This window comes from Clinocottus analis, unplaced genomic scaffold (genome assembly GCF_023055335.1).
Source record: "Clinocottus analis isolate CAN_PGR_092001 unplaced genomic scaffold, fCliAna1.0.p SCAF_16, whole genome shotgun sequence".
NCBI classification, from domain to species: domain Eukaryota; kingdom Metazoa; phylum Chordata; class Actinopteri; order Perciformes; family Cottidae; genus Clinocottus; species Clinocottus analis.
The window spans coordinates 11,098,740-11,164,392 of NW_027175887.1; the positions used below are offsets into that span (position 1 = coordinate 11,098,740).

Below are 65,653 nucleotides of genomic sequence, written 5' to 3' on the forward strand. Positions count from 1 at the left end.
CCTACCTCAGGGAACTGCCTGAACCTCTCATGACGTTTGGGCTGTACGATGAGTGGACGCAGGCCTCTAAGTAAGGAGACACGCAGCTATGGCTCCTTTTAGTATTCTCTGTTCTGATACGCATTAAACACACCTGAAGCAGTGTGTGCTCACAGGTTCCTCACAAGTAAAGTGTGTGTGTGTGTGTGTGTGTTTTCAGTGTGTCTGACCCTGACAAGAGGCTTCAGGCCTTGTGGGTGACATGTGACCATTTGCCAAAAGCTCACAAGGCAAACCTCAGGTAAGAGCATCTTGTCTTCTGTTCAGACGATGCAATACTAGACACATGTTGTTGTACAGCGGTGTGCGCTTCGTTTCTTGAAGTAGTCCACGTCGATCCAACTGAATGCATCGAGTTAGTTTCTGTTCTGTTTTTCACTTTGGTTTGTGATACTTTAGATTTTGAAAAGTAATGCCTTATTAGGCATGTCACTGCTTCAGACAATGGCTCCCAGGATTGAGGATGTAAAAAATAAAAATACTGGTCAGTTTTACCTTTTCAGGCCTCTTTCAAGGTCAAACCCCAAATAAAATCCTTTAATAAAAGATAATGCTTGTAACGAGCTCCCGTTACCCCAGTGAGTTTCCCCTCTACACAATGACACCAACGCTCCTGGAATCAATGCTCTGGGGTCTAAGGTCATTTTCTTGATTTTACATAATTTCTTTAATTCACTTTTTAAGTTTTGTAATGATTTTTATGAGCTCCGGCTTTAACAAACTGTCTTGCTTTCACACCCTGGTTTCTTAGATTTGTTTGCCTTAAGATACTGGTTGCCTAATAGCCTGTCAGACATGTTTGCAGTAGCTTTGAGGTTTTTATGGCAATTTCTGTTTCAGGTATCTGGTGAAGTTTCTGGCTAAACTGGCTCAGAACAGTGACGTGAATAAGATGACTCCCAGCAACATCGCCATCGTCCTGGGGCCCAACCTGCTCTGGCCAAAGATGGAGGGGTAAGAAAACTGTGTACCATCACCTCACAATTATGTTCAAGTACAATGTGAAGCTGAGGCTGATGAAGCTCTTTGTCTCTGTTCAGGACGCTGGCAGAGATGGCAGCAGCCACATCTATCCATGTGGTCGCCATCATTGAGCCCATTATCCAGCATGCTGATTGGTTCTTCCCTGAAGGTAAAGCATTTCTTTTGCTGTATTTGCACCAATAATTCTCTCTGTCTTACCTAAAAGAGGCTAAATAGAGAAGAACAGCAAAGAACACACAACAAAACGAGGAGATTTGGGGTAAAATGTACGAACCAACTGTTCACAGTGCCCCTTTAATGTTGTTTGGACTATTTCCTCATGATGACAGCCCGAACTAAGACTGTGTGTCATTTCATTTTAATAAACTGAAAGCAATGACAGTTGTTTTCAACCACTTTTTAAAAAAAAAATTTTAATCGAGGTACTTTCTAAACTTGTCTGTACAGCTTTCAGTGAGAAATGTGTTGTCATGACTAAAATCAAATACAACTTAGTCTTACTTTGTATATGCTGTATCCGTTATGATGTTGGAGGGCTTTTTGGGAAATTTTGGAAATTAGTAAAACCAAAGTGAATGTGGTTGAGAACCTAAATCCACCAAACCTAAAAACAACATTCATTGCACCTGAAAACAAGACAAAGCGTTGTGTGAGGCCGTAGTCAGCCTTTTCCTTCATTGTAATTTGTATCATCTCTTCTCTGTCTGCTGTCTTCCTTCCAGAGGTGGACTTCAACGTTTCGGGCATTTTCGCCATGCCCACCCACCCGGCTACCCCGGACCTGGACCACGGCATGGATAGGAAACGCCCCGGCAGCCTGGTGGGGCAGGACGGGGACGGTCACACCCCCCGTAAAGACAGGTACCTGCCTCGCCCCACCCTCAGCCTCAGCCTGCCCCTGACCCTTCCGTCTCGTCCCAAGACACTGAGCAGGCAGGAGTCGCGGGGCCCGGTCGTGTCGGCGCTCTATGTAGTGGCCAACGAGTCCATCACGGTCACAGAAACGCCCACTGAAGATCTGCCCAGTCCAGACTTCAAAGCTGTGCCGCAGTCCAATGTAGCTCCCCTGAATCCAGTTACTGATAAGTAAAACAAGGGGACGATGCTTTGTGTTATTTTTGCACCGCAATTGTGTTATGTTTCGGTGATTTAAGCTTGAGATAATCAGTTATGTGTTCCTCAAGATTGGTACTGAACGTGAAAAAGCAGTTATCTTATACACAAATCATTCTGAGTAATGTTCAGCCTCACTGCGATACCATTTTGTTTTACAGCTAATATTTCTGGTGTGTTGCTCTTGTGTACTCTTGTGTTATCTTCTTTGTTTCCTAATTAAAGCTTAGCTCACTTTGTAGGTTGCTGGTTTTATGTTCTGTGTGGGCTTCCTCTGTTGCATTTTGTTTGTGTGGTGCGGCACCTGTCTCTTCTGTCTCTGCAGAGATGTCACAGTTAAAAGAAGTTCTATTCCAAAAAGGTCACTCATGTGGTTTTATGTTCTTTTTTTGGGCTCTTATATCTGAACTGGTTTCATCGAACTCATGAAGTGGCGTCTCGTTTCGTCTCCTGCACAGTCTCTCTTTCTCTGTCTCTCTCGGTCTCTCGCTCTTTCGTTCTGTCTGATGGCGTGTGGTTTTCCCTCCTGAACTCTCTCCCCTCTCCCCCCTCCCTATAGCACTGTTAACAAACAGCCGGAGCCCGCTCCACGTAGAGCCAACACTGTAAATAGAAAGCAGCCACAGCTAACCTCGCCCACCTTCCAACCCCCAATGCGCCCTCTGGAAGCCGGGGGTCCTGCCCAGCCTGAGCCCCAGCTTGTTTCCCCGGCTACAGAGGCTGAGCAGCCTGGCATGAGTGGCGCTAGTATTGGTGGTGGTGTTGTTGGCGTTCTGGGTGGTGGGGTCCAGGTAGCGCCGGTACAACCTCAGGTTGTAACCCAGCTCAGCGCAGAGGAGAGCAGGTAAGGAGGAGCGAGCTGAGCTAGCAACAATACTCCACCGCCTGCTCGCAGACAATCAGCCAAATCCGGAGCTCACCCGTCCTTCATGTTGTTTGTCATGTGTTTGATTGGTCTTTCAGTACAGTTCCCATGTCGGATGTCCTAAAATATATGTGATCAGAAGAATAACAATGTCTGTTACGTCTTCGGCTTTGAATCTGACTTCAATTTAACAAATTAAGAACGTAATGTAACAAAAACATGTGATGCTTCGATGACATCATCCATCCTGCTTGTTGTGATGAATTACCATCATTTCTTTTTTAAGATCTACTCCCCCCTTCTTGCCTGCATGTCTAAGTGTCTGATGTTGCATGTCACCCCATTACTGAACATTTTGAACAAACAGGTTTTGCATCCTCTTTACTACATTTGTCTGTGTACGGTTTTGTGCGTTTCTTCTGTGAAATTCTTCATCTAATCAAATTCGCTTTTGAATGGAAATGTGTGTGGTTTGTTTTGTATCCTGCTCGCATGGCGTCTCGCATCACTTCCTTGTTAAAATCTATTAAAGTACAGATGACGTATTGATGGATTAACATTTGGATGCATTGTATTCCCACAGCCCGGCCCGTGACCTCATGTCCACCCCCCCACCCCAGAGAAATGGTGCAGTCCATCTTGCAGTAGGAACGCCCCACTCTCAGGGTGGATCCAGGGGGCCGAGTCCACACATGGTTCGCAGAGGTGAGAGAATGTACCGATTTTTATGATTCTGACTATGTACCACCGTCAAGTTAATATGTGTACTTTCATGTAATAACTGTTTTCCTCTGAAGGCACCAAGAAGCAGGCTCCAGCCCCGCCCAAACAGTTCAGCCCCTTTGCATACCAACCCAGTAGCACCCAGACACCCGGCTCCCCTCATCATCCACCCGTCACCCCTCGACGCCACAACGCCAAAGAGAGCCCAATCCATGCTCCGAGCCACCCGCCCCCACAGCCTCCTCAAGCCCAGCAGGCCCAGGGGGAGTCGGAGCCGTCTCCCCCCAGCACTCCCACACCTCCTGGCACGCCACCTCACGATGGGCCGCACTCCAACCCGCTGTCTTCCTACCCCTCTGGATCGCTCCCTCGCCCTTCCAGGCCGGCCCCCAAGCCACGGCCCCGACCCAGCATGCCGCCGCCCCCCCAACCCGCAGCAAATGACAACGATAACGGCATCTTTGGCTCCGCTTCCAAGATTATAACAGGTAAACCGTCTCATCCCTGTGGCTCACGATCCTGTTTTTCAATATTTTGTCATATTTTATAAGCTTATGTGTTTTACAATGTAAAATCATAATCTGCAAGATAAAATACTATAGTTGTAAAATAAATGTCGTAGAGGAAAAAGGTACTGCTTTACTCAAATGCAAAGTAAAAGTCCTGCATTTAAAGTTGTACTTCAATGAAAGTAAAAAAGCTTTTGTATCAAACATTCTAAAAGTAAAAGATCTCTTTATTGCAGAAGGACTCATTTCATAACAATATATATTATAAAACTGGAGGATAATCATTGATGCATTAATATAGTCATCAGTTTGTTCCAGCTGATAAAGGTTTAGCTAATGTTATTACTTTTTATACTGCTCGGAAGTTAAGTTTAACATTGTATTTTCTTGGTTCGTCATATTTTGTATTATGAACTGCAAAGTAATTTGTCACATATATTGTCAAATAAATGTAGTGGAGAAAAAAGGACAATATGTATGCCTGAAGTAGTATAAAGTAACTGTAAGTATTCAGGTAAAGTACAAATATATATATATATATATATATATATATATATATATATATATATATATATATATATATATATATATATATATATATATATATATATATATATATATATATATATATATATATGAATATATATATATGAATGATGTAATTATGATCTACAGTGCTGTATGAAAGGGCATAAAACATCAAAAGAAACACATCTTTAGTGTTTAAAATGAATAATTTTTCTGTGTCGTCGTTGACAGAAATCACTTGCTGCTCGTCTGCTGATACTGTTTTCAGTATCGAGTGATTTCCGCTTCCTCTCAAAGCATTCCTATATTTAGCTCTCTGGCTGTTGGGTGTCACTGTGTCATAGTGCTTCACATACTGAACGTAAATGTGGTGATCTGACGCATGACAGGAAATATGTAAATATTACAGATGTCTGAGCTGCTGGTCTGCCTGTAAGATGAGCTTTGCAAGGCAGGTAATGGTAAGGATCTGATTGGCTGATGGGTTAGCCTTACGTCTGTGTCTGCTGCATGTGTGTGTTGCTCTGCACATACTGTATACATACATGCTGTATATGTATGTATGTTAGTATGCATTCTAACCCCGCTGTCCAGTGAAACTAACATGCTTATACAATTCCCACATCATTCCCCGTGCTGAGGCCTTTTTTATTGCTAACACTGTGATTACTGACATAAACTAACTAAGCGGACTTTAAACGGACCGTGCTCCGTTCTTCTGGACGTACATTTTGTTGATCAGATCTGTGTGAAAAACGTGTTGCATTTAACTATTAACACACCAAGGATACTCTCCAATAAGTGTCTCCACCTCTAAACACCTCACTCAGCCGGTACTATAATTTAAATATTGACTAAACTTAATAGAACGATTGATCCTTGGTGTCTTATAAAGGGAGTGTGTGTGCTCCCATGTTTGAAATTGTGTGTGTGTGTGTGTGTGTGTGTGCTGCTATTATGTGTGTTTCACAGCTTGAATTCAAGTTCAAGACGTCTAAACAAGATGTTTTTGCTGATGTGTCCCTCTAACTGTCCTGCACAGATGGAAGCCTACTCCTAAAGGGGATTGGACGAGCCCTCATTCCTGAGGTGATAGCGGACCAACAAGGGGAGAGCTCTGCTGGTCAAGAGCCCGCCACCAACACGGCCTCGCAAATAGACCCTCAGAGTCCGACGGAGTTCACAGCTCTGTGAATAATAGAGGGATCATCCAAATCCTCCATCACTAGTCCAGTCCATGTAACAGATTTGAATGTTTTGAATCAAACACATTGGTTCAGCCTGCTCCTCACGCTCCATGCACATGATACCAGACTGCTTTCTGGGGAAAACGGCTGCCTTTTCTTCTGATTTTCTGAGACTTACCTCAGAAAAAAACCGAAAGATTCCTGTCCAGCTATTGGACATCATATCAAACTCTCTTTGTTCTATTTCACATGGTATTTTAGGATTGGACTGCAGAGCCTTGCTAGCCTCAAGGCTAATGAGACATAATATATATATATATATATATATATATATATATATATATATATATATATATATATATATATATATATATATATATATATATATATATATATATATATATATATATAACCTGAACGCATAGCAGCTGAACTCAAAGGGTGCAGAGCTTTCAAAGCTGCTTCTTTTTTTTCATCTCGCTATTGATAGCACCAGTTTAATGCTACGAATGTGTTTGGAGACAGACATCTGTGAATCTTGTTTTACTACCACATGAACCTGGCAACTAGTATTTTTTTCTCAAGTAGAGTTGTGCGGAGATATTTGAGCATTAGGCAGCATGATCTATTTATCATTTTCCAATCCGTCTTGTTTCAACTGGCTGAATGAGATGTTCATATTTAAAGGGCTTTTTAATAATTGTCACACTTCACACTGAACGTAAAAGACCAAAGAAAGGGACCTGGACCAAAGGAAATGAATGAAAATGTAGCGCTGACATATCCTATTATAGTTGTTCATGGCCAAATATTTTGAGCAATATAAAATGCAGTCGTGTTCCCGTGGTGTCCACTCCACAGTACACATGCTGTACATTTTGGTATTTCATTTTTCCTTCTATTAATCCAGTGGGGTAGTTTTAATTGTATTTGATTAAAAAAGACCTTTGACAAAACCAGAATGGCTTTAAACCTCAGATTAGATTAGTTTTCCTCATTTAAAAGGGATTATTCTAACAAATGCATTGTGTTAATTGTATCTTTAATACATGGCTTGTAATGAATCACTCCCACTGAAGCTCAACGCTATGACCAAGTACTGGCAAATTCTTCTTTGTGTATAATATTTACCACGGCTGACAATCTTTTCCGTATTGGGGTGGTTTTCAGCTCTTTGATTATGTTTTTTATTTCTTCTCAGCATTTTTATGTTGGCTTTTCTGCACATAATGCGTCGTTACTCTTGATAATTAAAGGTTGTTGAACATTTTACAGTGTTATCAGCTTCTTATCAGTTTTTTGTCAAAATGTAATTGACCCTCAAACAAAGGTAGGCGCAAAACCTGAAAAAGACTTCACCTGCATATGCCTTTGTACTCAGTTCAGGTATTTTATTAAATAATTATTTTACAAAAAGATGAGATGGTGAGCTTTTATCAACATATGTGACATAAGCATTCTTTCAGGTATCAACGTTGTACAATTGTACAAAAAATGACTGTTTAACAACCGTGCGTTCTGAAGGAAATGGCATCACTGTATGAACACGTCTAATTTTATTGCCAATGTTCGGACCCAAAAAAGAAGAAAGTGGAATTTCTTCTCATACTCCCAAAAAATATGTACATAGTTTCTCCTCCCACAAACACGGAGTGTCATGACCTGCCTGTCAAGCCCAGTAGCCGATGATGAAGACAGTTGCAGTGAGACAAATGAGGAGGTTGACGTTAATGATGAGTCTCAGTCGTGGCTTTTCCTCCAGAGAGCAGGTCGCCTGCTCAGGTGCCGGACACGACGCAGGATCATCAGCGCCCTCCTTCCTTCTCTCCATGCCACACATCCAGTAGAGGGCAGACATCAGCCGGGACTGGCTCCGGACGTTGGACACGGATGATGAGTCTGGGGAGTTCAGGAGGGAGGAGGAAAACAGTGAACGGAGACGGTGTGTGTGTGTGTTCACGGGCAGAACTAAATGAAAATAACAGAAAAGTAGCAACGCAGGACAGAGACCCACCTGTTCTGGGCTCTCCTGCTTTTCCGTTGCAGCTCTCCTGCTCTCCTCCTGTGACTTCCATGTCATGTATCTGACTCGGGATCCCCTCGAAGCTTCTATTGCTCTGCTCCACTGAGAAGACCTGCTCTTTGGGCTCCACTGGGTCAAACCTAGTGAACCAGGTGAGGCGGCTAATCTGTTCAAGGAAAAATGTGCAGAATGTGAATTTACAAAGATCTCAGTATATCTTTTTAATTCTCCTGCAGTCATTATTCAGATGGGATCAGTATAGCTGACGGACACCTGAAGCTGTTTACATGAAGTCAGGTGTGATTTACTGCAAAACATAAGCTGCCATTCTTATTTGAAGGACCCCAATGATAAAAAAAAAAAGTCAATGTAAAAACATTGTAAAGGCAGAATTTTTTCGAAGCAAAATGCATTTTATGTTTTCAGTTACGCACACATTTTGGGTGAGAAGTAACAATGTTAAAGCATTTTTTCTGCTTATAAGTTATTTCTTCCGTCTGATTCAGTGGCCCAAAATAAGGTTGTTCTTCCCCTCATCAGGATCACCATGAGTGCTATATATTTAAATAAAATGATAGAGAACATTAAAGTGAATAATAGACTTCACCTGCTCTGGTTTGGGCTTCTCTGTAGCCAGACTGACGACAACCACCACAGCCAGAGTGATGAAGGACAGCAACGTGGAGAAGTACAGGTAATGGACGTATTTCAACACCCCGGGCCTGTCATCCTCCTCAAAGCACAGGGGCGCGGGATAAATGAAGTCCAACAACATGCGGATGCAGCCCACGAGCAGGCCGACAGCCAGGCCCCAGAATGCACCCTGAAAACAAAAGCTTTCTCACATTTTGCCTCATACATATCCACGCACTACTTCTGATTGTAAATGTGATTCGTACGGTAACTAACACTGTGTACAGCCTGTACATGTGTTACATATACGACCCTGTCCATGTAGAATATGCCCCAACATTAATACTTCTGTATGTTTGTTCCCCATCTCAATGAATAAATAATATTCTGGATGAAAAATGATTTGGTCAATCTTACCTTCTCATTGGTCCTCTTCCAGAAGCAGCCTGCGATGAAGATGATGGAGACTGGAGGCTGCAGGTAGGTGCTGATGGACTGGATGTAGATAAAAAGCTGCCCACCCTGGCTGGCCTGGACGACAGGAATCCACAGCACAGACACCACCACAAGCACGAGCACAAACACCCTGCAGCACAAAGGAAACAGGAAACACAAGACGGTCATTCAGTTCTGCAAGTATACCAAAGATTTAAATACAAGACGGCTTGTGAGGAATAAAACACGATGTGAAGATCACTGTATGTTTAGTTATGATTGTGTGTGTGTGTGTGTGTGTGTGTGTGTGTGTGTGTGTGTGTGTGTGTGTGTGTGTGTGTGTGTGTGTGTGTGTGTGTGTGTGTGTTGCTAGAAAGGAAAATCTTGTGAAGTCATCCCTTAACAAAATGTGGAAAAAGGGGTTATGGTTTGGGTGTGCATGAGAGAAACATTTCATGATTTACGATGCAATTTTGTGGGGGATTTCATCTGGTGCATTATAACGGCATCTGTGGTGTATATAATTGTAGCTGTCCAAGTGGGAGTAACATATTTGTGAGGATGTACAAGTCTTTAACCTTGAACTCAAAGCCTCAGTGGAAAATGCAGACAGCAGGGCGGCCGTCTGTATGGAGGCATTTGAAAAAACCCCTCAGATAATGTCTATTTTTATCTTATTTTTAATCAAACAAACAAAGGTGTAACACAAAGGATAGAGACATTAACCATAGACATATGAAACAGATGTTTTGTTTTAATATTGTACAGACGTCTGGTTGTTTTTGTTAGGTGTGTAAGTGTGTCATTGGGTCCTACTGTATGTGAATGGCTGTGACCAGTGTGCTATGTGCAGGTAATAAATAGGAGGAGAAAGAAGAGGTGAGATAGATAAATAAATAATAAATGAAAAAAAAGGATAAGTGAGTTTATAACTACCTAAATAATTATGATAATCGTTATTATTCAATAATGTTGAACTTTCTTGATATGTTAAAAAACATGATATTCTTGCCGGATGCAGTATACAACATGCATGGGGCAACCAAGTCGATATTTGGGGTTGCAGGATGATGATCACTCACCTGCCCACAATCATAAGCTCCCACTCGGATGCCCGGGATCGGAAAGTCCTCCATAGGTCCATGGTGAAAATGGTGCTGGCGCTGTTGAAGATGGAGGTCAGAGAGGACATTAGAGCAGCGATCATGACCGCCATCATCAAACCTCGAAGCCCTGGGAGGGAAAACACACAGAGATTGACATAAAATAAGTACAGAGAGAGCAAAAAGGTGATACAGGAGGTGTAACAAGGGAAAAGCATCTCACCTGCAGGCAGCAGCTCCATGACCAGTCTGGCGTAGGCTGTGTCTGAACAACCCACTGGATTGCCACAGATCTGATTACACAGCTCCGGGTCTGCACACGCCACGTCATCTACACAATATCATGCAAACACACAACAGAAATACAGAAATACTATTTAACGGAAGTCATATGTAGTTTTGCATTAAGCGTTTATCAAGCACACTTCACCAGCTGCTGTCTTGATTCATTAAAACATCTATTTCATACTGTACCTGTGTAAAGAATCCTGCTGATCATGCCCGGCAGCATGATAATAAAGAAAGGCAGAAACTTTAGATAAGCAGCCATGAGTGAGCCACCTTTTGCATGGGTCAGGGTCTTAGAAGCCAGGGAGCGCTGCACGATGACCTGCAGGAAATCACAGCTGACCCTCAGTTACACAGCAGTTTTTAAGTACATTTTAATAGGGCGCTTTCTAATCAGGATGGATAAAGAAATCACTAAGCTTGCAGTTATTACTCAGTCTGGCAGGTATCAAGGGGAAGGGTTTTATGTGCACAAATTAGATTAGATTAGAAGTGCTGAACCAAGAGGAAAATAAATGCGCATTAAAACCTCTCTTGTCTTTTGTTGTCTCAAGTTTGGGCTGGTTGGTGAGCTATCACTCTGACATTGTATTAAAGGAATTTTAAACTTCACAAATTCTTGATATGGGGATTTTCAGATGATGACTTTTTTAAACTTCAGAGGGTCTGCAGAAACAAGAGGCCAAAGCACTAAATTACATTTTAATTTTTCATGAATGAAAGATATTGTGGCATTTTAAAAGTAAATCAAATTATCCATGTTGGCAACTCTAGACTTCCATATTCTCTAAATATCCCTCCCCATCAGGCGTTCCAGTAGATAATCTAGGTTAAATAAAATGAGAATTCAGAATACTTTTTTCATGATATCTGCTTTTACTCTTTTGTTTACTAGTTGGACATTAATTTAATTGCTGCAGTAGTAATTCTCTATTTTTTTCATTTGCTCTTATTGATTTGATCAAGTGCTACACCAAAAAGTACCTTTGTTTTAACGTACCTGGTCAGAACACCAGTACCACATGGACGGGATGGACATGCCGATGATGACCCCGGGCCAAGGGAGGTCAGAGTTCACGGGGTCTCTGAATATGTGGAAGGAGTCCTCTCGAGGGATGCCACAGGTTGAGTTTGGCACACGTATCGAAGGGATGGCGTTTAAATATCCGTCCATCAGAGCATCCCAGCCTCCAACCTCCGCAAAGCCTCAACACGGGGACAGCAGAGTCAAAAAAACTGGAACACAAAGGTGCTGGTGATAGTGTCGTGGAGACAGATCTGACTTACTGAAGCCCATAAGGGTGAGAGCTCCGGCCAGCATTATTGCAGTTTGAACCGCATCTGTGTAGATAACTGCAGCCAGACCGCCTAGAAAACCACAGACAGTGACACATAGAACATCGCGTCTAATTTCTCTGGGTTTGTTTATGGCGAGGGAAGAAGAAAAGTCACCTGCTACAGTGTAGAGAGCAGTGATTGACAGCAGCACCACCACAGCTACGTAGATGTCCCATTGTAATGCGAGCTGAATGAACAATGCACCAGCATACATGTCCACCTGGTGAGAAACACACACAGAGGGACAAATGTGGTTACAAGATCATACAAACACAATTATACCTATGTGTTGCAGCATATACATACAAGAGAATTATTGTGGATTAGTATCATACCGATATTTTTGTAAAGATATAAATAACTAAGGATAGGACAGCTATAAATAGATGTGTTCTTCTTCCACCAAAACGCCTCTGCAAATATTCTGGCATGGTCATCACCTGGAGATGAAAGAGGTCAAAGATGATCATATATAAAGGAGTGAATGAGCAAAATAATGCATAAGCACATTTGTGTGTGCGTGCGTGTGCGTGTGTGTGTGTGTGTGTGTGTGTGTGTGTGTGTGTGTGTGTGTGTGTGTGTGATGTTTACCCCAGAAGTGATATAGATGGGCAGGAAGAGCCATCCCAGCAGCAGCAGCATCAGTATACCCTGTGCAACACCAACATGTAAAGCTTTACACACTTCAAAAACAGCTCAACATTTCATATCAAACTTGTTTTTATGTTAACATGTCATATATAAAATGTCTTACATTCCACTCGTATGCAATAGCCCCAATTCCTGCGGCAGCTCCTGACCCTGCCAGGCCGATGAAATGACCACTGCCAATGTTACTAGCAAACAGCGAGGCACCCACCTAAATCAAGACAAGAGGCAGAATTAGGATTGCCTCCGTATTTCACTTTGACTTGCAGAAATTGTTGCCTCTGACTTAATGTGACTTGGCTGTGAAAACAACAAAAAACATCCATTTGTTTGACTCACTGGCCACCAGGTCATGTTCTTCCCAGCCAGGAAGTATCCATCCACCGTGCTGCGCTTTGTCCTCCACATTGACTGGTGGAAGGAAAGAAAAAGGGGAATATCTTGAATATAGAATTCAAGGAGAACTACTAGAGCGACACCCACCTGAGAGATAGGACTGCTCCATCAACCGCTGCATCAATGGTGGTTAATGTTGACCATTGGTGGCGTGTAAGACTACCTGGTAAAGCTATTAGACAGGTTTTTTTTCTTCTTGTATTTACCCAGAAGCCAACAGCCAGAACCAGCAGAAAGTAGACTACCAGCACAACTATGTCCACAGTGCCCAGGGTGTTCCCGCTGCGTGGAGGGGGCGACGCAGACGTGGGCATGTTCATCTTCTGTTGGCTTTCTGTAATGTCAAAGATCATTTGTGGATTCAAAGAAATTGAGAAAGTCTGCCCCATACCTTGATAGTAAGAGTAATCAAAAGTGAAGATTTAACCTTGAATAGTTTCCAAAGTCATGAAAAAGGTAGTTACTAAACTAATTTAAGTTTTATTTGCTACTTTCTTCTGCTCCACCACCATTATTTGACAGATAGTTAAACAGATTGGACAGAACATATGAGGAGTTTATGAAACATAATGCCTTGTTATTAATTGAAATGGAAAGAATAAGACATTTTGTATAAACCCTTTCAAGACGATTTGTCTAACTCAGACTGCTCTCGTGTCAACATCAGATTAACTTGCACAGAGTCAGGACTGTGCAATTAATCTCACACACTGGATACTGGATTGTATGATTTGAATGAAATGAATTTGATATATACTTTATTAATCCCCAAGTGAAAATTTGTTTTAATTATTTGATCTTTATTTTTTTTAAATGTAAGTGACTCGAGGTTTATGAGTGGAACGCAGCTTAATGTTTAATTCTTTACTTACAAACTGCACTTCTATCAGCATGTGAACATCTGTGAAGCACTTTGTGGCACAACATCAATACATAGAGGTTTTCCAACAATTTAGATGAAGATAAACTATAAATTAGTCTCTTACTGCCCTCAGGTTGCGTACTGGAGAGTATTTTCTGGTAAATAAACTCACCTTTCAAGTTGTCACCCAGTGCTTCCTTCAGCCGAGTTGTCACAAACTACACGAGGATGTTCCCAGGAATCTTGTCCTTGTTCCAAAAGTTTCTCACACACAGCGGAAGATCAAACTCCATTTTCACCTTGTGTGCGACAAGGTTTAGTTGAAAAGTAAATGATTTATTTTTTAAACAGAGCGATAAAAGGCTGCTGTTGTTGCTGATGGAAGAACAATTGATTGACTAATGCATTTTAATTAGAGTATTAGATGTGTGCTATGATATTGTGTGTTAAATGTATGATTTGTGTGTTTGTGTGCTTGTCTCAGTGGTGATCTGAGACTTCGCCACCGCGGGACCGATAAACTGGTTGCAGCAATAGCAGGTGTGTCAGCAGCAGTAAAGACAAGACGAGTTGCAGAACACGTGATAAGTGTAGTGTTGCGATTCTAGGCTTTGTCGTATTAATTGTCCTGTTGATAACACATTTGCGCATGCAGTGTTGTTTCTCCACAAGTATTCCATTTCCAGTTTTTACTTAACAAATCTTAAAAACTAAGACAATCCAGGCAAAAGTAGATTTTATTCCATTCTTTGTTGTTTTCAGCATTGTTGGGATACAATACAAAATACAGACATAACACTGTATAGGCCTTTATGCTTTAGAGGGTTACATTTTGTAATTCAAGCAGGAAAAAAAACAACTTGGACTATTAGAAAACAAAGCTTTTACTAGCTGCACACATTATTATCATAATAATTTGCCTTATCATTTAAAAATATCACTTGGAGAATAAATGAGCACTGGCACAAGTCAGAAGCTGTATTATTAACTCTATGTATGTAAAATGCTGCATCTGCTACACTACACTTGATGACTTTATAATTGTTCCATATGACACAATCAATAAAATAAATATACCAGTAACATGAAAGTAACACTGTGCTTCATATACTGTAGCATCTGATTCTGTTTACTTTATATCCACTCTTATTCTGTACAATACAAACACAATATATTTCTGTTAATGTTTCATATAGTGTTATTAAAATGTACTATAATATCCAACACAGTTAACGTTCACATATTGCACACTGCCCGCTGTTAGCTCCACATAATCCCACTTCTACCAACTATACTTGGTGTGTTAAAGACTGCAGACCAGATCACGCTAACCAGCGCTAACCAGTTAAACTGTATAAAAACAAGCGGTTGGGGCCAACTTCTCACTGATGTTGTCTCATATATATTTATATATACACATGTTAATAACACTTTGGAAAATCCAGCGACAGCGAGGTATAGATACAAAGCAGTTGAGTATTTAACAAGCTAAACTTATGTTACATTCAGTGTGCTGGGCGGCTTACAAAAATACAGAACATGAAAACTATCTGCTTTTGTGGTTTTCTTCAAAACCACCAAGAGAATGTGAATGAATATTAATTAAATATCTATTTCAGGATAAAACACTGTTTTTGTAAAGCTATGTCTTAATCGTGGATACATAACAAAGATGTCACTGTATAATTGTAATAGCACACATACACTCAGGCTGAGAGAAAAACATCTTCAACTACAGGATTTAACTGGGAAACTGTCTTTTAAATAGAAGAGATATGGTGACGGTCGAATAAAGTTGTGTTTTATGTCGTTTTGTTTTGGAAGGATATGCAATATTTACTATACCACTGGTATAAAGCTATATCGTCCATCTTTGATGCAAAAAAACATTTATTTTTGCCTCAAGTCAACTCTTCTCCCTCCCTTCATTTTTTTTTTTAACCAAAAACATGTGCATACATAAAATCTAGTTTTAAGAGGTGTGTATGTGCTTGTGCATGTAAATACAGCATATGTGGATGTGTCCGCGTTGTGAATGTGTGTGTGAAGTATGTCGTCATTCCCATATGTGTGTGTGTGTGTGTGTGTGTGTGTGTTACCAGGCCAGTGGGGAGGCCATTCGAGGACTTCTGGGGCTCTTCTGATTTTCTGCCGCTTGCTGATCACTGAGAGCTCTCTTTGGTAAACAAACAACAGTGTGTGTCAGCTCACATGAACGTTATTAGTCCTGCTTCTTTTTTTAATAGCTTTTCTGAAGTATGCTGTTATGTGGTGTGTGTGTGTGTGTGTGTGTGTGTGTGTGTGTGTGTGTGTGTGTGTGTGTGTGTGTGTGTGTGTCTGTGTCTGTGTGTCTGTAGTTATGATTGATTTATTTATGTACTTTTTTTCTTTTTTCAAACTTAGATCTAGATATTTTAATGAGGATTTTAGTCATGAAGTTCCTAAATTTCTACAAATTAATGAAACTCATCGTGAAAGTATTCATTGAGGCTGCATGGAAAACAATTTGTGCTCATGAAAATCTGTAAAAACTAAATGTGAAGTGCTCTGAACGTTGAGCAATTAAAACTGTTTCAAATAACCTGTTTCAAATTTGTTTCCTAAAATTCTTCATTCAGATCTGTGCTGAAGACTTTGTGTCAACGTAATGATGCTGCTACTGCACGCAGCTCGTTATTGGTACTGAAGCCTGGCAGTCTTTTCTCTTCTTCTTTGAGGAAATTCACACTGGGCTCATTACCAAACACATTGCAGGGAACATTTCCAAAAAACAAAACATTGGCAGAGTAGAACTTCTTGTGTGTAATTGGATCTCTTTATAAGTAAAAATGAATTATTGAGCGAACATCAGGATTTAGGAAAAACAGAATTACTGCCGATGCATTATTTGAGATGGTGGAAGGAATAACAAAGGCAGTTGAAAATTACGAGTATTATATTGGTATTTACGTTGACCCCTAGATCACAGCTAATTATTGAGAACATTAGGAAGTAAGAGATAAGCTCCCTCTTGGCTGAAAGTTGCAATGTGTACAAGTTATTAAATTAAAACAATGCAAACAATTTTCAGATTAAAACAAAGTCACTCCATTAAATATGATTTGAGAGACGTTGGTAAGTTTACTGTACAACCTAAAAGAGTTTGCATTGTTGGGGTAAATTATGGAAGAATGCTAGCATGAATGTATGAATGTGTAACTCATTTTTGGTTTTCAAAATGATTGTTTATAAAGCTATTTTGAGGGTTACAAGTGTAAATGAAATATATTTTTCTTTTCTTTTTAAAAAAAATATTGTTTTAATTGATTAGAATGTAGGAAAGGCATACAGTATGCATTATCTTTCTGCCTATGCTTTTTTTAGTCGTTTAGTTGTATACTAGAATGCATAAAGGCTGTATGTATTGTATTGTGTGTGAAGGCTGAATAAAAGACACGACTACTAATGAGGTAATCATAAGAGGCGTTTATCTGCAACCTGAAGTTTTATGTTTTATTGTTTGCCTGAAGGCTGAGAAGGAACTAAAGAAGGCAACATGCATATAGGTTTGACTGTAACACTGTAAACGTGGTATAGCGGGAATTATTGTAATAAATGAATACCTGAATCTCTCTTACTCACCTCAAATTTGTGCATAAACTCAGCAAAGATACCAAAGAAGGCCTCAGTGTTTGTGGCATTGCCGTCTTCTCCAAAGAAAGAGGCAGTTTTGCTGAATTCCTCCATAGCTCTCTGTTGCAGGGACTCCAGAGACTGGACTGCTGGATGGCTGTTTTCCAGGAAGTTCTACACACACTGGAGTAAAGGGGCACAACAGTTTTATCATCTCTTCTACTATATGTATTCAATCTTCATCAGGGCTCCAAATTTCAAAAGGATACACTCATGACGACAGCAAAGCGATCCTCAGCAGTCGCAGGCATCTTCTGACAAGCTGAGCGAATGTCCTGGATGGTCGCGTGAAGGTCGCTCAGATCTGATGCGATAGTCCTCAGGTTTACTGGAGACAGACGAAGGGGAGTGAAATGAAAAAACACATCGATAATCAATCTTGAGCACGTAATCAGTAAATCTCTTTGGAGCAAAAGAAAATTCATCCACCTTTGACTGCGAGAGGAACCATAGTTAAATCTTTGGCAAAGTCTAACACATCAGGAAAGTGGTGACACAACGACTTGACCAGTATATGTAGAAATGTCGACTTCCCATCCACTGTTTTAGTTGTGCTCAACTGCAGAGGACACAATGCAGTTATCAACAGCATAGCCATGATGAGAACGCAACACAGACTTCTTGGTCACATGGTTTGAATATGTATTAATAAATGGTGCACCTCGGTGAGGAAGTTGATCTTAAAGCCTGTGGTCTTGTTAGTTTTCGGCTGGCTGTTATTCAAGTAGTTCCCCATCGCCAACACAAACTGTTGAGACAGAATGTAGCAAGCAGGAATGTCGTGTCTATCAAACAACTACTTTATCAACAAATGTTTATTACAATTTCAATTGCAACATATTGTTGATCTCGCTTATGAACTAATAATAATAATATTTTTTTCATATATTTATTCCAGTCAAAAATCACATAAAACTGGATTCAAGTTTAAAAAAATAAAAATAAATACACAATGCGGTTTATCTGATTAAAAACGTAGTGGGGAGGTTGTTGGTGCGGCGAGTCATCTCAGAATCACACAGGCTTTTAAGCCGTTATCATCATAACAGCGGGATTGCATTAAACTATCATCAAAATGTTCTTTTACATTTGTTTTATGTATTTTGCTGAACAGCGGGCTACCTCTAGTATCTTAGCGAGCTTCTTGCTCGTCTTCAGCTCAATCGAAGCCCGATAGAGACAGTCGTACGCTCCCCTCAACTCCTCCGTCTTCTCATGTAGAGAGCACTTGAAGAGGAGGCACTGCAGGCGGGTCTTGTACTCTGGTACTGATAACAACTGATGGACAACATGCACAATAAGCCAAGAAGTGAGTAGTGATGAACACAATAACAGCATATGGACAATGTAAAACACAGTAAAAACCCACTTGTTCAAACCCTGCCAGGACTATACCTGCAACACAAACTTGTCCGGCTCACTAAGTTTGCTGGGGTCCTGTCTGTAATCTTCATACTTTTTGACCTCTTCTGCATCAGGGGCATACAGCAGCAGCTGTTTGATGTGGGCTGGCTCCAGCCTGTCAGTGACCATGTTCATCAGCACCTGGCGCAGCTCACCGGGAGACAGCTTTAAGTGGGCTATCAGGATTGCTTAATGTTGAAAGGAAGATAATAATAATAATAATAATTGTGTTTGTAAAGCACTTTTTATTAAGGTGGGAGCACAAAGTGCACATTCTCAATAAATAAAAACAGCAAAATAAAAGCACACAATTAAAAAGACAGATGAATCATCATATTAAACAGATTGTAAATTCCTAATTCTGAACCATATATGACTGCATAACTCTGGGCTAATGGACATATTGTAATAATGTACCATCGTATACTTACAGGCATTGTAGGCCTTCTTATGGGACAGGATTTCAATCACATCTTTCTTTTTGAAAGTTTCTTGCAGGGATGGCTCTGGAGCAGCCACTAAAAATGGGTTCAGTGTTTGTAAAAATGCCCAGAAGTTATGAAGGTACAGACAGTAAAGAGACGAATGGGAATAAAGATTTTGTGAACATCCTATATTTTTTTTCAGCAGGTTTGGAACAAATTACAAGGAGTACAAATGTAGATTTACAAACTTAGATTCCACAATTACAGTCAAAAATAAGAACAATGATAGGAAAGTAATTTAAAAAGCCGGGTATTCTTGTGGTGTTGTTTTTTTAGGTCAGTTAAACAGAATTCAGCGGTGAAATACTGTAGATGTAATGACTAAATAATCACACCCCAAGGATGCAGACATCCAGGAACTAGATAATGATGTGCTGCGAAGAAATAACGATGCATGTTGTCATTTTGATTAAAATAGTTGTAGCACATGAGTGGGACTTACTGATAAATTCAGAATGCTTTAATATCATCTTATGATCTTCCGCAGTGCCTCCATTTAAAGCACTGCAGATGTGCATGGAGTCACTTGTACTCACAGGAGCTCTTCTGTGTCCCAAAGTGCAGCTCCAGATCCAGATACTTCACCATGTCATGCAGTTTGTCATAGTCAGAATTTGCTCCCAACTACCAAAGACATGCAAAAATGATGCTATGTAAATTACAATTTCATGACTGTTAGATCATTTACATTAATGAGACATCAGCTACCCAAGTCCTAACCCTACAAAGCTCACCTGTCCCCAGATAGTCCCCTCTGAGTTTTCCACCTGCTCCCAGCGTAACCTCTTCACACTCATGTGGTTGGAGTCCATCCTGGAGAGCGAAGGCCTGGGCAAAGGTGGAGGTGAGCACGGCGGGGGCAAGGGAGGAGGCGGAGGGAGCTCCAGGTGCTCTGAAGGGTCAGATAGCGAGTGCGGGAGGGATTGGGGCTGGTCATGGGATTGCTTATGTTGGTGTTGCTGCTGCAGCAGATGATGTGAGGGCTGGGACTGCGAGCGGGTGGCTTGGGTGGAGGGCTGGACTTGGTGCTGGGATTGGTGGTGTTGGGACAGAGGCTGGAAAGAGGAGAGGCTGGGCTGGTGCGGCTGGAGTGGCTGAAAGGTGGAAAGAAGAGGCTGAGGCCTGTGGGGCTGCTGGGGAGGGTGGATCACATGAATCTGGTGTTGGTAGTCCTGCGGAGGTGGCTGTGGGGTCATGTGGTGGATGTGGTGGATCTGAGGTGTGCTGGAGTGGTGATGGGTCTGCTGGGTAGAGTGGGGTCTTTGGGGAGACGGTTTGGTGGGCTGCGGGTGATGGGTTTGGTGGATCTGCTGTTCTTGGTGTCTCCCTTGTGGTGACACTTGGGTGTGATGATGTCCTTTAAGACTTTTCCGACTCTGATGGGAGTGGCTGTCCCGGTTTAGCTGAAAAGGGAGGGAGGCAGGCTCCTGCTGGGCTTCATGCAGAAGCTCTGTGGAGGAGTGGTGGGGCTTGGTTTGTTGCATCTGATGGGCTTGATGGAGCAGCTCTGTCGAGGAGTGATGCGCTTGGGGTTGGTGCATTTGATGGAGCAGCTCAGTAGATGAATGGTGTGGTTGTCCTCGATGCATCTGGTGCACTTGATGGAGAACTTCATTCGAGGAGTGGTGGGGCTGCATTTGCTGCATCTGGTGACCTTGGTGCAGAACCTCGGTTGAGGAATGATGGGCCTTGGTTTTGTGCATTTGGTGGAGCATTTCCGATGACGAGAAGTGGGCATGGACTTGTTGCATCTGCTCGAGCATCTCAGCAGATGAATGGTGGGACTGGGATTGTTGCAACTCATGGAGCATCTCAGTAGAAGTGTGATGGGCTGAGACTTGGTGCATCTGGTGAAGCATCTCTGCAGAGGAATGGTGGGCTTGGGGTCTCATGCCCTGGTGGCTTTGGTAGATGCCTTCAGCATATTGACCTTGTTGGCTCGGGTGGCCTGTTGGTTGGGGTGATGCCTGGTGTGGAGGTGGGGCTGAACGGGACAGACGTCGGTGGTGATGACTCTGGTGGGCCTGTTGCTGCTGTGCTTGACGCATTATATACAGTGGATGGTTAGCATGTGGATGGACGGAGTCTGGAGAGTGGAGTGGGGGTAAGGATTGATGGAGTTGTTGGGAAGGCAGCGGAGAATGGGCTTTCTGCTGTGTTGGCTGGTTAGGCATCGAGTGGTGGCTCTGGTAAATCTGTTGCTCCTGAAATGCTTGTTGTTGCTCGTAAGCCTGACGCTCCTCATATGCTTTCCGTTCCTCATAAGCGTTTTGCTCCTGGTAGGCTTCTAGCTCCTCAAGTGCTTTTTGCTCCTTGTAGGCTTGTAGCTCCTCAAGTACTTTTTGCTCCTTGTAAGCTTGACGCTGTTCGAACGCTTTCTGTTCTTGATAAGCTTGGCGCTGTTCATATGCTTGTCTTTCTTGGTAGGCTTGTTGCTCCTGGTACATTTGTTGCTCTTCAAAAGCTTTTTGCTCCTCATACGCCTTCTGCTCTTCGTAAGCCTGTCTCTCCTTGAACATTTTCTCCTGAAAGGCCTGTCGTTCCTGGTAAGCCTGCTGCTCTTGGAACAGTTGTTGTTCTTCATAGGCTTTCTGCTCCTCATATGCCTGCCTCTCCTTATATGCTTGTTGCTGCTCCACATAGGCTTGTCTTTCCTGGTAGACTTGTTGCTCTTGGAAGGCTTTTAGCTCTTGTATGGTAGTATGGACCTGAAGGTCCTCTCTAGTGGGCAGCACTTTATGTAAGGAGTGCCGTTTATGTGGAGGATTATTGCGAGGTGGTGGTGGGGGAGGGGGGCCAGATTTGCGGCGGATGGGCACATATGCTCTTGGAGAATGTTCAGGAGTGTAGCTGAGCTGTTGCTGGTGCTTAGCCTGAGCCTGAGCCTGTGCAGGTGCTGGAGGTGGAGGTGGAGGTGGAAGAGGCGTGTCATTGAACTGAACAGGCGGGGGTGGTGGAGGGCTCATCGGGGGTGGGGGGATGTGGTCGGAGGAGGAAGAGTAGGTGAGGGAGGAGGCATTCTCCTCTCCACTGCTGCTTTGCACGTCACTCGGACTGCTGAGCTCTGGGGCCACAAATCCTCCATTTTCATTTTCATCTTCGTCCACCCCCAACTCCTCATCATTATCCTCATCCTCCTCATCTGGGAAGCCCATCTGCACAATATCCTGGCATTAACACCAATTACACTTCATTAGCCATTTTAGGTCAAAGTGGAACTTGTGAAATTATGTTGTTACACATACATATGGTCATTTAAATGAACTGGGCAGGTTCTACAGGATGTATTAGCAAGAGCTGTGAAAATGGTTTCCACAGAAACAGCCTTAATGGCTTCTGTCATCAACAGTTCACTATACCAAGGTGTCTTATATGGTTTGTGTTTGACCTTAATTTATGACGGTCAGCAAGTTTTAATGGTTACGTGTGTTTTATATTTCAAACGTAGAGCTGCTCTTTTGTTAGATTTCTATTTTATTTTTGCAAAAGATCATTCTCAAAACCTAGTTTTACAGGAGAGGATGTTCTGTACTTGTTCTGTAAGTGTGTCAAGGGGTCTGGCCTATTTCACATTTGGATGCAAGACCTACATACCGTAGGGAATCAGTTCACCATGCAGAATTAACCCGCTATCCCCAGAAACTATGTGAACATGGGTATTTTCACAAAAATATTATAGCTGATAGATGACTTCAAAATAGTTGTAATATAAAATGTGTCTTTTTCTTTCTACACCAAAAAAAGCAACATGTTTTTCATCAAAAGACTGTCTGAGGCTTTTTTACTGTCTTAATTTCCTTTAGAAGAAAATGAATTAAATAATCTGTAATGTGCACTGATGAAAAGTGAATGATTCAGATTGTTATAACATCCGACTAAATGCACATGATTACTAAAATAAACATCAATAGTCAAATTATTGGCCTATTCTTTTAAAATGTCTCTTCATCATGAGGATAGAGACTTCATATTCATTCGTAACTGTGACCCTACCTCCTCATAGTCGTTCTCCGGAGTCAGAAAGTCATCAATGATAGCCACCCTCTGTCCCAGCTGCTCGCTCAGAGCATCCAGAAAGCGATCTGTGTCTTCTGAGCGAGGTGGTTTGGAGAAGGTGTAACGCCGCTTGTTGCTGCGGACGCCGGGGGGAGTACATGGGTAGTCAGAGGGCTCTGGGGGGGAAGGAGGGGGGCTGTCCAGGCTGATGTAGGGGTTGGACTCCCCACTGGTCTGGCTCGTCAGGCCTGAGGAATAGAAGTGGGATTGGGGCGGGCTGGGGAGGGGCTCAGGCCAGCATGTAGGGAGTGGGGGGCCTATTCGGCTACCTGAGATTAAGGAAGAGACATAGAGTTATATAATGACAGTGACATCTCTGAAGCATGTTTAAATAGAACAAATTACATAAAGACAATAACTGACAGTCTCTAACAAAAAAAATAATTTAGTCAAGTTTGGTTGGGTCTTCTCACCCTGAACTTTTGCATTAATAAGTAAAAACTAGATATTGTTATGTTCCTACTAAATATACAATACACCACAATAAAGCATTTACACATTACCCTTCTAGACAATATGTAGAAATCCCCCTCATCCCCCACTGGCTAATTAACTAGATTTTACAAAGTAAATTGTTATTGTGTGCACGTTCAAAGAGGCTTTCCCTCTACAATGGAAAATGTAAAAAGGTTCTGCACGAAAAATGTCTCTTAGAGAAGCTATACATTGCAGAAAACACATTTTTGATTGAAGGGGGTCTTTAAATGTGTGTTTTCTGGTTTCACTTCCACCATCGCCATAGCTTACTGTATGCGGTTCAGTGTTTCTGGACTATATTCGACTCAACTGGAAAGTGCTTTCCTTCCACCCAACATGCTTGCAACCTGAGTAGATCATAGGTGAGCTCTGCTTCCACAACCCATGGTTAGACTAAATCAAGTCAAAGGTGGCAACTTGTTAAAAAATGTTTTAAGATAATGCAATATCAAGGTGTGTGATGTCCGTTCTGACAAGTCCCAACACAACTTTCCAACAAAGTTCCAACACAAGTCCTAATCTACCAAACATGTACTAATTACAACACCCAGGCTGAGAAAATATTGAAAGCAATGAGTTGTTTCCAAATTCCTCTATTCTGTAAATTTGTGTACATAAAGTCACAAATATTCTTTCAATGCAAAATTCAAGGATATTCAGTTATTTTTCTGACATCAAACACACACAGTACAGCTTAGCACACAACAGATCCACAAGGTAATCATTTTTTATAGTCAGTTAAATATAATTCCAAGAGTTTATTGTATGTATATTTTAAGCTACCTGTGTTAGCTTGTGTTGTAGGGGAGGCTGTGCGCGAGGGAGGCTCCAGATCCAGCAAACTCTCAGGGCCGGGAGGAGGACGACTCTTCAGAGACTTGGACCTCTTGCTTGAATACATGTTCTCCAGTTCAGCATACACTGCTGACAGCTTATGACGGAAATGTACAAGTAAGAGTTGCCATCATGATGAAGTAAATGGTGAAATCTACGTTGATATTTACAGTATATGTTTCCCAATGAGGACTTTTCTACATACATTGGTGAGGTTGTTAGGAGTCTCAGGAAGGGAAGTACCATCTCCTGACTGTCTCTCTCCTGGAGCCAGCCTCATACCCGTCTCCAGCACCGTCTCGACATGGAGACCTAAGACATCCAGGTGACCCAGTTAGCTCCGGCCTTTATATGGTGGACACTGGACAGGTTTGGCTAAGTTTTAGGATGTGGACTTTTAACAACATAGAACTATTTTAAACTACTATTCAGAATCTAAAAACTTAAAACGGTATGAACTTAGCGTGAGTCACCCTTGCAACGTAAAAAATAATTGGAAGCTGGTTATAAAAAGCAAACAGATTAGAAAAATAAATCTCACTAGGATTTAAAACGACTTTGTTACGCTCTCAATAAGGATAACGTTCACCCTGAAAATAATAGCAATGCTGATGAAATTAATCAAGGGCGACATGGTGGGGCACACAATAAATCTGCATGACGTTGCTGTTGCTATGAATGATAATGAAGATATTCATTTCTGTACCCATGCCCAAATGTGTGCCAATGACCAGGTCATCAGAGCTACGTCCCCTCACACTGCTCCTGTACGTGGTCCCTGTTACCCTCATGGAGCTGCTACGTCGATGGGGCTCGGAGGCAACCTCGGGCTCCGGAGGAGGAGGGGGTGGTGGTGGTGGTGGTGGTGGTGGTGGAACTGGAACACACACATATTGGCAATGCAGAGGAAGAGGCAAAGGTGTATGAAGGGCTGCAGCACCCGAGTTGATTGCACTTTACTGAGCCACACACCTGGCGCTTTGTATCCGAGAAAGCGTGAGATCTTGCTCTGGCAGTGCTCCTGCTCCTCGTACGTCAGCAGCTGGTAAACGAACTGCCAGATCACCTGTTTGGCTGGAGTATCCAGCACCGGGAACACATCCACGATCAGAGTGTCAACATTCCTGTTTGCCACGGAAAAACAGGCAAGGTGACAGAAATCGCCTGGCTTTCCAATCAGAAGTCAGAAGTTGATGGAAATGGTCATCCACGGACGAGGCAAACTAGACACAAGATGGAAGGGGCACTCCACTGATTTTATACAAGAAGTTCACTCATCACAAGAAGTGTTACTTAGTTTGTATTATGTTGACCGTAGCTCAAGGTTATCTTTCTTTATACATACGGACTAAACACTTTTAACAGAAAGTCTTTGTTACAGACTTGCACCAAGCAGGAAGGTTACATTGAAGTGATGCTAACAGTGGCATTATGAGAAGTGGAGGCTGTAGATCCAGTAATTAGCAGCTTGACCCAAATCAGACAAATTATAATATCTTGGCCTCTTTGAAAAGTCTGTCTTTAACTGTATCTTGTAAGTCCCCAAATTCAAATACTAAATCACTGGAGTATCCCTTTTATTACTATCTTACATCTTTAAACATAATTAAGAATTTGTGACTACTTATACAAACATTTTATTCCAATATAAGTCCATTTAGTTTCTTGATTCCTGTGTTAAATTGTAAAACGTATTTATACCTTATTTTAATGTACTTATAGCTCCAGAATGGACTTTTCACAGTAGCCTATACATGCTAATTATAGTTTTAAATAAAAGCACATACCAGCCCCAACAGTACAAAAAATATAAACATGTTTAGTTATTAGTTTTTGTCCCTCTACCTTTCTTCTTTTTTTGCACATCACTTCACATCCATCCTCTGACCCCTCCTATCTTATCCCACTTCCCCTTTTTCCTCCCCCTTAGCCTTTGCTCACCTGTGCTGGAAGAAGTTCTCCAGAGCCTTGCAGATGGTGTACCTCTCCTGGATGGTCAGCAGGTGTTCCAGCTGCTGTCCGAAGGTGCGGCCCTGAACCCGGATACTGGGTGGAAGAATCTCCGCCACCCACTGCAGGGAGCTGAGCACAGGGGAGCGGGCGCGCTCTGCGGGACCGCCGCCTCCCGCCAGGTCCTGCTCTGCCAGGGTGAAAGTAGGCGGACCATCTTCCACTACCAGAGTGGGCATGGCACCACTGCCCTGGAGCATAGACACCACCTTCTCATGGGAGGACGTCCTACAGGCAGACACAAGGTAGGCATGGAAACACATGAACGCACACGCTGCAATAACCGTTTAATCAGCTCATTCTTTTTTTTTTTAGAAAGAAGGTCAATAGTTCACAATTCAAATTTGTTATGCATTTAAATGATTTTTTTTATTCTGCGGTTAACATGACATATACTACAATATATACAAAGTTTTACATTCTTAGTGAAGCTTCTCTATCATTGTTGGGCTTTTCATGAAACTGGTCTACCAAATCTTTCCAAAATGAGATTTCCACTCAATTCAACAACTGTGTGAGCTCCACAAATAACAAAATATCTGTCACAGGGGAAATATATATAACCATGTTTACCTATAAATAATATAATGTAATAATATACTTTTAAATTAGATTCAGATTACTTGAACTTGTGCACACATTTATCAAGAATTAATAAAAGTGTCATGGGTTGAGTTTTGGTTCCTGTTTTATTTTGTAGTCTTGTGTCCCGTCTCTGGTTTTGTGTTATTTAAGAACCCTTTTTCTTTATAGATTAAATATTATTTCAACTGTTTTTGGCATCTGGGTCCTGCTTCTGACAGCACATGTGACAAAAATGAATGCAAGTGAGCGCTCAACCTCATGTCCAGTCCATTGAGAAACAGGATGCGGTCTCCTGGTTTTAGACCAGCCTTGTCTGCTGGGCTTCCTGCAGAAAAGAAAATGAGTAAGTCTGATTTGATCATTTCCTCATTACGTTTCCTTTTGAAAGCTTTCTAAAGAAATGAACTGTTAAATGTACAGTGTAATAAATAAAAATACTGATATACGAACACAGCTTGATAATTTACACATACACACAGATAATCAAAATGCACACAAATATTTTCACTTACCAGGGATGACAGAGTCAATCCACACTGGAGCGTGGCCTCTTAGAGTGAAGCCAAAACTGGCGTTACCTTTACACACTCTCACTGTCCTAAAGAGACACATTCGAGCTTTGATTAATGACAGGACTGAGGAATAAACAGAGGCTGCTTGAATTAAAAGAAAAGAAGGTTTTCACAAATAGTCATATATATATATATATATATATATATATATATATATATATATATATATATATATATATATATATATATATATATATATATATATATATACATATTAATGATTAAAGTAACAATAATAGTTTTCCTACAATTAAATAACACATGGGCTATAATAGAGTAGAAACTCTGCTCGACTTAAGACACAAGGACACAAACTGTGCTTAAATGAAACAAATCAAACAAATTATGCAGTTTAATCTGGAGTCCAACTGCAGATTTCCATATTCAACAGACCGCTTTAATTTCCCACCCAGCATGAAAGCCCAAACTTAAATATGGTCAATATATCCCAGGAGAGCTGTATCACATCCTCATAAAGCAGAGCCATTGAATAGATTAGGGGCATTTTATTCTTACCGTTTCAAAAGATAGTGAAAGGATGTTTGTACTTATGTTGTTGACCATCTTTTTATTCTGATGTCATCAATTCATAAGGATACGACAAGAAACAATGTCCCAGCAGATGAAGAGAGCAAGAGGACCAGCACGACTGTCGCAATAGGTTCATGTTCCCATTGGCTTTATCTCTGAAGGCTCTATTTTTTACTTAACACCTACTCATCTTAATTCAGATGGATTCCATGCTACACAGGAAAACCTGTCACAGCAGTTCTCATGTGGAATCGTTATAAATTTGATCAGACTAAAGGAGAGAGAGGAGATGCTATTTTAGGAAAACAGGTTTCGTTTGAAAGCTGAAATGACATGGCACTGTAACTAGTAGGAAAATGGGATGATGATGACGAGGATGATGATTGGACTGCTGATAAAAGGTCCGAAACTAAAAAAAGACAGGATGAGCAAAGAAAATACTGACGATTAAAAGTCTGAAACATGACACTTAACACAGACCTGCAGTTGGTGGTGGTGCCACTGGAGTGACCAGCTATGAGGGAGGTGGTCTTGCGCATGCCGCGGGCGGGGGGGACCACGCCTTCCTCTGCGTGGGTGCGTGGCACTGAACTGGCGCGAGTGGACACCAGAAGGCGTTCGGGGTGATCCTCACTACGGCTGCGGCGAAGGTTGTTGCGGCTAGGGTCACTGAAGCTCCGCCCTTTAATCCGGCTCATCAGGCTCTGGGACACCACCTCGTCAAAACGCTCCCGGTGCTTCTTGGGAATGAAGATTCTAGCAAACATTGTAAGGATCAGACGCACAAACTCAGAAATAGGCTTCACTGTAAATCTTCACAGCCAACAAAATCCCATCAGAGAAGCGTTTCAGCACAAAACCCCACACAATCTAAAATGATTCATCCTGATCTCTCAAAGCATCCATCGTCCAAAGTATCCAAGAAACAAAAGAGGGATTTTTGTTCCGACTACATATTATTCCAGCTGCAGGATCCACTTAATTGGTTCAAAAATAGTTCAGTTCATATCGTCTCATGGGAGGGCCGAGGTAGGTAGAAGGGATTGGTCCAACATTAGTTTTTGTTTGTTTTGGTGGGTGTGTGCATGTGTGAGAGAGAATGCGAGAGATAAAAGATGAGCTTTGTCTTTGTGGTCCTGTCACATCAGCAGCTGCAGGTAAGATTGTTCAGTGTCAGTGACGGCTCTCCGCTAATTTGCAAAAAGGAGGAAGCTCAAAGCCAGAGCCAACTCTGCGAGAAAGTGCTCCTCTCCCTCTTATCAGTGTTATTTTCCCCTCCCATAATCGACGCCTTATGCAGCTTTAAGGAACAACCCACCCTCGGATACTCGGTAGATATCAGTTTATGAGATTTAGGGTGCTCCAGGGGTGGGTTTGTGAGCGTAATGCACCCACATTCCTGCAGTCTGTTTTGTGTGCCGCATTAGAAAAGAAACTGTCCAGTCATTAAAATTAACATTGTAGAGTTGGCATCAGACTTGTCAAATAGAGCTTGTATTTAGCTGTTTCAGACCTATCACTGCATCTATGACAGAACATCAGCAAACAATTGTAACGAAAGCAGCATTTTCTGACATTTACTACTTATCTTTTTGTTCTGCTTTATATGTATACTCATATTAAACCCCCTGTTAATATTAGGCCAATTATCTGCGAGAACAGGAAAGATACATAACAACAGAAATGACCTAGATATGGAAGAATCATTGCCAATGTTGTGAAATATGTTTCAGGCTACGGTTTTTGTGTGTAGATATAGGGCACCTTTTCTTTAATCGGATGGCTCTGCATACACACACACAATCAATCCTCCGCCTCACACCCATGTACACACAGCTCATTAGCTCATAGTCCCTTTTTCTACTACCCCCCACCCCCCCTCCCGCCTACAAAATGATGCTGCCTCCATCCTCAACACAGGCATTTCGCTATCTCTCGCTTCATCATGTGAATCTCCAGGGTACTTCCACTGTGCTAAGGGAGGGAGACGAATGCTTTAGCTTTTCAATGCACCAGCTCCAGTGTGCAAGCAGACACACAGCACAACTCTTCGCTCCAACGCTACTTTTGAGAATATGGCTCAGTGGTACAGTCTGTTTTCACAGCTGTCACAGTCCTTTTGCAGGTACATTTGGGAAACATTGTTCAGAGGCAAAGATTAGCTGATTTGGAAGTTTCATGAAAAATGGAAAGTATTAGGTCCGAATGAAAAGTTTTGCAGTTTTGATGTTTACCCTCTGCAGAGTTTTTACCTAGACTACAATCTGACAACATGCCACTAATCTAAGATAAACTACACCCAACTGACAGTCTATGTTCGTCATACATAAAGATAATTAATTAAATAAGCTACATTTAATCTTATAAAGAGTAAATCACAAGGCAGATTTTCTGCTTTGCAATCCACGCATCAGTCTTTTGTCCAATTATAGTGTGACAGATTTTCATCTCATTTATCTCAGCTGTATTTATGACAAGTGAACATGTCACAAAAAGGTGGATCTATGGTGCTCCACAGGGATCAATCGTGGGTCCCCTTTTGTTTTTACCCCCATCAACAACCTTAACCCACCATTGCATTTTACCCACAATAATGATGATGATATACCATAATATGTCTCATAGATGATCTTGGTTCTATCATTACACTCAGAGTATTGTCGACTAAACATGAAGGCTCATCTTGAAAGGATAATCCCTTGTTACAATAAAATCTGCTCACAATGACAACAATCATATAAATACAAGTGAAGGGAATTGGTGTAGATGGGGAACAGTGGTGAAGTGGTGTGAGTGTTCTTGCAACAAGTTGTCAAAACTTCACCAGAAGGCTGAAATGTGCTCACAAGGGTCAATATATCAAAAGTAGAACTACAACAACTTGAATTAGAGACATAACAAAACAACATAAATTACTAAAATTGGTATAGAATGAGCCAATAATGTAGCAGAGGGAGTGACAAAAAAAAAAAAGACAGAAGTTGGTAAAAAAAAAAAAAAACCCGCTGAAAGTGATGAGGTAATATGAAGAATGGAGTAAAATATCACAAAGTTGAAACAAAGAGAGAGAAAATGGAGAACTAGAGCTATTTCTAGGCCAGGGTCATGTTACTATTGGGAATGAAGCAGGCAAGTATGTGCTTACAGGCGATGTAGGCCACCGAACTTTCCCAAAGTACACTCATACGTCACATGTGCTCAGACAAATGTCGGAGAGGGAAAACTAAACAGAATGGGGGCATTTATTATGTATTAATGGCACGAGGCCTGGCTCTATTGATTTCCATTAACTTTATCACCTCCAACACCTCTTCGTCCTGTTAAGGCCTCAGTCAAATAACATTTCATTTATCACATCTTCTAGATCAACCAAAACAAGTGACCAGAAACTTTACAGCTTTCGTCTGTTGAAGTTGGATGTAGGCCTTGGGATGTCCTCAATTATAAAGAGGGCGCGAGGAGTCTATAATTAAGCCAGAAGGAGGGATGGATCAAGGACACAGAGCACAGTGGGATGAATGACAATTGCAATCAGCTGAAAAACTCATTGCAAGAACCATTATTATCAGACCCACTCCTGATCAGCTAATTCCACAGCCGAGCCAGTTATTCATTTGCAAAAACAAAGCTGTAAACAGAGTTAAATTTGAAAAAGCCACAATGAGCAAAACGGTAGTTATTTGAATGTCAAACTCTTGAGTTTTACAAAAAATCTTGGTTTCACACGCTGGAAACAGCTTTAGGAACAAAACAGGTTCATATTTTTATACGCCAACAAAAAGTGTAAAATAATCACCAATACAAACTTGAGAACAAACACACAGAAAATAGTTGCACAACAATACTTCAGCAACTTCAAATACAAGTCGGCACAAAGCACAGTGAGCGCTGCTGAGATCAAAGTAAAAGTGCCATACCGAAAGTGTCTGGAAAGGCTCCTATCCCTTCCCATGGCTCTTCGGGGCTTTGAGGAAGTGCCTGTGCTCAGTTAAGCAATGCAAATGCTTCTCCTCTAGCTCGGTGAGTCCTCATCTCGTCTGAACAAAACAACTCTCCCGGACAAAGGGGAAAGAAGAGGAAGATGAGAAAAGGAAGGTGTCCTGGATCTCAAAAGCGTTTGCTGCTGGCTCAAAAAGCCGCCAGAGGAAGAAAGAGAGAGAAGGAGAGAAAGGGAGTGAGCAAACTGTGGTTCACATCCCTCCACACATCCAAAACATCCTCAGGTAGCATCATCAGTGGTTTGGGGCAACACTCCTTCCTTGTGCCCATCTTTTGTCCCCTTTATCCTCAGATGAAGCCAGGGCCAAGCCAGGTCACCGCAGAGAAGTCTTCTCGTCACAGTCAAAGGATAATCCTCGTCACTGAGGCGTCCATCATTTTGCAGTCAGAGCTAGTGAGTGACAAATCTTCTTTTCCCTCAGAGGAGGAAGGAAAGAATGAGATGAACAAAGGAGTAAGTGAGGAGGGAGAGATGAGCGAAGTGGAGAAGAGAGGAGACCCCCAGTGGAATTGCATAGGCAGGTCAGCACAATGGCTGTGTGAGTACGTATGGGAGTGTGTAAGCGTGTGTGTGTGAGACTGTGTGTGCGTGTACGTCCAGAAACTTTGTCATGTCTGTGCGACATCTATGACAACATCTATCTGAATGTCTCCAGACATTTCCAGCCCAGAACAACTTGACTGATTCTTAAACTGTTTGTTAAAGACAGAAACGCTCTGGTATTCAGATATTAATGAAAACAAAAGAAAACACTGCGCTGGGTTGAGAATGCATCGGTCTAATTAAACAGAGTGTGAGACAAAGGCCTTCAGTTCACTATAATCACAATCAATTACCATAACACAACAGGACAGCGTGAACAAAGGAGCGACTGGATGTTCCAATATTGACTCTAACGACTCTCATAATCACACATAATCTTTTGCATAGCTTTGAAGTGTTCAAGCGTTCGCTAACCCCTGGGTTTCAGAGCCGTTTAAATCAATACTGGCAAATGTGTCAGAAACCGAAGAGAGAATTTATTAAAAGAAGTAGGCTGTTTAAAAATAGAATACATCCTGTGGGAGGGCGGGGCAAACCGGCGAGGGGACACAGGCAGACTGAGCGGAGCACGGCCCCGCTGGTCAAGTTTGAGGCAACGAAGGAAGAAATAACTCAGTGAGCTGTTAAGCACACCTCACATCCTCTGACACACGGCCCCTTATCATCGGACTGAAGTGGGGCGGGTGGAGAGTCTTTCCCATGTGAGTGTCACTGTCACAGGAAGTGACAGGGATTGAGGGAGAGTGAGCGAGACTGACTGAAGGGGGTGGAGACAGCGAATGAATAAAAGAGGGGGATTCAGCCTCGGCGGCAGACACACAGATTCTCCACACCTCTCATTACGACAATGGCTTCAAGCTCATGATTAACAATTCATGTACTCATAGCTTCTGCTGGGTCGGATGCACAACTGTTCAGATCTGACTGATAAGAAGCTTTAATGGTAAATTGGAAAAGAGGAAACAGACAATCGATATCAACATATTCTGGTTTGCTCTAACGCTGTGTTTTTCATTGTTTTAGCATGCTAATATATGCTAATTATTACTAAAATGAACGTACAGCTCAAGATGGGACAAATACAAATTTCAACCTGATGATGGCGTTACAGGAAAGGTTCAGGGATCACCATTTATTATCCCTAATCTTGAAGGAGATATGATGAATGTGTAAGTTCACGGCATCTAAATCGTTTTTGAGACATTTCACTCAAGGAACTGTCAAATCCATTCATCCTTTGAGCACCATGGGTATCTGTACAAAATGCCATGCCTGCAGCCATGCTGTTAGAAAAAAAGCTGCCTTGAAGCGCTATCAAAAATATAAATCAGCAACACAATTCCCCAAGAACAGAGCACTCCAACATTACATTTCTTCCCCAGCTGTCTGAGACATTTCATTGTCAGCAGCAGCCATTAACAGCAACACCACCCTGAGGCCTTGCTCATGGACCACCTGGAAACCAAACTCCCGCAGGCTCCTAACACAGACACATGTTCACCAGATAGAAGCGCTATCCCAAACCTGGAATATAAAACAGTATATTTTGTAATCCCTTTCCAAAATATTTTGACAGCCTAATTGTCATTAACGAACATGTTGTTGCACAAAACAGCACTGATAACAACAACATCACAATGGCACGTCGGGCAGAGGAAGAGACAATTAACTTTACATATCAAAGCATGTGAAGATCACAGTGCACCTGATCTTGACACCAAAATTAAATTATCTATAACGACGGCTATCTGAAGTAAATATATCTAACCTAAAGAGAGACGTACTGTTACTGTACTTTTCTCACAGGCAAGAGGTGAGGGAACAGCAAAAATAGCTAGTCCTCTATGGATACAGCTAATGCATAATTAATGGTACTTCTGTGCTAAGAAGAACCATTACAAAGCATTTTTACAGGCAGCTTCCTGAGGACGGAAACGTGCTATCAAAGCTGTGACAGAGACAGCGGTTTCGGAGGAAACGGAGATGGCCGGACAACAGCTTTGTTGTGTCGCTGGAAGGAGAACGAATTACTCCCCCAAAAATGAGTCACTGGAAAAACTCCACGCTAATTGAATTTCACAAGATACCAGCTTCAAGATAAAGGCTTTAAAGGCAGAACAGCTTACTTCATGATCAATCAAACATCAAATATAAACTTGATGACCAGTTACATGCTTCAAAATCTGCAAATGTACAATGCCAAAGTATTTCTAAGTACTTACCTGAGGCAGCAATTCATCATTTCTTCCCACATAGACCTTCAGAGCAACGACTGCATGCATGTGTGTGTGAGAAACTGTGCTGTGGGCACTCAGTCTGAGCATCTGCATGTTTTCTGTTTTGGTATGTGCATATCTCCACCAGCAGCAGCTAACTGAATAAGAGCTGTATGCAGAGGAGGGAATAAAGAGGATCCAGTGATGTGAGCGGCAAAAAAAAAATGGTGCGTGTATCAAAGAGTGTTGCACAGCTGACAGGAGAAATGGGAAAGAAAGAGACCAACAGGGAGAAAATCAAAGTGAGAGAAAGTGAGAGGAGGTGGGGACTGAGAAAAAAAAAAGCAGTGGTATTGTGTTTGGGGTTTTGATTTTCCGATCAATGCTGATGAGGAAGAAATGCAATATTCTGAAGTGAATTTTTAACCATACTCTTGTGTATCGTACCCGAGAGCGAGGAAACAGAACAATTCAAGCACCCGAGGGCAGCAATCAGTGCTTGACATCAGGGAAGTTATTCACATCTGCTCCTGGTGTACACCTCTACTGCATTTCACAGTAAAATGCTGAGAGGGGGAGTTCCTAAACAATTGATTTTATAAGGCAAGTAAAGAGTTTGTGCACCCTCTCTGAGCCTTTACTGCTGTGTAAAGACTGCTGTGCAGCGGATACTTTACATGCAATAGAATAGAAGTCTACTTCTACAAGCCATCGTTATGACAAAACAATTTAAAATGTACAACACAGTTAGAACATTATCTGCATGGGGAGTTCTGTTAGAGGTGTTGAATATTCATTTCCACAAGCCACGAAATAGAATACATAAAGGATTTAGTTTAATGTTTTTCTGCTTTTCAGAAAAGGTTCACCTTTTACTGAGATGCACAGGTTGGATGAGTCTGAATGTTTTGCTGGGCTGTTAATAAACTGCTCCTGTGCTTTGTTCAATCCAAGAATTTTTTAGCACAGGCTATTTAACAATGTAGAATGCAAACAAAACATATTTAAGAAGAGTTTTTCGGTTTTCGACAGTAACATCTCCTACAAATAAACATCTTAGAAACGTCCTCACAAGCTAAACAAAAAAGCAACTCTGAAATCCAAAAGCACACAATGTAAAACCCTGTGAGAGTTCAGCCTGGAAACAGCACAGCAGATTAAAATATTAATGCATGTTCCTGGTTGCATCGTTGGCAGTGACAGATACTGAAACACGATGTAAAGTCACCGACTGTATGTAGCAGCACTTTGTTGCAGTGAACCAGATTTGTCTGTTTTAATGCAGGAGAGAAGAGAAGGTATAAGCAGTTTTAAGAAATTCTCTTGTGTCTGAAAGGCTTCTTTGATGCACAAGAAGGACTAAAAGACTGGTTAGTCACGCAGACTCTAAACAAGAGACACACAATTGGCATGTCTGTCTGAGCCACTGATACCTGACACTGTCGATCAGCTGCTGATGCTCCTCTGTGATCAGGATGTCAGGCAGGGCCTCAGCCAGACTATCCACATCCCTCTCAGCGGCGTACAGCTTGAGCACCTCAAACAGCTGTTCCTTCACATCCGGCTCCTCTCCGAGCACTTCCTCCACCTGAAGGGTAGGCAGACGCATTAACCGATATACAAAATACACATTTGCATAACCGCAAATTTACAAACACCTATTCCGGACCCACTTTCTTATTGAACTCCATGGCCTTGTGGGCGCGACTATCCCTGATGCTGTCGCCGCTCTGCGACAACACCCTCATGCTGCTGCTCAGCCGCTTCGGCCGCCGGGCCATACTGAGCACGCCCAGATGCAGAGGCCGGCCCTGAGCTGCTTTGATCATGGCGGCTGCCGTCTCGTGATGCTTCACCGGGATGCCGTTGACCTCCATGACGTAGTCCCCGACCTTGAGGCCGTTGCGACCAGCCGGACCGTTGGGCATGCAGTCCTCCACCATCAGAGGGCTGTCGCCAACGATGGTGAAGCCAAAACGGCCATCCGGGCCGGGAGTGATGTCAATCTGAGATGGGGGCGGGGAGGAGGAAACATGGATGCCATCTTAGTGCTGTTTATCATTTGAATGTTATGGATAATACACTAAATATAGAGCACTGGGTGTCAGCTTACTTGTTCAATCCGTGACACCACTCCGATGCTGGGCGGCACCGTCTTGAGCGTCTGAGCCAGAGCGACCAGTGCTGGTGTGCTGAGGTTGGTCACATCCTGGCCCTCGATGTCCACCACCTGGTCCCCGGGCTGCAGGCCAGCCAGGTAGGCACTACTGCTCTCCACCACGGAGAGGATGTAGCTGGGCCCAACGCCGCCCAGTCTGAAGCCAAACGCCTCAGGCCAGTTCTGATTGGTGGCTGGGAGGCCGAGGTCTGGGGGATGGACAGAAGATGAAACTTGGAAAAGGCCCAAATACAACGATTTAGACTTTAATTGGTTTGTAATTGGGGGGTGAATTGTTTTACTGCTCGAAGGATTTGTGTGTTACATTAGCATGTAGGACACATGCTAATCTGGAACCAACTGCTCATACAAACAAGCAGATAGTGAGCTGTAAAATGAAGGTCAAGCAGTCTGTTGGTATAAATAGGGCATCTCAGTGATGGAGCTGTAGCAGAAGGAACACAAGTCTACTAATGAAGCCACACATGTGAAGACAGAAGTCAAGTCAAAAAGCACTTTAACAGAGATTTGTTTGTTATGTATGTTGTATGACAGTAAAAGGAGAGAATAGAGTGAAGGAGGTTATTTCTGCCCGTCGGTATCTAGTCCACATGACCTGCTGGTCTTCCCCTGGTCACTGGCCTCATTCTACTGCAGCAGAAAATGTCCCCACAGGCTCACTTTACTTCATCTCCACTCATCTAGAGCCATGTAGATATGTCAAAGACATATGATAGAATAGGGACTGCTCAGCCCACTTTATGGTATGATATTGTGGACACAACATTTATGATGGACACAACATGTATCATGTACACAACATTAGTGCTTGTGGATATTTTGGTTTAATTTTGTTTAGTTATTATTTTCATTTGTTTTGTCCCGCCCTCTTGTCCTTTGCATTCCTCACATTTGTATTAAAGGGCCACAGACAGTTAAAATGGCAAAATTAGAAATGTCACCATATACAAATTCTGTGTAATAGCAGAAAATACCTGAATATATATAATTTGATAGAACATGTTTGCCTCAAGTCAAGACGGCGCAGCCAGTCTCATGAAGAAGACTCTAAATTAAGTCTCAGCGTATGACAAAATGTCCTCAAGGTGCAGAATTTGACATTGGAAAATATAACAGAGCACAATTATTATGTAAGATCCAATATAAAACTGCAGATAAACAAACAATTGCATAGAGCAAACAATTTCCATCAAACCACCAGCACAAAACTGCTCTGTCTCCATCTTTCTGTGCCCTCTGATCATTACAAAGAGAACAACAAAGAGGAAACGTGAGACAGCCGGGAAGTGAGAAAAGTAACAAACAAGTGCAAAATAAGTTTGAAAAAAAGTCTGAAGAAGACTTTGTAAAGAAATATCTGATCTGTTTCAATGCAAAATAAAAAAGACAAATGAGATCTCACTAGAGCACAGGGCAAAATATTCATGGGGAGATGTGTGAATAAAACATACATCAAATCCAAACTCTCACAGAGAGCCACAGAAGGTGGTGTCAGCTCGCTGAGAGGAAACATCAAAATGCAGCTGATTATTGATCTACAATAGATTGGGAAATCACTGACATGGATCACAATCTTTTGTCCCCACCAGAACACAAGTCATCATCTGTCACATTCTCTGCCTCCTGCAACCCAGTTACACGTCAGCTTTTAGCTCTTCTCTTCCTCTCACCTCCAGCAGATGAAAACGAATGAATACGATTCAGAGAAAGAGACTTACAGAAATCTTTGGAGGCACTCCGGGTCCCAGACTTGCTCTGGCGCAGGGAGAAGCGGCCCTTCCTGCTCAGGAAACGCCTCATCCTCGCCCGGCTTGCGGCAGGGCACGTTCCTGCCAGCCTCCCTTCACCCCCGGCCTGGAGGTCGATGCAGCCAAAGGATGCCCCTCGGACACCTTTGTACCGCTGCTACTTAACGGAGCTCAATGCCTCCAAAAGCCCTCTTCCCTGCCAGGCAAATCAAGTGGACCTGAAAGGTCACATCTGTAGGTTATCTGGGCCAACGCCTCCCTCTGTTCTCAATCAGAGAACCAGTGGTCTGCAGCTGAGGAGAGGGAGGCCGGTGGAGAGCGTCTCAAAGTCAGGCTCTCCATCGTGGGTGAGGCGGTCCAGCCTCAGCCTCAGCCCGAACCCTATGGCTGTGCGATGATCGGGAAACTGGGACACGCTCACTTGGTCCTGAAATGGTTCTTTGCAAGAAAAGGTACTGCGAAGCCCCATTTTTCTATAAATACCTTTCCCTCTCCCTCTCCCTCTCTCTCTCTCCCACCCTCACTCTCTAACTTCCTCTGTTGCTCATGTAGATAGGGCCCTCTCAGAGGGCTGAGGAGTGACCCAGAAACCAGTGTGTGGCGTACCAGCCAGGGACACTTCTGATTATAACCTCAGTACTGGAGCACCAGTTCCAGAGATGTAGCCTGCAGAAATGCTCAAGGTTACCTGCGATATTTAAGCTGTGGTGACTTTAGCGTAGGATCGCAAATGCTAATACAAAGTTGACAGCATGACATCCGTCAGCCTGTGGCGTACGTGTGTCCCAGAGGATGCTGCCTTTTTACCTGGCAGGTGTGTATGCGTGTGTGTGAGGTTTCAAAGCAGGTGGTATTCCCATGAGATGGTAGATGACATTCACTCCGCAGCCAAACACTTCTAAAAACAAAGAGGAATGAAACAAGACTGCTACACATGATGATGATAATGATGATAATAATACACTGAAAATGCTGCATGATTTAAGTACATCATAGTAATCCACACAAGCAAGAAATGGGCTGATGTTTAGGTGTTTTTCACTTAAGTTAGGGAGACTTTTGAGAAGCATAACAACTATGAATAAGAAGATGGGAAACAACCAGACACAAACAAGCCTCTCAACTCTTTCTGTAATAGAAAAAAAAGAGCTACAGTGGTTTATTACCATCAAAAATGTATACATTTGGGTTTTACCAAGACAAACATTCAGCTCTGTGTGTTTTTTTTCACTCATTATTAAAATAACTTTTCATAAACAAAAATAGTTTTCCAAAAAGAAACACGTGAATATAATCACAGAAAATAAATCACTTATTTAAATGTCAGGCGATCTTCTCAGTCAATGAGAAAAACTGGACATCAACAAAGATAAATGGAAGCAAACTATATCACAGAATAGCATTTATTTAATGTAACTCTGCTTAAGTAAACTGACCACATCTTAATGTCTGGTGCATCTGTCATGCTGAAATATGCGTTATGATTAAACACTGTACCATGGGAGGATTATACTCAAACAGGCAGGCAGGAATGCACAGTTTCGGATCGGTCAGTCTTTAAAAGGGCATCATTTAGAGGACGAAGACTTCCTAAACTTTACTGGAGAGAGCAGAGGTGAAAACTGTGATGGAATAATACCATTTCAAGTAAGAAGGGATTTGATTTTTGACTGCAGCAAAGAACCGAGATCAGATACACGTTCAGTTTGTACCACCTGAAGGAAATATGCATCGATTGCTTAAAAAAATTGAAACCGTACTAAATTAATCTGGTTTGTTTAAAATAAAGGTTGTTAATCTTTTATTTGTTGAAATTATTTTTACAAACCATCATCAATCAAATACTCTTAGTAAATAAAAAGCAGGCATGACCGACTCATTTCTTTCATTCTCCTGAATGAAAGGATTGGATGGTCGACCTGCTCGCCTGCTCTCATTTCATGCGAGTCTTCCACAAACTGCTAGCTTAATAACTGCGGGTACTAACAACGGTCATGTCCGTTGGTTGTGTGCATCGTGATCATTTTAGGGGCGTGGCTGTGGCAGACGCTTAAAGACTTGCTGACCTCCTCCCTAGATTCAGGGACTATTGGAGCGAGTGCTGCTCGCTACATCGGGAAAGAGTTGGAAATACTGGGCTGGGTTTTTTAGTTTTTAAAAACCAACATACATTTCATCAAGATTACCAAACCTTTCTTTAAGCTGTATGCAACCATATATATATATATATATATATATATATATATATATATATATATATATATATATATATATATATATATATATATATATATATATATATATATTCGGAAATGAGCAAGAATATTGAATGCAATCAACTAAAGATGAATGATAGAACTGGTCCTCTATGCACACTCATTCTTTATGTTCCACGCAGAAATGTACATGTATATTTCTGGAACCATAAACCTTATAAACACTTTGGCCTTTGTTTTGTGATCAAATCTCAGACGAGGCTCATATGAACGCTCCAGTAATCAGCTACACAAGTTCAGTCCGGCAGAATTCATCAGTCCATAGTTAGTATCCTCCTCCATCATACAATGACAGTCTGAATCTCCACCTCCTCTGGGGAGGTGATGACATATTCCTCTTGCTGCACCATCTGTATTTCCTCCTCCACCGCTTCCTCCGTAGAAACCATAGTAACTGTTCCCTCCGCCGTCTCCACGGTGCCCGCCGTGGCCAGTAGCGTGCCGTCACTGATGGCGGAGGCCAACGTCATGGCCACCTGCTCAGTCAGGCTCTCGGGGGTAGCAATGGTGATCGTGTCACCGCAGTCGGAGATGGACGCGCTCTCCTCGTCCATCGCCATGTTGCGCACGATGATCTGGTGGCTGCCCGTGCCGCCGGCGCCATGTGACTGGCTGACAATTTGCTGCACCACTTTCATGATTTGGTTTCCCATCTGGTAGGGTTTGATATTTAAAAAATGGGAGGATGAGGGTTATAAAATAATGGAAACACCATTAACACCGCGTATAATTGATTCTGATGTTAATTCTTCAAAGCTGCTGCTATGGACTACTTTTTCTAGCAGAAGATATGTAATTATTGTTCAATAAATACAATACTTTATAAATCAACAATTTACATAAAATGTGTAATTTCTTCTGGAAGTAGCCATGTACTAAGCCAGATATTGTTCAGTAAGAGAATTACACCTTTCTGGGTTCATTTCTCAATCATGATCGGCTCGCACTCAGTTATCAGATCTTTTGGTGCAGCACTGACAAATATGTGTTTATCAACCCAATTAAAAACAGTGCTTCTGCTCATGATTGTTCATATGTGTGTGTGTGTTTTTGTACTGACCTCGTTTTGGCTGTCTTGAATAAGTGTAACCTCTTCCTCCTGCACCTCCTCATCTGTTTGAGTCTAGATGTGGATATAAGAAAAGCAGAGCAAATAACATGAATGACAGAAGCTGGCTGAATCTCGCCATAAGAACCAAAAAATAAATAATCAAGACATTTAGCTGTACAGTATACATTTAGCTATACAAGTTTGACTTGCTGTGCTTAAGACTTGTTATGCACATCACCTACATAGATCACACATCATTAAATCCTTCCAGTTTACACTCAAGAGTAAATTACATTTTGACAGCATATAGTTATTGAATCATAGATAGGGAAGTTGAGCCTCTCTGACAATCAATAAACCTTCAACCCCATTGATTGCTGCAGCCAATCAATCAGACAACTCATCTAGACCTATCTTTAGAGTCAAAGTAGTTTTCTTACTTTAAAAGATTTCAAGTGATAACCATTCATTTCATTATTTTTTATTGTGGACTTAAATGAACAAGAATTGCCTGCAAATTGAGTTGCTGCTCTCGACAGTTTTACAGCAACTGCTAGATGCAACACGTTTAAATGTCTTCAATAAGAAAAGGCACGTTATTTTGTGCGTCTTTAAATTGTGTTTTAATGACACGACTAAGATTAAGAGCATAATAAAGAAGCATTCATTCCAGATAGTCTTCCAAAAATGTCCTCACAGCTTCAAGTTTTGCTCTCTAATGGTCCAGAAATGTAATCTTCAAAGTCAGAGCTCTCTGCACTTGGCAAAGTAAAGTGTTGATCGATTGGTTTTAAAATCAGAAAACATACACAATGTACACAACGATGTATCGGTGTGTATTCTGCTATTGATTTTAAATAAAAAAAGAACACTTGCCGTGACAGCATTGATTGGAACAAACGTGCAATAAACGGACCTGCACTTTGAAGCTGTGATGTCCAGAGAGAAGCAGCACTTTCTCTCAACCCCGCTTCCCAGTGTCTCACCTTAATGATGTACTCCTGTGTGTCTGCCACCATTGAGGAGAACTCCACCAGCACAGCGTGCGGATCCTCTGAGATGATGGCTGCTGTAGCGAGGCTGTCCGCTGACTCCTTCTCCTCTGTTAACAGATCCGGCTGCTCACTGGAATCATCCTTCTGGCAGCCTCCTGGTGCAAATCACAAGTTGCGTTATTATGTTCATCGCTGCTGCAAAAACTAGTTTTCTTTATGTTTGGTCGTCTGTCATAACACAGACCTTTCGCACGCATATGCCGATTGAGCGTCCCGTGCTCAGCAAAGCCTCGCCCACACTTTGGGCATTTGAAAGGCTTCTCTCCGGTGTGATGGCGGATATGTCGCACCAGAGAACCTTTTTCCCTGAAGCCTCGCAAGCAGAACTTGCACACATAAGGTTTATCATCGCCGTGGGTCCGCTGATGGACCTGCAAGGCATTCTGAGCAGGACAAAGAGATATGTTAGTGAAAGTACTGCCTTGTATGTCTCTGAATGATAACTTGGTGGGGACAAAATCACCTTGGTCTTATATCCCTTGTTGCATCTGGCACAGCGGTAAGGTCTCTCATCAGAGTGCGCCCTCATGTGCTCTCGTACGTGCCCGATGGTTTTGTACAGCTTGCCACACTCGCCACACTTGTACCTCCTCTCACTGACATGGACTTCCATGTGTTTCTTCAGCAGGTAACCAGTCAGAAACTCCTTATGGCATAGTGTACACTTAAAGGGCTTGTAACCTGTATGAAGAGCAAATATACACAGAGAAGAATTACATATTTATCCATGGACCAACAAAAGGTCTATACGTTCCAACATGATTTTTTTCAGAATTTGGCCAGTGTCTAAATGACTGCAAAATACAAATTATTTTTAGAGGGGAGCAAACATAGCAAACAGCTATGGACTTACCCAAGTGGCCCTTGACATGAAAGCGAAAGTAATTCAATCCCTTAAAGGAGCGATTACAGTGTGGACATGTGTACAATTTAAAGGATGTTTGATCAACCTCATCACCCGCCTCCTGAAAAAGAAACACACGCAGACAATAAGGCATCAAGTTCCAATGTTTAAAAGCAATGCAGTAAATGTACTGGTCAATACCAATTACTGTATTCTTACCTCAGTCTCCATCTCCACAAACTCTTCTTTCACCTGGATCTCAGCGACACTCTCATCAACATCAGGACAGTCAGAAACCTCTTTTTCCATTTCCTCAGTTTCCTGTGAGGTCTCCTCGACCACGGCTTCCTCTGTCCCCAGTGCAATGCCAGAGTTGATGATGGCCTGGCAGATGAGGTTGTCGCCCGCTGCTGCAGCAGCAGCCAGGGCTTCTGCCTGAGACTGCTCTACCACCACCTGGTCAGATTCAGGGCAACAGGAAAACAGAAACGGTTGTATTAGCGTTACAAGCAAAACCGTCTCATATGGAAACCCTCAGCTCCCCTTTATCATTGCAAATGTACCAACAACACCTGCATATTATGATTAGTAATAGCCCAGAAATGTACATCCGTTCTGTATGTACCTGTTGCTCCTGTGTTGTTCCATTCACCTCCATCGTGAAGTGAACTTGATGGAGAATCTCTTGGGAACCAGCTTCTACCACACTGACGACAGCAGTCTGAGCTTCAATCATCTCCTGCTCCTGCTCTTGATCTTGCTCCTGCTCCTGCTCCTCTGTCTGTTGTTCCACAACCACGACCTCATGCTGCTGAGCAGCCATTGCAACGCGATCATCTACGACTCCTGCACAATTCACACAGATCTGTCAGTGACTGCACAGGGCAGACTGTCAGACCCTGCTGCAGTGGAATGAGAGGTTTTCTAAAAAGGGACTCTTGTGATGGAAACACTGCTGCTTTTTTGTCCACCAAGTAGCGCGCCAACAACTACATTGTCAACTTTTAAAATTCTCACGAACAACATTTGCATTGATATAATGAATTGTGCAACAACATAAAGCTGCCCTATTCAGCACAGACACATGTAGCACAATATAACAACTGCAGTATGAATCTGACCTTTTTGAACTCCATCTTTGCTGACCAAGATCTCCTTGTATTGAACAAAGCGGATCTTCTCTGTGCATGGTGTGAGGGCCTTGAGGTGTCTGGTGAGGGCACCTGACTCTCTGAAGGACTGGCCACATAGGGTACAGCGATATGGCCGCTCATCTGCAAGAGAACAGGAAGAAAATTGTGTTATCGTTAGGTAAAATGTGTATTAGAGAACGTCAATTCAGGATTTTAAAAAACAATCTAGTTCACTGTCTGTACCAGTGTGGCGACGGTTGTGACGAATCAGGGAACCTTTTGTGCGAAAGGAGGTCCCACATAGATCACATGCAAAGTTCTTTTGGTCACTGTGAGTTTTCATGTGAGTCCTCAAGATGTTGGTCTGTTTGGTTGAAAATACAACATATTACAAAGACAACACTGGCAACAAAGATTGGAATAAATATCCTGCCTTGTATCATTCATGAAAAAGATTTCTAGCAATTAGGGAAACGCATCTTAGTTACTTATGTGTGAAAATATAACCAACATTTCCTGATAGAAGACACACACTATTGTATTACTCACTGTTTTAAATGTCTTGTTACAAAGTTGACAAATGTAGCGTCCCTCCTGGGTGACTTTGTAAACTTGTTGCTTGTCACTGTCTGCATTGTCAGATAAGGATCCTTCAGTCCCATCTGAGTGCTCAGGGACTTTAGGTGAAACTACTTTCTTTCTGCGACCTCGACCCAACGTGTCTGTGGGAAAAAAACGATAAAATAACAAATCAGTAATTGACAGGATGAAACAACAAGAGACAAAACATGTTTAAGCAATTATTTTTTGTAATTAAAAAATATAAAAATTAGCATTTGCTAATCTCAACTTCTCAAATGTGTGAATGTTTTCCTTTGTCTTACATGGTAGTAAACTAACCGTCACTGGGTTTGGGCCAATAGTGGGGTTAAAACTAACAATTGGAATAACTTGCCTGTGTGAAACGATAATAGACATTTTTCAACAACAACTAAAGATCAAGATGTTGCTAATAAAAAACAATAAGCAAATTATTAGATACCAATATTAAGTCGCAGTCTTAATGTTGACCCACCACGTGGTGCCTTCAATGGTTCATCAGAAGATGCACATTCAGCTGTTTTCACCTCTGACGAAGAACTTTCATCGGCTGCAGTAACCTGTCAAAATGTAGAGAAACATGTGTTCTCCATATTCCCATTGTGATTATACTCTTTTACTGAATAAAACCAGCTCATACCTCTGGATTGGCATCCTGGCTGCCCGCCTCCACGCGTCTGCAGTTGTGCTGCAGCTTGTGCTGGATGAAAGCCTCCAGCGTGGAGAACTCGGACTGACAGCGTCCACACTTGTGCACATCTTCATCTAAACAGCATAGAGACATAACGTTAAACATTAGAAAATGGGACAACGGCATGAACTATGTGTGCTGCCAGCTAGCACCTAGTTAGCTTATTAAACCTGTAACGTAATGCTGCCTGAATACTGCTGACTGACTGCATTTCTAGTCGGCGTAACTCGCCAATGTTGCTACTAAGGGCAGCTAGCTGCTAGCAACATTCCCCGATGAAGGAAGTCAGCTAGGCCCAAACACAACATTTAATACATATTTCAGTCTCGTTTCAGCTCGGAAGGGGGTTACCTTCATCTCCCAGTGTTGTCTGAATGGTGATCGTCTCGCTGCCGTTCGTCGTTTGCTCCGTCTCTGTTTCTGCCGTATGATTATTTTCTACATTCATGTCGTTCAAATTCTCCGTCTCTGTCGCAACGCTGCGAGGAGGGAAAACATGGCGGATTTACGACCTCGTAGTCATAACAACAAAAGGGCGCGTGCGCGCGTGTCTTTCTTAGACGAAGAGACAACAAGAAAACAATATTTGACCTCATTTTTCTCACAACACTTAAATTAATTACTTTTTTTCATATGTGCAAAATGTGATGTAAAATATATATTGTACATATACATCATATATATGGAATTTATTTAGTTATTTACATATGTAATACATAATTGATGATTGAGAACAATCACATTACATTTTGCTCTTACTGTTAAAATATTATTTTAAAATTATCTGCAGCTGAATTCAGCAGCTGTGATATGGATCAGGACACAGTAATATGGATATGCTTTATTAAACTTGGGGAACATCCAAAACCAGGAGCTTTCACTTAGAATACCTTCATTACTAAAGCTATCTTATATTTTATTTATTGCAATGTATATATCGAGTATTTTCCATATTTCATATTTGTATGTTTACCCTGTAACTTGCTTGCTGCTGCCACAAACAAATTCCCAATGTGGATGAATAAATCATCTATCTATCTATCTATCTATCTATCTATCTATCTATCTATCTATCTATCTATCTATCTATCTATCTATCTATCTATCTATCTATCTATCTATCTATCTCACCTATGATAATGATTTATGAAACTGGCATTTCTGTGAGTCAAGAGTCTTCCGTTTAATATAACTGTGAGCTCCACTGTAGTCTGCACAAAACAAGTAAAGGCCAGTACAGTGACACCTTTTCATTTACTGAATAGTTCAACAATCTTTTTGATGTTGACATAATTTGTCTTCCAGGGATATTTACAGAGAAATCTAATTGATGCCATTTAAAATAGACATGATTTAACTGAAACCGATACAACGTTTTAAAGAGGGACACAGTATACGCATAACATGAAAAGTTAGTCCCATTGGCAAGAACAATTATTAGGTGAAGGGATGTCTTAGGACATGCCTGACAGTCCCTGAATAATTAGATCCATACTGTAGAATATGGCAGGCAAACACAACAACATCTGGTTAACAATGCGATGTTTGTCCGTCAGCTGGAGTTGAATCAAGGGTCTCGTTTACGACACAATAGTAAACAACAAACACTTTACGGCAGTAAATATGGCTTCCCACTTCAGCGGTGTGCTGCAGTTGACGGACCTTGACGATTTTATCACCCCCTCTCAGGTAGTAAAATACATCACATCGGTTCAATTAAAAAAGACCAGTGAACGAAAATGATCATGTTAAATAATGAATGTAACTGATACTGAACTCAAACCCCGTCAACGTTTAAAACATCAATGCTAACACTGTTAGCTAGCAGCTAATGTTAGCGATGATGTAACGAACTGCGGTGAAACGGCAATCTGGGGTAAATAACCAGCTCCGTCACTGCAACACGAGCCACTGGATGTATTGTCAGATATCTAAAGAGGTGATATATGCTGAAAACATTACTTATTACTTCACCTGTCACGAATATTTCAGTCATCTCTTCTCTCACTCATCAGGTCTGTGGTTTTAGTGGAGAAAATAGCTTCAATGAATCGGTCTGGTTGTCCCATAATACAAAAGACAGTAAATAGAATAAAATACTTGAAGTACAATGAAAATACATATACCTGTCAATGCCTTATAACTAGATAGCTATTGTCTTGTGTCTTCTGTCCAGTGTTTCTTTACTTACTTACAGTTCAGTCAGGTGCCTCTGGACGTTGTTATAACTTTAATTAGAAGGAACTTCACTCAAGTATCTTGCAGTTTGCGTTATATAATGTGCTTTCTGTTTTGCAGGAATGTGTCAAACCTGTTAAAGTAGAGAAGAAACAAGGCAAATCTGTGGCCAGAATTCAAATAGAAGACGATGGCAGCTATGTCCAAGTCAATCAGGTGGGTGTTGCAGCGTAATTAAAACCTGTGCGAAGTAAAATTGCACCACTGTTTGCCTTGAATAATTAGCTCTCTGTTTGCAGGATGGTGGGAAGCAGAAGCTGGAGAAAGCAAAGATCACACTGGATGACTGTCTAGCCTGCAGTGGCTGTATCACCTCAGCGGAAAGCGTCCTCATCACTCAGCAGAGCCATGAGGAGCTCCTTAAAGTGCTGCGCAACAATAAGGTAGACTTATGTGTTTGAAGGCTTGTGTAGTATTTGTCTGTTTATGATCACTTTTGCAGCTTTTGGAGTGTGTTGGTAATAATGTTGGATGTTGCTGTATTTGCCATCCACAGTCCAATGCGACAGAGCAGAAGGTGGTGGTGGTGTCGGTATCGCCGCAGTCCAGAGCCTCCCTCGCAGAGCGCTTTGACCTCAGCAGTAGCGGAGCAGGCAGGAGACTTACGTCTTTCTTCAAAAGCCTTGGTGAGTGCAAATGCTACTTATTTCTTCTGAGAGGTTGATTCAAGCAGACACAGCCACTTCTGAAGATCACTATCATTGTTGCAGGAGTTCATCATGTGTTCGACACCAGCTTCAGTCGCACCTTCAGCCTGCTGGAGAGCCAGAGGGAGTTTGTTAAGCGTTTCCAGAGGAAGGAGCAGGACAGCAAGTGTCTGCCCATGCTGACATCAGCCTGTCCAGGTATTCCTCAAAAACCTGGTTTTCTCGCCTCATTTCTTGTTAGCTCTCGACTGCAGCTTTCAGTGCCTTTCTTTAATTGAAGACATATTTTGATTCCCACAATGCAAAAATGTATGCATTAATATAATTTATAGGTCAAATAAAAGGTTATTAATTTGGATGTAGCTGACCTGATATGCGTGACAAAAGGAAAAATGCAGTGCCAGTTACTTCAGTGTAATAATGATTCCATTTCAGTGTTTGCGCAAAGATATCTCCCACTGTGTGTGTCTGTGATTTGCTCAGGTTGGATTTGCTATGCAGAGAAGACCCACGGGGAGTTAATCCTTCCTTACATTAGTACCACTCGCTCCCCCCAGCAGATGATGGGTTCCCTAGTCAAAGGCTATTTTGCTGAACAACAGGTACTGGGACACCTGTTAATCAGACATCAGACATTGTTAATCAGACATTAAAATGTATACATATTAATTTATTGAGTTGTGTGTGTCGTTAGGGGCTAAGTCCACAGCAGATCTACCATGTAGCAGTAATGCCCTGCTTTGACAAGAAACTTGAGGCCTCGAGGTCGGACTTCTTCCTGAACGAAGCTGAGACTCGAGAAGTGGACTGTGTCATCACATCTGGTACAGTAACAACTCCTATGATGCTCTTTGTCTATATGAATGTGCTGTATCATCTTTTTTAATACTTTTCTCATCCTTTTCTCATGCCTCCCATAGGAGAAGTTCTGAAAATGCTGGAGGAGAAGAATGTATCTCTTAATGATGTGGAACCTGCACCTCTAGATACAATGTGAGTTATGTGACATTTTAGTTATTTTTAGCCGTGGCATGAATTCCCAGAATAATAGATGAACTCACACGCTGCATGTTATTCTTGACCCAGGTTCAGCAGTGTGAGTGCTGATGAGTTCCTGAGCCATTCTGGGAGTGGGTCAGGGGGTTACCTCCATCATGTCTTCACATATGCAGCCAAGCAGCTGTTTGGAGAGGAAGTGGAGGAGCTAAACTACAAGACCCTCCGGTGAGTCTGTCTCAGCTTTTAGAGGCTCGACTGCTTTGTGGTAATTTGGTGGAACAATCAGTATGCAGGTTGAGAGGAAGGGCCGATCATCTGTTTGAAAATGAATTGCTTTAGCTCACTTGTCTTGCACCACATGTGGATAACAATTTCCTCTTTATCCTTTTTCCCCACCTCAACCCCTCCGCCACAGGAATAAAGACTTCCAAGAAGTGACTCTAGAGAAAGATGGAGTTATCTTGTTGTCCTTTGCTTTCGCATATGGCTTTCGTAACATCCAGAACCTGGTGCAAAAACTCAAGAGGGGGAAGTCGCCTTATCACTTTGTGGAGGTCATGGCCTGTCCATCAGGTAAATGGCAAGAGTTTGTATTATTTGGATAACTGATCACAACTTGCATCATGGTCTCACCAGCACAGCTTTACCAACTTAATGTTTGCAACTAAAATGAAAGCAATAAACCCAGCATGTTTCTCCTTGCCTCTCGTTAACATGCAGGCTGTCTAAATGGTGGCGGTCAGGTGAAGCCCTTACCAGGTCGGAACCCCAAGGAGCTCCTCCAGAAGGTCGAGGAGCTCTACAAGGCAGAGCGCCTCCTATCGCCAGAAGATGACATCCGTGTGGCCGAGCTGTACCAGTCCTGGCTCCACAGCGTCGGGGAGGAGAGAGCCAAAGAGCTGCTGCACACAAGCTACCACGCTGTGGAGAAGATGACAAATGGACTCACTATGAAGTGGTGATGAAAGCTTTTGCTACAATCTATGATTTTTTTTTGAGAATTTTTCAGCCAGCACTGACTACGGAACCGTCCACATATATGAGACTATATCTTTCTCTCTTCAGAGAGAAGCAAGGGTTGTGGGCAAAGTTGAACAAAAGATGATTTGAGGAAGCCAATAACCTTTTGAACCACTTTTCTCAGTGTCTAAAAGTGGTGTGCCTGACAAAAAGACAATAGACACAACTATTCTGTTCAACTCAAACCCAATTATTTATATAATCTTCACATTTGCCCTTGTACTGCTGATTGTCCTTTCATTCCATGTTTACTAAACCGTATGTATATTAAAAAATAAAGACTTTATTTAATTATAGCCGCTTGTTTGGGATTTTTTTTTGTCCAATAGAATATCGCGTCCACCAATAAAGAACGTATCCCCTAACACCCAAAATAAACGACAAATGAAGGCAGAAAGCAGTGTTCAGTCCGCTTCCTCCCACACAACAAGACCAATGTGGTGAACAAGGACTTATATCTCTCGCCTACTAAAATTAAGTTATTATATATATAATTGAAGCCATATGAAGTTATTTGTACTTCTCCGGTTTCAACTGGCTCCACAGCTCTTGTTGTTTATAGACAAAGACCTGAAAACACAGCAGTGGTGTCATCCTCCCAATCACAAGCACATGTGACCAGAGGTATGGTAGGGAGGGCAGAGGCTTCTGGAAAACACAATATCAAAAGAACACGTGGCAGAGAGGCCACGAGAAAAAAGGTTGAAATCCTAACTGGGGAGAAAATACTGAGAGTAGTCAATAATCAAAACATGTATTGATCTGACATTTATTTTATTATCAGTTGTATTATCAGTACATTTCTTTACATTTATCATTTTACACTTATTTTATTTAATGTATTTTTTAATTGCATCATTCCACTAGGTCAGTGAAGTGTAAAAGCCAAGGTGATGAATGGAAATCACCATTACCTTCATGGCACCCTCAAACGCATGCGCACCACAGGGCGGGGTACTACAGGAAGAGTTGTAATAGTCAGTCTTACGCTACTTGCTACTACTATCAATATGTACAAGTTGGTAATCGATCAGCGATGCTGTTCAGCATTAAGTTAGCTCATAAAATGCTCTTGGTGGGACATTTCTATTGACAGAACCTGCGTAAAGACTGCTAACGTTACTGGGTCATTGAATTGAACATTTTTCGACAGCAAAACATTTTAGGTAAATAAAAAGGTTAAAACTGGTAATCTCAGCTTGAATGTTTCCGAAGATGTGTGTTTTTTTTTAATTGTTATTTTAGAACTCTTTAATCAGACGGGGAAGTTATCGCGACATCCCTGAAACAACGTGATAAACGCAAGACATTTTAATCGAGCTATGTAACTATGATTTAAGAGCTCTTTATTTATTCATCACTTTATTTTATTGTTTCTTTGTTTACCATTTAAAGGGTTTCGAGTACCGTTTGTATATATCATGCAATATTATTTGTAAGCCTGTACTTATATGGTAATGAGTATTTACAGTACCTAACAGTTAATGCTGACACCCCAATGACACATTTGAAAATAAATCACTGATAATAAAGAACCAACAAGCTCCCAAGCAAACATGAAAATAAGGCTACAAGGATAAATTAAAAAAGAAAACACTGTTCACAGAAAAAGTTTTTTTTTTATCAATTTACAGAAATTCAACATATATTATTACATTTGTTAATCACCTTGTATTGTTCATGTTTTTGAATTCTAACACTATAAAACTCAGATTTACCAATTAATAAATTGATTTATCTTTAAAGCATTCCATCAATGACCATATATCCCTGATGATATATGATGATAAATGATATATGATGATAAATGATCACACCAATATGATCCAAACAAACCAAAGTAAAACCAGCGTATCGCCATATTAAATGTGATTATGGCAATACAAAAAAGATTGGTGCTATGACAGAGTGAGTGTAGAAGATCTATTTCTAGCAGCTTTGAAGATGAAATGCAGATATATGTTGTAGCGGCAGTAGCAGTTGTTGAGAAGCATGAATGTAGTGGACATCACTCCTTGGGCACCCGGAAGACATCTTTTTCTTTCCGGAGACTCCTCATGGTTTCAATGGGGGTTGTCTGCTTCACGTGGTCTTGCACAGATTTCTCTCTGAATTAAACAAAGAAATATTAGTAGAGCTGTAAATGGCTCTAAATAAATTACAAAGAGATATACATGTGTTGTAAATAAATCAAATCTGATTAATAACTAGTATTTAATCATGCTCTACATACTTTACTCTCATAAAGGGGTTGAATGTGAATTCATCTGCCAAAGTGGAAGGAATGGTAGGTTCTCCATTGCTGCATTTCTCCTACAGAGATGATAAAATACGGACGCAAAGTTTGTATTTTCAACTGTATCAGAAGATGATCATCTGATTGATTGGATTTGCCACAACAATCGAGTACCTTTGCCCATGCCAGCTTCTTCTGAATGACTTCATTGTCTGGTTCCACATGACGTGCAAATTTTAGATTGCTGACGGTGTACTCGTGCCCGCAGTAAACACGCTTAAAATACAAACAGAAAATGACATTTTTAATACCCTAACTGGAAAATGTATCACATATACTCTAATTTAAATACTGCAGAATTTAAAATAATCTCTCCATCTACTCTGTCTCCTCTCAATTAGATTACGTCTCAAATCTTCAGTAAATTACTTCAATAACCTTTTACGCTGGGGAGTTCATATATTTACCGTTTCAGGAGGCAGACATCCCAGAATATCTATCAAGGCTTTGTTCATCTGCTCTGCTGTACCCTCGAAGAATTTACCACAGCCAGCCACAAACAGCGTGTCTCCTGCGTGGGAATAAAAACACGCGTCATTAGGACATTTAGAGGTCACACATGACAAAGTGCTGATTTGTTCCAGAGGTTGCAACAACACTTTTTGGTCAAGCATGACATATTTAAGATTTATATGTGATCTAATGTGATCAGACGTACCTGTGAAAACAGCTGGTGGCTCTGTGCTTTTTTCCTTTGTCACATAGTAACAAATGTGACCAGTTGTGTGACATGGTGTAAACAGGCATTTGACATTGAGGGTTCCAACCTGGAAAAGCATGCAACCAGTGAGAAAACATCATCGTCATTTATTTGAGGCTTATTATATTTGCATTGTAAAATAGACAGTTTGATGGTCCTACCTTTAAATTGTGGTTGTGAGAAACTTTCTTTGTAATAGCATCAACTCTGTCATCTCCTCCATAGACCCTCAGTCCAGGCATTAGCTTTAACATCTTCTCATTTCCACCAGCATGATCCCTGAGGAAAGTTAACAGTTTTCAGAATGCTCCATGAACACAGTTAAAACAAGAACTCCACTTGAAGCTTACCAGTGGTGATGAGTGGTCAAAACTGTTGTGAGTCTTACGCCATGCTTTCTCACAGCTTCCACAACCTGTTGAAAGCACAAAAAGGTCAAATTAAGTTAGAGAGACATTTATCAAGCAAAACTGTTTTTTGTTTTTTTTAATTAATCAAAAACATTATACAGTATACTGTAAATCAATAGTAGCTGCCAGGGTGTGAATCAAGCATTAGCTGTTGGTTGCTGCAAAGGAAAATATGGTTGGCATTTTTCGTCAACCCATATGAGTAACACGCGAATAAACGTACCAATGCTTGTGCAATATTTTCTGGTTTCAGTTTGGACTTTAAAAACAATCTCTAGATTATCACTAATACAACAAATATTGTTAATACATTTTGTGAAGGCACGTTTGCTACATTCTGCTGTTGTAGTGCAGTAGAAAGTACAATAGTAGAGTAGATGTACAGGGTAGCATAGACTAGAAATGTCCAACTAAAAGCGCCTAAATCTAGATCTAGTATGATGTAATGCACAGACCTTGATTGGCTCCACAGGGTCAACAATAGCTGCTTCCTTGGACTCCACATCGATCAGGAGGTACATGTAATTGTCACTGAGTGCTGGGAGAAGTTCAACCCTCATGTTTGCTTGTTCCACCAGAGAGGATTTCCTCACTACGCTGTGAAGGAGGGCAGCTGCTTGGGCCTGGACTTCCACAGGGACTTCAAGAGAAGATACAAGTCAACATTTGACAGGCCGACATGAAGGGACTCTCTGATAGTCTTAATTTATTTTATTTCTGTAAAATTGTTTTATGACAAGCACTCTTTCCATGAGCATCTGTATGAGCCACTGACACCAGTAAACGCAAGGCATTATACAATACATGTTTTAAACAGCAGCCATTGGCAGGACAAGTATTCCCATTTTTAAGCTAACAGAAAGTAAACAACGTTAGCTACAATGCTAACTTTAAAAATGATTACATTTATAGTTAACTCAGCTGCAGCATCGATCTAACGTGACTGTTCAGAGAGGATGATGCAATAAAGGACAGATATTTGTTCATACGGGCCAGCTGTGTTCATGTGCCATCCTCTTAAAACCCAACAAAATAAAACGCAATCCGTAATTAGTTAACATGTAACTACACAAGCTAATACGCTCAGCTAGATGACTTAATGAAGAATCATAAGGACGTACCAATTTTTAAGGCTGTTGCAGCTCCTAGTAGAGTGCAGGCACTCCCTACGAGTGACTTGAATAGCATAACAACAGCAGATATATCCTTATCACGAACGCGTTTACCCAAAAGTTTAGTTCTGTTGTGTCCGTTCTCGCTTCACCTTTAACGCCTCAGGCTCAACCAATCGAGTCTGGGGGAGTCGATCGGACATAAACAATTATCAATAAATGTAATCGTACCCGCCATTTAACATATAATCCATAAAGATACAATGTGGAGGATCATTATCTGATCATCTTACTATGCTAAATATCTTAAATAGGACAGCTTGGATTTGAGTCTTGAGTTTTCTGTATGTCCTTTCGGGCTTGCCGTAGGTTAATGATCTCGTTTCAGAGACCCGGAGGTGAGGTCGGTCAAAGTTTAGTTAAACTGGTGCTGACAGCTTCGGAGCGGTTGAAACCTTCACTTTTCTCCACAATGACAGCACGAAACATTACTCGATTCTGGGAATGGGGGAGGAAGATAATCTGTGTCGGGAGAAACTATGCGGACCACGCCAAAGAGCTGAAAAATGCGATCCCCACAGAGCCCATTCTGTTCCTGAAGCCGCCCTCTGCCTACGTGAGAGAGGGCTCCTCCATCCTGGTGCCCCGGTACTCCGGCGACCTGCACCATGAAGTGGAGTTAGGGGTGGTCATCGGGAAAGGGGGCACGGCCATAACACAGGCCGCCGCTATGGAGCACGTTGCCGGCTATGCGCTGTGCTTGGACATGACAGCCCGGGACGTCCAGGACGTGTGCAAAGCCAAGGGTCTTCCCTGGACCCAGGCGAAAGCGTTCAACACCTCCTGCCCCATCAGCGAGTTCATCCCTAAAGAGCGCATCCCTGACCCGGGCAATGTGAAGTTGTGGCTGAAGGTGAACGACCAGCTGCGGCAGAACGGCTGCACATCCCAGATGATTTTCTCCATCCCTTATCTCATCAGCTACATCAGCGAGTTCATCACCCTGGAGGAGGGGGATCTCATCCTGACGGGGACCCCGAAAGGAGTCTCCGCCGTGCAGGAGCATGATGAGCTGCAGGCGGGGATCGAGGACGTGGTCACCATGAGCTTCAGGGTGGACAGACAAGACAAGAAGTGAAAACAAAAGACACAAATGAGGCGAAAAAATACTCAGACTCGTGAAGAGATTGTGGTTTTGTTGGAGGGTTGGATCTTAATTATTTGTGAAATATATGTACAAATGCTATGTGGGCCAGCAGGTGGCAGTCTTGAGCCACCAACACCTTATTTCTGACGATGCCTTTTGAACTGTATGAGAAAACTAACAGAACAGAGTTTGGTTACATTGAGTGATCTCATGAGGAAACTTTTTGTCTGTTTGTCTGTTATCTACTTAAACCAGGGATGTGAAAATAATTCCAATCTTTGTTTCCAATAATCAGTGAACAAGTATTCAGAACTTTTATTCAAATAAAAGATACAATAATATGTTTTAAAGAATGACAGAATGACTACTGTCAGTGTTTTGTACATTTAACATTATTTGATTATAATCAGAACCATTTATTGCCTTGTATGCTTTCACATAGAAGGAAATTGTCCTGGCGAGAGGTGCATGACATTTAACAATAACAATAAACAATCAACGATAGACAAAGTGTAATAATGGGAGGAATATTTACAATTAAATCTACTATTCTACAGTAGAATATACAATTAAAATGAAGTGCACAGACAACAGATGACAGTACTTAAGGTGAATGTAAGTGTAGTGTGAAGGTGACAACTTTACAGTAGTGTGGCAAGTAGATTTAAATATGAGGTATGGAGGGATCTGCAGGGGAGTGACTGGTAGGTTATTGTCTTGGGGTGACAGAGTCAGTCAGAGAGACCGACTATTATAGCTTACACTTTAATAGTGCGACCGTTTGAATATATTTTCATATATATACATAATTTAAATTTGCAAAGTTAATAACTACAGTTCCAAAAAGGATTGTGGAGTAAAAGTATAAAGCAGCATACAGTGGAAATACTTAAGTAAATGCAAGAATCATCAGTCATATCCAAATTGTAATGATAAAACTGCATGGGTATAGTCCAAAAATATATTGCGATTAAAGTCTAATAACAGTCTGTCGAACATTTCATACCGTACTATATCTTTGCTAGCGTGTGCACTTATGATATGACATATAGCATGTTTCCTTCAGTCACATTAAGCAAGCTGGTATAATTTGCAGTTCCCTTCAGAGGCTTAAATGTGAATCGAGTTTATCCCAGATGATTTCAAATTGAGAAAATAGTCATGTTAGCGAGGGAGTTTAGAGGACTGAGGGTTTGGCTCTGGCTCCATGTGGTTATTCGTAAATTTGGAACACATTTAGCCGCTTGTTGGATTAGCTGAGATGTGTTCTCTTCAGAGAGTTTGATGGATGGACCACGTTTTAAAACATTTTTGTGTAACTGCACACTGAACCCTGTTGCCTCTTGAGTGAATGTTGTCTGGTTAGCCTTCAACAATCTAACATCCTACACACTCAAAAGACTCTCCTCGCCCATAACATTTAATGAAACTGTGGTGTTTCTATTCAGCAAGTGTAATTCTGACTTTAAGGCTGCGTACCTTCACCATAAACACATTTTTCCTGGACTTAACATCTGGTCCAGGTTCAATTACAATTCTCCCACAGGCTTCTCTGTTTTCAGGATCAATCAGAGCCCCCATCAACCTGTCCCAGGCCAGTCTGCTGAAACCCGAGTCTGCGTACATCACCTGTAGGGCATGTTATCTCCAAGACTCACAGGACCCAAGCCCTGGCCCTCAGGGGACTCAGGGGTCATATGTGTCCATCATCAGAGCAGTTATGACAGATTCAATTAGATCTAAGATCTGGGAAATGTAGTTGTGGCCTGTTTCTCAGAACAGGGTTAGAGCAGGTGTCGTCTTTTATGAGATATGAATCATACTGTTCATTGTCCCCGTGTGACTGATGGTATTACTCCCTCAAAAGTTCTAACAATGGCTTCAAAGCTCGCGCTCAGCTCTGGTTTAGCGTTCACCACATGAAGCGATATGTTGTCATGGAGCAGGAGTCTGAGGAGGTATGTTTGACGCTTTCAAATGAGAGGGGATTACGGGGAGAACACAGGCTTCGAATCTAACGCACACCGACAATGATGTCACCTGTGACGTTAAATCAAGCCAGGTGGTAAATGTGCAGCAAAGTGATTTGAGGGAATTCTCTCATAACAAAGTTCATTTTCATATGGATCCGGAAGTGTCTAAAGAAACAGGTAAAATGAAACACAACGGTACTCAACTGCAACAACATTCCATCCTTAGATGAGTGTAAGGCATCTGAAGATGGAAGCACGAGCTCGTGTCATGAAATGTATGGAGAGAAGGGTTCAACATGTGAACGTGATTTACAACTCTGTGTGTGTGTGTGTGTGTGTGTGTGTGTGTGTGTGTGTGTGTGTGTGTGTGTGTGACCACCCTTACTCGCGTGCTGCACTGTACGCACCAGAGAGTACTGCGGTGTGTCCATTCTTAGAAGAAAAAAAAACAGAAACACACACAACCACCAGAAGGGCTGAGCCCGACAGGATGTATTGAACATACAGCATCAAAAAGACACACTCTCACATGTCCAGGAAATTGATTTCAATTCATTTTTGGAGATGCAAAAGGGTCACTGTGTATATATTTGTGTCTCCATACTTGAATGTTTACCCAGTGTGTGCATCTTGTCCACCCAGTGCATGCAGTGAGTGTGATCTCATGTCCAACCTTACACTTGTTCTTCTACATGTAAAGAATTAAAGTCCTTTTAAATAATCAGCCTCATGCTGAATGAACAAGTGGGTGGCTGGGGTTTAATAATACCATGGAGCAAATCCAGAACCAATTTATTATTTATTATAAGCCAAACTTAAACCCTATAATTCCTTTCCGTGGAATAATGAATGGGGTGGGGTCTTGGGCGAATGAAAAGAAATCATGCATGAAGGCCAGGTGCGAGCCCCTTTCTTTCCGAGTGATTGACTGCTTATAGTGCGTTCCCGTTTTGTTTGAAGATGCAGGTGGAAGGTAAAGTGGGCAGTGTACCATGTCACATACTGTAGGTTTAACAGCAAAACACATCATTTTTATTCCAAACATCTGTGTGTCCTTTTTTTAAATTGTAAAGATGTTTTTTTAATGTAAGAATTCTGCTTAATTTCTGAGTGTGAAAGGTTTCCATCCATTTTGCTACTATGCAAGCTTCTCGACAGACTTTGATTATTTTCCAATCAAGGCCCAATAAGCAGACTGGAGCTGGTATTTTCTTGGCTAAAATGTCAACAGAAGTATGTACTGAAATGTGTCCAGTATAAAAACACAAAAACATTATAAAATCCTATTGTAAAAGTTCATAATTCCATATCCCTATAAAGTGCCAGATTTCCCGTTGAGCTTCCGTGGCCATTGAAAAATCTCTCTTCCCCCAAATTACTCTCTCATCAATTAAAGCTGAAGTCACAATTTAACAAGATGCTGTGAGGCCGAAACCACAAGGAAGAGAGAAAATCCCAGAGTATTTCTTTCCTGAATCGAAAGAGACTGCGGTGTGGGTGGAAAATGTGTGGAGTCCTCAATAAGAACCGTCTTCATTTGTGGTTCCTGAAAGCGAAACCACTTTTACACTCTAATCCTACTTTTATCTGTTGAAATCAGCCCCTCTTTCCTTCAACGCAGCCTTCAGAGTGCTTCATCCCTTGGGTGTTTCTGATTAGTCTGCCATGTGCCCGTTATATATAAGAGTCACCGCTCAAAATATACATCCTCATCACGCCTAATCTCAACTGGTCACAGTGGCAAGTAACTCAATCCACATTGGGCGATTTGCACTCATGCAAACAAATCCACAATGGTAGGAATTGATGGCATGCATTAAATTGTGGGCTACAAATCCTTGGAAGCTGCATGCCAGCCGAAGCTAAACAAATTACTGTTCCCATGAGAAGGGAAGATTTGGAGTTTTGCAGACCTGTAATTTGCCTTTTAGTTGATTTGCGCAATTGTAATCCAAAATATTCTGGATTTCAAACAAACACAGAGACAAACATATTGTCTTTCTGTCATCTGAGTGTTGAGTCCGTCTTCTCTCTTTGACTTTAAACGGTTTCATACGGGCTTTGGCTCAGAGTGGAAGGTAAATAACGCAAAAAAAAAAGTAATTAATTCATATTTGCTTATTGCCCTTTCTTATTCTTTAAATGAAACATAAGTACGTTTTCCAAAATAAATGCCCAGTGCAAAGTGTAAAAAAAACAAAAAAATATATATCGTATTGCATCATTCCTTATTTTGTATTTTTGCTTTGGTCATTTAATATATGCTACTTTTGTATATTGTCAAAACGGTTTGACGATGAACACCAACGTTCATCTTCATGTCTCGCTTTCAATTTTAAGGAACATATTCACACTCGTTCCTCCATTTTTCTTGCTCATTCTTTTTAAACCTCAATTGGATTTCTCACATCATTACCAGTGTTTAGTGACAACCATAGATTATGTTGAGTGTCCTGCTGATTTAATGAAACTTAACGACTGGGCTAGTCCTGCGAACACATACTAATGTATTTTGCAGATGGCAGAATGGGAAATCAGTTATCTGTAATGCCTGCTGCTGGGCTGGCACAGCCGAAAAACAGCTATCACTACGACTGGTAATAAAAGTGGGCACAGATGAAGTGAGGCAAGCGTATTTAAATTTGACCAAGGCCCACTAAAAACTAATGCCAGACATATAAAACAGAGGGGGGATGTGACAGAATTACTGGCTGGAATTAGAGGAGGCAGGATGTATGGAAAGAGCCAAAGCAATGAGTTTGTGTGCATGCAAACTTGCTTGAAAACATAGCATGCTAACGCAAGCAGACACTGACATTTCCACAAACAAAGCTCAACCTTAATAGTTTTGATTGACTATTTTTGACTTGAATCATTGAACGTAAGCACTGGTCCGGCATATGTCCACACATTGTGAAAAAAAAGAAAAGAAACTTCTCCAGCTCAGTGTACTTTTCAGATCTTGTCAAGTGGTCGCTTCATTTTTTGGTTGTTCCACCAGAGCAGATGTTTTTTTTCTTCTTCTTCTTTTCCTTTCCAACCAGGATAGTGTACAGTGAAAGAAACAAGCTCTGCTGCTAATTCTGCGCCCAGAGAGGAAGGCGGGGGCCATCTTTTATAATTAAAGGCTACGGGAGCACGCAGGCCCTCAGACTGCACATGTGGGAAGTGGCGAACGGGAAATGCAGTGTGAGAGAGGAAGACAGGGAAGAGTGGGATTTCAGCATAAATAATGTGCGGGGAAAGAATGGAGGACAGCACGACATGGACGGAGAGAGTGAGACACTCTCGGCAGCACTTAGCACTAACAGGGTTACCATGGAAGCACTGACCATTCACAAAGGCCGCCCCCTTATTTACTATTTAGATAATCACATTAAAAGCACTTTTATGTTTTTTGATGCGTGAATGCAGCCAACAGAAATAAGCTAACAAACACTATAAATAACCTACATCAAGGTTGCATGAGCGTATTAAAAGGAGAATTATGTAAAAAAAAAAAAAAAAAAAAAGTCAACACAATGTACCTATGCTACAAAGACAAGATGGAAACACACAGATAACGAAAAAGCACTGTTCTTGTATTGCAGTGTACTTAGTCATGGTATTGAAAGTAAATAAGAGATCAGTGTTATTTTATTTGAATCCTGTTCGACCTTTTAGCTTCCACACTTAAACTGCTTTTACTGTTAAAAGTTCCCTCCTTTTCTTTTTACTCATAGGGGTTAACCGATGTTTTTTGACTATCTTGAATGTTCTTTTTAAGAACCCACAACCCAAAATAAACTACTTATTTCATGATGTGCTCCTTTGCCTTGGGAGATTGCAGTAGCTATCTAGTTAGCAGACAAGCTAAAACTTGTTCCGTCCATTCCTTACGCTTTGCCTCTCCTGGTGTTTCTTAGGTTTTGCAAAATGAATCCCCACCATTCAAACTCAGTATGTACATCTCTCTCACTACAGCCTCATGCACGCACACTGCTTAAGCATGTGGGGGAAAATCCAAAGCTTGACAAGCCTGCCATGCTAGTTGCTCTTGCTAAGCCATGTTTAAAGGAAGGGTTTATCGGTGGCTGATCCTTCAACAAATAGGGATAAGAATAGGCAAAGTTTTCAGCTACATGTATTAGATTATGACTACTTTTTTAGGGACGACCATGTATACTTCTTCAAACAATCTTTTTACGAACATTCTCAGTGTGCTTGGATAAATTTACAGTAGCCTATAAATAAATGAAAAAGCATGGACCATTGTGGCCTTCAATTTATCGTGTCAGATACAACTTCAACTCACAACGCAAAGCATCAGAGTCAGAACGAAGGTTGTGTACACACCAATATGTATTGTGTACTTTACATATGGAGATTGAAAATGGTTCAAAATAATCACAGATCAAAACAGTAATTTATTTGAAGTGAGTAACAGCCGATACAGTTGGTGCTGTCCAAGGCAGTTCAAATACGTGTGGCTTTGAGAGGTGGAATATCTACAAATGCCTACAAATGACATATGTGGATGTCTGGTTTATGATCGTTGTCACATTTATTATTTACAGATGAGGTATTGTTGATATATCAACTGCAATGTGCAGAGAAATACCCTGTAACATTAAACTAAGATATGTAGAATTTTAAAAGACATTTGGAAACAGTAAATGTAATGAAAGTATAAATGCAGTCAAAGTAACACTGCTTATAATCAATAAGACATAGTGGTTTATCATGGAGTATGACATTTTATCCAATGTCCTGTCAATAAAAACATATTCAGTTTTATGTCATGCCTTGTCGTGTAATAAATACATTTATTTCATATAAGAAATCTGTAACTGTTGTTTTCAAATCAACAGAAACTATAAATATCAGCTTATTTTATGAACAGAAGTAAAACAAATGATATTCAAAGGCAATGATTTGAACTTTCCCTTTGGTACATTCTTAACTTCTAACTTCTGTGTAACATTGACATACAAGTAAGAAAATGGTTTAATAACTAAGCCATTAGCTATTTGTGTAACTTGCATATTGCAGCACTGTGTCATGTCGCCTTCTATCCTCAAACCAAACGCTGGCAGTTCACCTGCTGCATGTCATGTTGAGTCTACCCCGTCCGTCCCTGAGACGATAGTCCTGTGGAGCATTGAACGGTTGAACTGGCTTTTTTTTTCCTGGGCTACGACAGGGATCTCCTCTATCAGTCCCAGCCAAAGTCTTGTCCACTCATCTGGTAGAAACGGTGGTTGAAGGGCCTGTAGAAGTCTCTGAGCCTCTGCAGGACTTCTGCAGGGATTTGGGGATGGGGTCTGCCTTTAGACTTTCCAAGGCAGCGAGGTCTGCTGCTCCCCTCCGGCTTCTTCAAGCACGGAAAACCTTTGGTCTGGTTGAAGTAGAAGTGTTTGTCTGAAACGACCCTTTTCAGTCCCAGGAAGTCCTGAACTCGGCCCATCTCCCCTGCCGGATCAGACACCAGCCGCTCACCGCTAACAAACAGAAAATGAGACAAGGGGAAGTGCTGAAGCCAGTTCTCCAGATGTTTGGCGTAGAGGCCGATGCGCACAGCGCTCCACGTGGTGTCGATCAGCCCCGTGGTGGAGTTTTTTAAAGCCAGGTTCTGGAAGGATGGAAGGCCTGGGTTCTTGGACAGTGTCTGGGTGTAGTCGGATACAGCCCGCGTCACAGGATTCCTGACCACCACAATGAGCTTGGCTTGGCAGTTCATAGTGCAGACACGGCTAGGAGCCTCCTTTGTGACGAAGTAGCTGGGGGTCTTCTCCATGGTGATCTGGCCGTCCAGAGTACGAGGCATCAGGTTCCTGACAGAAAAGGAGAAAATGGTCAGACACTGCTCTCAAAAGCCATGATGGTGCAGACTGTTTCACACTGTGATATATCTAGAGGATATAAAAGCTTGATTGGTTGTGCTTCTGGTCTTTCACATATTTTGTGCTCTTTTAAAGCAGTACTTATTTTTGATTTGGGGCAACGGAACAAGCTGTAAACACAACACTGACATATTACCACAGCCATTTAAAGCTAGCGTATATATGGCTGAAGTGGTAGGAAAGACTTGCCTAAACCCATCCAGCAGACACACAGCAAAGTTAACATCTATTTTGAGTTGTACATTGAAATGTAAATTAAATAGAATTTGGTCCCCACCAACTCCTAAATATTTAGCTCTTCCGCTAATAAATTCTCGACTAAATCCACCAGCTTGTTGTAAACTTTGTGAGGTGCGGGGCGGGTAATGTAGAGTTGGTTTATCAGAGCTTTATCAGAACAGCTGCCTGCTGCACCTGATAACAATATTGACAGCATGAATAGTGAGCAAAAGAGTGTGTTGAGGGCCAGCCAATCGAAACAATGAGCTAAGAGACATTAAAACAATGTGTGGAACTTAGGGGAACTGCAGAGTTAGGTGATAATTATCTGTGGGTCCATCACTATGAGTAACGCATTTAACATTTGTGGAAAA

General features: G+C 41.6%; 8 protein-coding genes across 14 annotated transcripts in view; 3 read left to right on the forward strand and 5 right to left on the reverse strand.

Moving 5' to 3' along the window:
* The window catches only part of arhgap17b (Rho GTPase activating protein 17b), an 18,917-nt gene extending 12,672 nt beyond the window's left edge, over positions 1-6,245 (forward strand). For 2 of the 4 annotated variants that reach the window (XM_068578788.1, XM_068578790.1), the window contains 9 exons: positions 1-70; positions 200-280; positions 880-993; positions 1,080-1,171; positions 1,746-1,884; positions 2,696-2,980; positions 3,585-3,706; positions 3,799-4,212; positions 5,804-6,245. The exon at positions 1-70 is cut by the window's left edge and continues 12 nt beyond it. In XM_068578788.1, coding sequence (XP_068434889.1) covers positions 1-70; positions 200-280; positions 880-993; positions 1,080-1,171; positions 1,746-1,884; positions 2,696-2,980; positions 3,585-3,706; positions 3,799-4,212; positions 5,804-5,955 — 1,469 coding nt within the window. In that variant the 3' untranslated portion in view covers positions 5,956-6,245. Of the gene's footprint in view, positions 71-199; positions 281-879; positions 994-1,079; positions 1,172-1,745; positions 1,885-2,695; positions 2,981-3,584; positions 3,707-3,798; positions 4,213-5,170; positions 5,223-5,803 lie in introns of all 4 variants that reach the window. The other 2 variants (XM_068578789.1, XM_068578791.1) reach the window with 2 other exon arrangements.
* Positions 6,246-7,330: 1,085 nt separating this feature from the next.
* Positions 7,331-12,621, reverse strand: slc5a11 (solute carrier family 5 member 11). The gene is made up of 13 exons (XM_068578120.1): positions 12,523-12,621; positions 12,360-12,419; positions 12,104-12,208; positions 11,883-11,988; positions 11,718-11,798; positions 11,431-11,636; positions 10,617-10,752; positions 10,366-10,473; positions 10,122-10,272; positions 9,022-9,190; positions 8,579-8,794; positions 7,963-8,137; positions 7,331-7,847 (listed from the first exon to the last, which is right to left on the reverse strand). Exons 2-13 carry the CDS (start codon positions 12,408-12,410, stop codon positions 7,618-7,620), a joined length of 1,734 nt encoding a protein of 577 aa, XP_068434221.1. The 5' UTR covers positions 12,411-12,419; positions 12,523-12,621; the 3' UTR covers positions 7,331-7,617.
* A 2,541-nt stretch (positions 12,622-15,162) lies between these two features.
* grid2ipa (glutamate receptor, ionotropic, delta 2 (Grid2) interacting protein, a) lies at positions 15,163-39,170 on the reverse strand. 2 transcript variants are annotated; one of them, XM_068579183.1, is made up of 23 exons: positions 38,957-39,170; positions 37,173-37,426; positions 36,733-37,065; positions 36,493-36,647; positions 28,781-29,056; positions 27,710-27,795; positions 27,453-27,522; positions 26,544-26,840; positions 25,575-25,726; positions 25,309-25,479; positions 24,808-24,914; positions 24,552-24,699; positions 23,229-23,560; positions 19,970-22,390; positions 19,772-19,859; positions 19,182-19,268; positions 18,742-18,938; positions 18,469-18,624; positions 18,008-18,094; positions 17,776-17,905; positions 17,556-17,674; positions 17,296-17,460; positions 15,163-15,850 (listed from the first exon to the last, which is right to left on the reverse strand). In XM_068579183.1, the coding sequence occupies exons 1-23, from the start codon at positions 39,036-39,038 to the stop codon at positions 15,770-15,772; spliced, it is 5,994 nt and encodes a 1,997-aa protein (XP_068435284.1). In that variant the 5' UTR covers positions 39,039-39,170; the 3' UTR covers positions 15,163-15,769. The 2 variants fall into 2 exon arrangements, with proteins under 2 accessions (XP_068435284.1, XP_068435283.1); XM_068579182.1 differs by having other exon boundaries at positions 19,970-22,402.
* A 2,136-nt stretch (positions 39,171-41,306) lies between these two features.
* e4f1 (E4F transcription factor 1) lies at positions 41,307-47,109 on the reverse strand. Of its 2 annotated transcripts, none has more exons than XM_068578823.1 (14): positions 46,988-47,109; positions 46,586-46,710; positions 46,421-46,505; positions 45,895-46,067; positions 45,589-45,709; positions 45,334-45,486; positions 44,838-45,058; positions 44,432-44,668; positions 44,222-44,333; positions 43,832-44,049; positions 43,553-43,751; positions 43,300-43,460; positions 42,323-42,385; positions 41,307-41,915 (listed from the first exon to the last, which is right to left on the reverse strand). In XM_068578823.1, exons 1-14 carry the CDS (start codon positions 47,082-47,084, stop codon positions 41,544-41,546), a joined length of 2,337 nt encoding a protein of 778 aa, XP_068434924.1. In that variant the 5' UTR covers positions 47,085-47,109; the 3' UTR covers positions 41,307-41,543. The 2 variants fall into 2 exon arrangements, with proteins under 2 accessions (XP_068434924.1, XP_068434923.1); XM_068578822.1 differs by having other exon boundaries at positions 43,300-43,463.
* A 1,145-nt stretch (positions 47,110-48,254) lies between these two features.
* On the forward strand, positions 48,255-51,796 carry narfl (nuclear prelamin A recognition factor-like). The gene is made up of 11 exons (XM_068579044.1): positions 48,255-48,325; positions 48,935-49,030; positions 49,114-49,257; positions 49,371-49,500; positions 49,585-49,719; positions 50,005-50,123; positions 50,216-50,345; positions 50,442-50,514; positions 50,608-50,745; positions 50,936-51,093; positions 51,241-51,796. Exons 1-11 carry the CDS (start codon positions 48,260-48,262, stop codon positions 51,480-51,482), a joined length of 1,431 nt encoding a protein of 476 aa, XP_068435145.1. The 5' UTR covers positions 48,255-48,259; the 3' UTR covers positions 51,483-51,796.
* A 577-nt stretch (positions 51,797-52,373) lies between these two features.
* Positions 52,374-56,389, reverse strand: hagh (hydroxyacylglutathione hydrolase). Of its 2 annotated transcripts, XM_068579434.1 has the most exons (9): positions 56,068-56,385; positions 55,402-55,586; positions 54,887-54,951; positions 54,698-54,815; positions 54,495-54,603; positions 54,244-54,347; positions 53,951-54,052; positions 53,774-53,853; positions 52,375-53,648 (listed from the first exon to the last, which is right to left on the reverse strand). In XM_068579434.1, the coding sequence occupies exons 1-9, from the start codon at positions 56,132-56,134 to the stop codon at positions 53,549-53,551; spliced, it is 930 nt and encodes a 309-aa protein (XP_068435535.1). In that variant the 5' UTR covers positions 56,135-56,385; the 3' UTR covers positions 52,375-53,548. The 2 variants fall into 2 exon arrangements, with proteins under 2 accessions (XP_068435534.1, XP_068435535.1); XM_068579433.1 differs by having other exon boundaries at positions 52,374-53,648; positions 54,244-54,603; positions 56,068-56,389.
* Positions 56,390-56,453: 64 nt separating this feature from the next.
* On the forward strand, positions 56,454-57,660 carry fahd1 (fumarylacetoacetate hydrolase domain containing 1). The gene has a single exon (XM_068579435.1). The coding sequence runs from the start codon at positions 56,531-56,533 to the stop codon at positions 57,194-57,196; it is 666 nt and encodes a 221-aa protein (XP_068435536.1). The 5' UTR covers positions 56,454-56,530; the 3' UTR covers positions 57,197-57,660.
* A 6,712-nt stretch (positions 57,661-64,372) lies between these two features.
* LOC137786773 (heparan sulfate glucosamine 3-O-sulfotransferase 6-like) overlaps positions 64,373-65,653 on the reverse strand; it is an 11,418-nt gene continuing 10,137 nt past the window's right edge. Inside the window, exon 2 of the mRNA XM_068578867.1 lies at positions 64,373-64,991. Coding sequence (XP_068434968.1) covers positions 64,373-64,991 — 619 coding nt within the window. The remainder of the gene's footprint in view (positions 64,992-65,653) is intronic.

Coding starts and splice junctions, on each gene's coding strand:
- fahd1 (XM_068579435.1), top strand. CDS start 56,531: ATGACAGCACGAAACATTACTCGATTCTGGGAATGGGGGAGGAAGATA.
- grid2ipa (XM_068579182.1), bottom strand. CDS start 39,038: ATGAGGCGTTTCCTGAGCAGGAAGGGCCGCTTCTCCCTGCGCCAGAGC. Junction 36,648..36,732: donor CCATGGAGTTCAATAAGAAA/GTGGGTCCGGAA, acceptor CCTACCCTTCAG/GTGGAGGAAGTGCTCGGAGA. Junction 17,675..17,775: donor GGTTCCTCTCGCAGTCAAAG/GTGGATGAATTT, acceptor GTCTGTCTCCAG/TAAACCTGAGGACTATCGCA.
- narfl (XM_068579044.1), top strand. CDS start 48,260: ATGGCTTCCCACTTCAGCGGTGTGCTGCAGTTGACGGACCTTGACGAT. Junction 49,501..49,584: donor GTCTTTCTTCAAAAGCCTTG/GTGAGTGCAAAT, acceptor TCATTGTTGCAG/GAGTTCATCATGTGTTCGAC. Junction 50,515..50,607: donor CCTGCACCTCTAGATACAAT/GTGAGTTATGTG, acceptor TTCTTGACCCAG/GTTCAGCAGTGTGAGTGCTG.
- e4f1 (XM_068578822.1), bottom strand. CDS start 47,084: ATGAATGTAGAAAATAATCATACGGCAGAAACAGAGACGGAGCAAACG. Junction 46,068..46,420: donor ACCATTGAAGGCACCACGTG/GTGGGTCAACAT, acceptor TTTTTCCCACAG/ACACGTTGGGTCGAGGTCGC. Junction 45,487..45,588: donor TCACAACCGTCGCCACACTG/GTACAGACAGTG, acceptor GTTCTCTTGCAG/ATGAGCGGCCATATCGCTGT.
- hagh (XM_068579433.1), bottom strand. CDS start 56,134: ATGCTATTCAAGTCACTCGTAGGGAGTGCCTGCACTCTACTAGGAGCT. Junction 54,604..54,697: donor CTCACAACCACAATTTAAAG/GTAGGACCATCA, acceptor ATGCTTTTCCAG/GTTGGAACCCTCAATGTCAA. Junction 54,053..54,243: donor GATGTCTGCCTCCTGAAACG/GTAAATATATGA, acceptor TTGTATTTTAAG/CGTGTTTACTGCGGGCACGA.
- slc5a11 (XM_068578120.1), bottom strand. CDS start 12,410: ATGCTGCTGCTGCTGGGATGGCTCTTCCTGCCCATCTATATCACTTCT. Junction 11,989..12,103: donor ATATCTTTACAAAAATATCG/GTATGATACTAA, acceptor GTTTCTCACCAG/GTGGACATGTATGCTGGTGC. Junction 10,474..10,616: donor CAGCAGGATTCTTTACACAG/GTACAGTATGAA, acceptor GATATTGTGTAG/ATGACGTGGCGTGTGCAGAC.